Here is a 72089-nt window from a genome sequence, read left to right as displayed (position 1 = left end):
ACCAGGGGGCGTAAAAAGGCCAGGGATGAATTCTGACAGCATGGGGCCCAATAGAAACAAGGAACCATTATGACACCATGGAGGCCAAGAATCAAATGATTCATTGTGACATCATGTGGCCTAAAAGGGCATGGGATGCATTGTGACAGCACAGGGGTTAAGAGAAGCAAGGAACCATTGTGACCCAATGCAGGCTAACAATCTAATGATCCCTTTTGACACCAAAGGGCCTAAAAGGGGCAGGGAAGTATTGTGTAAGCATGGGGCCCAATTAAAACCTGGTACAATTACGCCACCATGGAGGCCAAAAATTAAATGATTCATTGTGACATCAAGTAGCCTAAAAGGGCATGGGATGCATTATGACACCACAGGGGTTAAGAGAAGCAAGGAACCATTGTGACCCAATGCAGGCTAACAATCTAATGATCCCTTGTGACACCAATGGGCCTAAAAGGGCCAGGGATGAATTGTTACAGCACGGGGACCAATAGAAGCAAGGATCTATTATGCCACCATGGAGGCCAAGAATCTAATGATTCATTGTGACATCAAGTGGCCTAAAAGGGCATGGGATGCATTGTGACACCACAGAGGTTAAGAGAAGCAAGGAACCATTGTGACCCAATGCAGGCTAACAATCTAATGATCCCTTGTGGCACCAGGGGGTATAAAAAGGGCCAGGGATGGATTGTTACAGCACGGGGACCAATAGAAGCAAGGATCTATTATGCCGCCATGGAAGCCAAGAATCAAATAATTCATTGTGACGTCATGTGGCCTAAAAGGGCATGGGATGCATTGTGAGAACACAGGGGTTAAGAGAAGTAAGGATCCATTGTGACCCAATGGAGGCTAAAAATCTAATGATCCCTTTTGACACCAATGGGCCTAAAAGGGGCAGGGATGTATTGTGAAAGCATGGGGACCAATAGAAACAAGGAACCATTATGACACCATGGAGGCCAAGAATCAAATGATTCATTGTGACATCAAGTGGCCTAAAAGGGCATGGGATGCATTGTGACACCACAGGGGTTAAGAGAAGCAAGGATCCATTGTGACCCAATGGAGGCTAATAACCCCAGGATCCCATTTGACACCAGGGGGCGTAAAAGGGCCAGGGATGAATTGTGACAGCATGGGGCCCAATAGAAACAAGGAACCATTATGACACCATGGAGGCCAAGAATCAAATGATTCATTGTGACATCAAGTGGCCTAAAAGGGCATGGGATGCATTGTGACACCACAGAGGTTAAGAGAAGCAAGGAACCATTGTGACCCAATGCAGGCTAACAATCTAATGATCCCTTGTGACACCAATGGGCCTAAAAGGGCCAGGGATGAATTGTTACAGCACGGGGACCAATAGAAGCAAGGATCTATTATGCCGCCATGGAGGCCAAGAATCAAATAATTCATTTTGACATCAAGTGGCCTAAAAGGGCTTGGAATGCATTGTGACACCACAGGGGTTAAGAGAAGCAAGGATGCATTGTGACCCAATGGAGTCTAATAATCCCAGGATCCCATTTGACACCAGGGGGCGTAAAAGGGCCAGGGATGAATTGTGACAGCATGGGGCCCAATAGAAACAAGGAACCATTATGACACCATGGAGGCCAAGAATCAAATGATTCATTGTGACATCAAGTGGCCTAAAAGGGCATGGGATGCATTGTGACACCACAGAGGTTAAGAGAAGCAAGGAACCATTGTGACCCAATGCAGGCTAACAATCTAATGATCCCTTGTGACACCAATGGGCCTAAAAGGGCCAGGGATGAATTGTTACAGCACGGGGACCAATAGAAGCAAGGATCTATTATGCCGCCATGGAGGCCAAGAATCAAATAATTCATTGTGACATCATGTGGCCTAAATGGGCATGGGATGCATTGTGACAGCACAGGGGTTAAGAGAAGCAAGGGTGCATTGTGACCCAATGCAGGCTAACAATCTAATGATCCCTTTTGACACCAATGGGCCTAAAAGGGGCAGGGATTTATTGTGAAAGCATGGGGCCCAATTAAAACCTGGTACAATTTCACCACCATGGAGGCCAAGAATCAAATGATTCATTGTGACATCAAGTGGCCTAAAAGGGCATGGGATGCATTGTGACACCACAGGGGTTAAGAGAAGCAAGGATCCATTGTGACTCAATGCAGGCTAACAATCTAATGATCCCTTGTGACACCAATGGGCCTAAAAGGGGCAGGGATGAATTGTGAAAGCATGGGGCCCAAGTAAAACCTGGTACAATTATGCCACCATGGAGGCCAAGAATCAAATGATTCATTGTGACATCAAGTGGCCTAAAAGGGCTTGGAATGCATTGTGACACCACAGAGGTTAAGAGAAGCAAGGAACCATTGTGACCCAATGCAGGCTAACAATCTAATGATCCCTTGTGGCACCAGGGGGTATAAAAAGGGCCAGGGATGGATTGTTACAGCACGGGGACCAATAGAAGCAAGGATCTATTATGCCACCATGGAGGCCAAGAATCAAATGATTCATTGTGACATCATGTGGCCTAAAAGGTCATGGGATGCATTGTGACAGCACAGGGGTTAAGAGAAGTAAGGATCCATTGTGACCCAAAGGAGGCTAACAATCTAATGATCCCTTTTGACACCAATGGGCCTAAAAGGGGCAGGGATTTATTGTGAAAACATGGGGCCCAATTAAAACCTGGTACAATTACGCCACCATGGAGGCCAAGAATCAAATGATTCATTGTGACATCAAGTGGCCTAAAAGGGCATGGGATGCATTGTGACACCACAGGGGTTAAGAGAAGCAAGGATCCATTGTGACCCAATGGAGGCTAATAATCCCAGGATCCCATTTGACACCAGGGGGCGTAAAAAGGCCAGGGATGAATTCTGACAGCATGGGGCCCAATAGAAACAAGGAACCATTATGACACCATGGAGGCCAAGAATCAAATGATTCATTGTGACATCATGTGGCCTAAAAGGGCATGGGATGCATTGTGACAGCACAGGGGTTAAGAGAAGCAAGGAACCATTGTGACCCAATGCAGGCTAACAATCTAATGATCCCTTTTGACACCAAAGGGCCTAAAAGGGGCTGGGAAGTATTGTGTAAGCATGGGGCCCAATTAAAACCTGGTACAATTACGCCACCATGGAGGCCAAAAATTAAATGATTCATTGTGACATCAAGTAGCCTAAAAGGGCATGGGATGCATTATGACACCACAGGGGTTAAGAGAAGCAAGGAACCATTGTGACCCAATGCAGGCTAACAATCTAATGATCCCTTGTGACACCAATGGGCCTAAAAGGGCCAGGGATGAATTGTTACAGCACGGGGACCAATAGAAGCAAGGATCTATTATGCCACCATGGAGGCCAAGAATCTAATGATTCATTGTGACATCAAGTGGCCTAAAAGGGCATGGGATGCATTGTGACACCACAGAGGTTAAGAGAAGCAAGGAACCATTGTGACCCAATGCAGGCTAACAATCTAATGATCCCTTGTGGCACCAGGGGGTATAAAAAGGGCCAGGGATGGATTGTTACAGCACGGGGACCAATAGAAGCAAGGATCTATTATGCCGCCATGGAAGCCAAGAATCAAATAATTCATTGTGACGTCATGTGGCCTAAAAGGGCATGGGATGCATTGTGAGAACACAGGGGTTAAGAGAAGTAAGGATCCATTGTGACCCAATGGAGGCTAAAAATCTAATGATCCCTTTTGACACCAATGGGCCTAAAAGGGGCAGGGATGTATTGTGAAAGCATGGGGACCAATAGAAACAAGGAACCATTATGACACCATGGAGGCCAAGAATCAAATGATTCATTGTGACATCAAGTGGCCTAAAAGGGCATGGGATGCATTGTGACACCACAGGGGTTAAGAGAAGCAAGGATCCATTGTGACCCAATGGAGGCTAATAATCCCAGGATCCCATTTGACACCAGGGGGCGTAAAAGGGCCAGGGATGAATTGTGACAGCATGGGGCCCAATAGAAACAAGGAACCATTATGACACCATGGAGGCCAAGAATCAAATGATTCATTGTGACATCAAGTGGCCTAAAAGGGCATGGGATGCATTGTGACACCACAGAGGTTAAGAGAAGCAAGGAACCATTGTGACCCAATGCAGGCTAACAATCTAATGATCCCTTGTGACACCAATGGGCCTAAAAGGGCCAGGGATGAATTGTTACAGCACGGGGACCAATAGAAGCAAGGATCTATTATGCCGCCATGGAGGCCAAGAATCAAATAATTCATTTTGACATCAAGTGGCCTAAAAGGGCTTGGAATGCATTGTGACACCACAGGGGTTAAGAGAAGCAAGGATGCATTGTGACCCAATGGAGTCTAATAATCCCAGGATCCCATTTGACACCAGGGGGCGTAAAAGGGCCAGGGATGAATTGTGACAGCATGGGGCCCAATAGAAACAAGGAACCATTATGACACCATGGAGGCCAAGAATCAAATGATTCATTGTGACATCAAGTGGCCTAAAAGGGCATGGGATGCATTGTGACACCACAGAGGTTAAGAGAAGCAAGGAACCATTGTGACCCAATGCAGGCTAACAATCTAATGATCCCTTGTGACACCAATGGGCCTAAAAGGGCCAGGGATGAATTGTTACAGCACGGGGACCAATAGAAGCAAGGATCTATTATGCCGCCATGGAGGCCAAGAATCAAATAATTCATTGTGACATCATGTGGCCTAAAAGGGCATGGGATGCATTGTGACAGCACAGGGGTTAAGAGAAGCAAGGGTGCATTGTGACCCAATGCAGGCTAACAATCTAATGATCCCTTTTGACACCAATGGGCCTAAAAGGGGCAGGGATTTATTGTGAAAGCATGGGGCCCAATTAAAACCTGGTACAATTTCACCACCATGGAGGCCAAGAATCAAATGATTCATTGTGACATCAAGTGGCCTAAAAGGGCATGGGATGCATTGTGACACCACAGGGGTTAAGAGAAGCAAGGATCCATTGTGACTCAATGCAGGCTAACAATCTAATGATCCCTTGTGACACCAATGGGCCTAAAAGGGGCAGGGATGAATTGTGAAAGCATGGGGCCCAAGTAAAACCTGGTACAATTATGCCACCATGGAGGCCAAGAATCAAATGATTCATTGTGACATCAAGTGGCCTAAAAGGGCTTGGAATGCATTGTGACACCACAGGGGTTAAGAGAAGCAAGGAACCATTGTGACCCAATGCAGGCTAACAATCTAATGATCCCTTGTGGCACCAGGGGGTATAAAAAGGGCCAGGGATGGATTGTTACAGCACGGGGACCAATAGAAGCAAGGATCTATTATGCCACCATGGAGGCCAAGAATCAAATGATTCATTGTGACATCATGTGGCCTAAAAGGTCATGGGATGCATTGTGACACCACAGAGGTTAAGAGAAGCAAGGAACCATTGTGACCCAATGCAGTCTAAAAATCTAATGATCCCTTGTGACACCAATGGGCCTAAAAGGGCCAGGGATGAATTGTTACAGCACGGGGACCAATAGAAGCAAGGATCTATTATGCCGCCATGGAGGCCAAGAATCAAATAATTCATTGTGACATCATGTGGCCTAAAAGGGCATGGGATGCATTGTGACAGCACAGGGGTTAAGAGAAGTAAGGATCCATTGTGACCCAATGGAGGCTAACAATCTAATGATCCCTTTTGACACCTATGGGCCTAAAAGGGGCAGGGATTTATTGTGAAAACATGGGGCCCAATTAAAACCTGGTACAATTACGCCACCATGGAGGCCAAGAATCAAATGATTCATTGTGACATCAAGTGGCCTAAAAGGGCATGGGATGCATTGTGACACCACAGGGGTTAAGAGAAGCAAGGATCCATTGTGACCCAATGGAGGCTAATAATCCCAGGATCCCATTTGACACCAGGGGGCGTAAAAAGGCCAGGGATGAATTCTGACAGCATGGGGCCCAATAGAAACAAGGAACCATTATGACACCATGGAGGCCAAGAATCAAATGATTCATTGTGACATCATGTGGCCTAAAAGGGCATGGGATGCATTGTGACAGCACAGGGGTTAAGAGAAGCAAGGAACCATTGTGACCCAATGCAGGCTAACAATCTAATGATCCCTTTTGACACCAAAGGGCCTAAAAGGGGCAGGGAAGTATTGTGTAAGCATGGGGCCCAATTAAAACCTGGTACAATTACGCCACCATGGAGGCCAAAAATTAAATGATTCATTGTGACATCAAGTAGCCTAAAAGGGCATGGGATGCATTATGACACCACAGGGGTTAAGAGAAGCAAGGAACCATTGTGACCCAATGCAGGCTAACAATCTAATGATCCCTTGTGACACCAATGGGCCTTAAAGGGGCAGGGATGAATTGTTACAGCACGGGGACCAATAGAAGCAAGGATCTATTATGCCACCATGGAGGCCAAGAATCTAATGATTCATTGTGACATCAAGTGGCCTAAAAGGGCATGGGATGCATTGTGACACCACAGAGGTTAAGAGAAGCAAGGAACCATTGTGACCCAATGCAGGCTAACAATCTAATGATCCCTTGTGGCACCAGGGGGTATAAAAAGGGCCAGGGATGGATTGTTACAGCACGGGGACCAATAGAAGCAAGGATCTATTATGCCGCCATGGAAGCCAAGAATCAAATAATTCATTGTGACGTCATGTGGCCTAAAAGGGCATGGGATGCATTGTGAGAACACAGGGGTTAAGAGAAGTAAGGATCCATTGTGACCCAATGGAGGCTAACAATCTAATGATCCCTTTTGACACCAATGGGCCTAAAAGGGGCAGGGATGTATTGTGAAAGCATGGGGACCAATAGAAACAAGGAACCATTATGACACCATGGAGGCCAAGAATCAAATGATTCATTGTGACATCAAGTGGCCTAAAAGGGCATGGGATGCATTGTGACAGCACAGGGGTTAAGAGAAGCAAGGATCCATTGTGACCCAATGGAGGCTAATAATCCCAGGATCCCATTTGACACCAGGGGGCGTAAAAGGGCCAGGGATGAATTGTGACAGCATGGGGCCCAATAGAAACAAGGAACCATTATGACACCATGGAGGCCAAGAATCAAATGATTCATTGTGACATCAAGTGGCCTAAAAGGGCATGGGATGCATTGTGACACCACAGAGGTTAAGAGAAGCAAGGAACCATTGTGACCCAATGCAGGCTAACAATCTAATGATCCCTTGTGACACCAATGGGCCTAAAAGGGCCAGGGATGAATTGTTACAGCACGGGGACCAATAGAAGCAAGGATCTATTATGCCGCCATGGAGGCCAAGAATCAAATAATTCATTTTGACATCAAGTGGCCTAAAAGGGCTTGGAATGCATTGTGACACCACAGGGGTTAAGAGAAGCAAGGATGCATTGTGACCCAATGGAGTCTAATAATCCCAGGATCCCATTTGACACCAGGGGGCGTAAAAGGGCCAGGGATGAATTGTGACAGCATGGGGCCCAATAGAAACAAGGAACCATTATGACACCATGGAGGCCAAGAATCAAATGATTCATTGTGACATCAAGTGGCCTAAAAGGGTATGGGATGCATTGTGACACCACAGAGGTTAAGAGAAGCAAGGAACCATTGTGACCCAATGCAGGCTAACAATCTAATGATCCCTTGTGACACCAATGGGCCTAAAAGGGCCAGGGATGAATTGTTACAGCACGGGGACCAATAGAAGCAAGGATCTATTATGCCGCCATGGAGGCCAAGAATCAAATAATTCATTGTGACATCATGTGGCCTAAAAGGGCATGGGATGCATTGTGACAGCACAGGGGTTAAGAGAAGCAAGGGTGCATTGTGACCCAATGCAGGCTAACAATCTAATGATCCCTTTTGACACCAATGGGCCTAAAAGGGGCAGGGATTTATTGTGAAAGCATGGGGCCCAATTAAAACCTGGTTCAATTACGCCACCATGGAGGCCAAAAATTAAATGATTCATTGTGACATCAAGTAGCCTAAAAGGGCATGGGATGCATTATGACACCACAGGGGTTAAGAGAAGCAAGGATCCATTGTGACCCAATGGAGGCTAACAATCTAATGATCCCTTTTGACACCAATGGGCCTAAAAGGGGCAGGGATTTATTGTGAAAACATGGGGCCCAATTAAAACCTGGTACAATTACGCCACCATGGAGGCCAAGAATCAAATGATTCATTGTGACATCAAGTGGCCTAAAAGGGCATGGGATGCATTGTGACACCACAGGGGTTAAGAGAAGCAAGGATCCATTGTGACCCAATGGAGGCTAATAATCCCAGGGTCCCATTTGACACCAGGGGGCGTAAAAAGGCCAGGGATGAATTCTGACAGCATGGGGCCCAATAGAAACAAGGAACCATTATGACACCATGGAGGCCAAGAATCAAATGATTCATTGTGACATCATGTGGCCTAAAAGGGCATGGGATGCATTGTGACAGCACAGGGGTTAAGAGAAGCAAGGAACCATTGTGACCCAATGCAGGCTAACAATCTAATGATCCCTTTTGACACCAAAGGGCCTAAAAGGGGCAGGGAAGTATTGTGTAAGCATGGGGCCCAATTAAAACCTGGTACAATTACGCCACCATGGAGGCCAAAAATTAAATGATTCATTGTGACATCAAGTAGCCTAAAAGGGCATGGGATGCATTATGACACCACAGGGGTTAAGAGAAGCAAGGAACCATTGTGAACCAAAGCAGGCTAACAATCTAATGATCCCTTGTGACACCAATGGGCCTAAAAGGGCCAGGGATGAATTGTTACAGCACGGGGACCAATAGAAGCAAGGATCTATTATGCCACCATGGAGGCCAAGAATCTAATGATTCATTGTGACATCAAGTGGCCTAAAAGGGCATGGGATGCATTGTGACACCACAGAGGTTAAGAGAAGCAAGGAACCATTGTGACCCAATGCAGGCTAACAATCTAATGATCCCTTGTGGCACCAGGGGGTATAAAAAGGGCCAGGGATGGATTGTTACAGCACGGGGACCAATAGAAGCAAGGATCTATTATGCCGCCATGGAAGCCAAGAATCAAATAATTCATTGTGACGTCATGTGGCCTAAAAGGGCATGGGATGCATTGTGAGAACACAGGGGTTAAGAGAAGTAAGGATCCATTGTGACCCAATGGAGGCTAAAAATCTAATGATCCCTTTTGACACCAATGGGCCTAAAAGGGGCAGGGATGTATTGTGAAAGCATGGGGACCAATAGAAACAAGGAACCATTATGACACCATGGAGGCCAAGAATCAAATGATTCGTTGTGACATCAAGTGGCCTAAAAGGGCATGGGATGCATTGTGACACCACAGGGGTTAAGAGAAGCAAGGATCCATTGTGACCCAATGGAGGCTAATAATCCCAGGATCCCATTTGACACCAGGGGGCGTAAAAGGGCCAGGGATGAATTGTGACAGCATGGGGCCCAATAGAAACAAGGAACCATTATGACACCATGGAGGCCAAGAATCAAATGATTCATTGTGACATCAAGTGGCCTAAAAGGGCATGGGATGCATTGTGACACCACAGAGGTTAAGAGAAGCAAGGAACCATTGTGACCCAATGCAGGCTAACAATCTAATGATCCCTTGTGACACCAATGGGCCTAAAAGGGCCAGGGATGAATTGTTACAGCACGGGGACCAATAGAAGCAAGGATCTATTATGCCGCCATGGAGGCCAAGAATCAAATAATTCATTGTGACATCATGTGGCCTAAAAGGGCATGGGATGCATTGTGACAGCACAGGGGTTAAGAGAAGCAAGGGTGCATTGTGACCCAATGCAGGCTAACAATCTAATGATCCCTTTTGACACCAATGGGCCTAAAAGGGGCAGGGATTTATTGTGAAAGCATGGGGCCCAATTAAAACCTGGTACAATTACGCCACCATGGAGGCCAAAAATTAAATGATTCATTGTGACATCAAGTAGCCTAAAAGGGCATGGGATGCATTATGACACCACAGGGGTTAAGAGAAGCAAGGAACCATTGTGACCCAATGCAGGCTAACAATCTAATGATCCCTTGTGACACCAATGGGCCTAAAAGGGCCAGGGATGAATTGTTACAGCACGGGGACCAATAGAAGCAAGGATCTATTATGCCACCATGGAGGCCAAGAATCAAATGATTCATTGTGACATCAAGTGGCCTAAAAGGGCATGGGATGCATTGTGACACCACAGAGGTTAAGAGAAGCAAGGAACCATTGTGACCCAATGCAGGCTAACAATCTAATGATCCCTTGTGGCACCAGGGGGTATAAAAAGGGCCAGGGATGGATTGTTACAGCACGGGGACCAATAGAAGCAAGGATCTATTATGCCGCCATGGAAGCCAAGAATCAAATAATTCATTGTGACGTCATGTGGCCTAAAAGGGCATGGGATGCATTGTGAGAACACAGGGGTTAAGAGAAGTAAGGATCCATTGTGACCCAATGGAGGCTAAAAATCTAATGATCCCTTTTGACACCAATGGGCCTAAAAGGGGCAGGGATGTATTGTGAAAGCATGGGGACCAATAGAAACAAGGAACCATTATGACACCATGGAGGCCAAGAATCAAATGATTCATTGTGACATCAAGTGGCCTAAAAGGGCATGGGATGCATTGTGACACCACAGGGGTTAAGAGAAGCAAGGATCCATTGTGACCCAATGGAGGCTAATAATCCCAGGATCCCATTTGACACCAGGGGGCGTAAAAGGGCCAGGGATGAATTGTGACAGCATGGGGCCCAATAGAAACAAGGAACCATTATGACACCATGGAGGCCAAGAATCAAATGATTCATTGTGACATCAAGTGGCCTAAAAGGGCATGGGATGCATTGTGACACCACAGAGGTTAAGAGAAGCAAGGAACCATTGTGACCCAATGCAGGCTAACAATCTAATGATCCCTTGTGACACCAATGGTCCTAAAAGGGCCAGGGATGAATTGTTACAGCACGGGGACCAATAGAAGCAAGGATCTATTATGCCGCCATGGAGGCCAAGAATCAAATAATTCATTGTGACATCATGTGGCCTAAAAGGGCATGGGATGCATTGTGACAGCACAGGGGTTAAGAGAAGCAAGGGTGCATTGTGACCCAATGCAGGCTAACAATCTAATGATCCCTTTTGACACCAATGGGCCTAAAAGGGGCAGGGATTTATTGTGAAAGCATGGGGCCCAATTAAAACCTGGTACAATTTCACCACCATGGAGGCCAAGAATCAAATGATTCATTGTGACATCAAGTGGCCTAAAAGGGCATGGGATGCATTGTGACACCACAGGGGTTAAGAGAAGCAAGGATCCATTGTGACTCAATGCAGGCTAACAATCTAATGATCCCTTGTGACACCAATGGGCCTAAAAGGGGCAGGGATGAATTGTGAAAGCATGGGGCCCAAGTAAAACCTGGTACTATTATGCCACCATGGAGGCCAAGAATCAAATGATTCATTGTGACATCAAGTGGCCTAAAAGGGCTTGGAATGCATTGTGACACCACAGAGGTTAAGAGAAGCAAGGAACCATTGTGACCCAATGCAGGCTAACAATCTAATGATCCCTTGTGGCACCAGGGGGTATAAAAAGGGCCAGGGATGGATTGTTACAGCACGGGGACCAATAGAAGCAAGGATCTATTATGCCACCATGGAGGCCAAGAATCAAATGATTCATTGTGACATCATGTGGCCTAAAAGGTCATGGGATGCATTGTGACACCACAGAGGTTAAGAGAAGCAAGGAACCATTGTGACCCAATGCAGTCTAAAAATCTAATGATCCCTTGTGACACCAATGGGCCTAAAAGGGCCAGGGATGAATTGTTACAGCACGGGGACCAATAGAAGCAAGGATCTATTATGCCGCCATGGAGGCCAAGAATCAAATAATTCATTGTGACATCATGTGGCCTAAAAGGGCATGGGATGCATTGTGACACCACAGGGGTTAAGAGAAGCAAGGAACCATTGTGACCCAATGCAGGTTAGCAGTCTAAGAATCCCTTTTGACACCAGGGGGCGCAAAAGGACCACGCATGAACTCTGACAGCATGGGGACCTATAGAAGCAAGGAACCATTATGACACCACGAAGGCCAAGAATCAAATGGTTCATTGCAAGACCAAGTGGCCTAAAAGGGCTCGGAAGGCATTGTGACACCACAGAGGTTAAGAGAAGCAAGGAACCATTGTGAACCAAAGCAGGCTAACAATCTAATGATCCCTTGTGACACCAATGGGCCTAAAAGGGGCAGGGATGAATTGTGAAAGCATGGGGACCAATAGAAGCAAGGATCTATTATGCCACGGTGGAGGCCAAGAATCAAATGATTCATTGTGACATCATGTGGCCTAAAAGGGCATGGGATGCATTGTGACAGCACAGGGGTTAAGAGAAGCAAGGAACCATTGTGACCCAATGCAGGCTAACAATCTAAGAATCCCTTTTGACACCAGGGGGCGCAAATGGACCACAGATGGACTCTGACAGCATGGGGACCTATAGAAGCAAGGAACCATTATGACACCATGAAGGCCAAGAATCAAATGGTTCATTGTAAGACCAAGTGGCCTAAAAGGGCTTGGAATGCATTGTGACACCACAGAGGTTAAGAGAAGCAAAGAACTATTGTGACCCAATGCAGGCTAACAATCTAATGATCCCTTGTGGCGCCAGGGGGTATAAAAAGTGCCAGGGATGGATTGTTACAGCACGGGGACCAATAGAAGCAAGGATCTATTATGCCACCATGGAGGCCAAGAATCAAATGATTCATTGTGACATCAAGTGGCCTAAAAGGGCATGGGATGCATTGTGACAGCACAGGGGTTAAGAGAAGTAAGGATCCATTGTGACCCAATGCAGGCTAACAATCTAATGATCCCTTTTGACACCAAAGGGCCTAAAAGGGGCAGGGAAGTATTGTGAAAACATGGGGCCCAATTAAAACCTGGTACAATCACGCCACCATGGAGGCCAAAAATTAAATGATTCATTGTGACATCAAGTAGCCTAAAAGGGCATGGGATGCATTATGACACCACAGGGGTTAAGAGAAGCAAGGAACCATTGTGACCCAATGCAGGCTAACAATCTAATGATCCCTTGTGACACCAATGGGCCTAAAAGGGCCAGGGATGTATTGTTACAGCACGGGGACCAATAGAAGCAAGGATCTATTATGCCACCATGGAGGCCAAGAATCAAATAATTCATTGTGACATCATGTGGCCTAAAAGCGCATGGGATGCATTGTGACAGCACAGGGGTTAAGAGAAGCAAGGATCCATTGTGACCCAATGGAGGCTAACAATCCCAGGATCCCATTTGACACCAGGGGGCGTAAAAGGGCCAGGGATGAATTGTGAAGGCATGGGGCCCAATAGAAACAAGGAACCATTACGACACCATGGAGGCCAAGAATCAAATGATTCATTGTGACATCAAGTGGCCTAAAAGGGCATGGGATGCATTGTGACACCACAGAGGTTAAGAGAAGCAAGGAACCATTGTGACCCAATGCAGGCTAACAATCTAATGATCCCTTGTGGCACCAGGGGGTATAAAAAGGGCCAGGGATGGATTGTTACAGCACGGGGACCAATAGAAGCAAGGATCTATTATGCCGCCATGGAAGCCAAGAATCAAATAATTCATTGTGACATCATGTGGCCTAAAAGGGCATGGGATGCATTGTGAGAGCACAGGGGTTAAGAGAAGTAAGGATCCAATGTGACCCAATGCAGGCTAAAAATCTAATGATCCCTTTTGACACCAATGGGCCTAAAAGGGGCAGGGATGTATTGTGAAAGCATGGGGCCCAATAGAAACAAGGAACCATTATGACACCATGGATGCCAAGAATCAAATGATTCATTGTGACATCAAGTGGCCTAAAAGGGCATGGGATGCATTGTGACACCACAGGGGTTAAGAGAAGCAAGGATCCATTGTGACCCAATGGAGGCTAATAATCCCAGGATCCCATTTGACACCAGGGGGCGTAAAAAGGCCAGGGATGAATTCTGACAGCATGGGGCCCAATAGAAACAAGGAACCATTATGACACCATGGAGGCCAAGAATCAAATGATTCATTGTGACATCATGTGGCCTAAAAGGGCATGGGATGCATTGTGACAGCACAGGGGTTAAGAGAAGCAAGGGTGCATTGTGACCCAATGCAGGCTAACAATCTAATGATCCCTTTTGACACCAATGGGCCTAAAAGGGGCAGGGATTTATTGTGAAAGCATGGGGCCCAATTAAAACCTGGTACAATTTCACCACCATGGAGGCCAAGAATCAAATGATTCATTGTGACATCAAGTGGCCTAAAAGGGCATGGGATGCATTGTGACACCACAGGGGTTAAGAGAAGCAAGGATCCATTGTGACTCAATGCAGGCTAACAATCTAATGATCCCTTGTGACACCAATGGGCCTAAAAGGGCCAGGGATGAATTGTGAAAGCATGGGGCCCAAGTAAAACCTGGTACAATTATGCCACCATGGAGGCCAAGGATCAAATGATTCATTGTGACATCAAGTGGCCTAAAAGGGCTTGGAATGCATTGTGACACCACAGAGGTTAAGAGAAGCAAGGAACCATTGTGACCCAATGCAGGCTAACAATCTAATGATCCCTTGTGGCACCAGGGGGTATAAAAAGGGCCAGGGATGGATTGTTACAGCACGGGGACCAATAGAAGCAAGGATCTATTATGCCACCATGGAGGCCAAGAATCAAATGATTCATTGTGACATCATGTGGCCTAAAAGGTCATGGGATGCATTGTGACACCACAGAGGTTAAGAGAAGCAAGGAACCATTGTAACCCAATGCAGTCTAAAAATCTAATGATCCCTTGTGACACCAATGGGCCTAAAAGGGCCAGGGATGAATTGTTACAGCACGGGGACCAATAGAAGCAAGGATCTATTATGCCGCCATGGAGGCCAAGAATCAAATGATTCATTGTGACATCAAGTGGCCTAAAAGGTCATGGGATGCATTGTGACACCACAGGGGTTAAGAGAAGCAAGGATGCATTGTGACCCAATGCAGGCTAACAATCTAATGATCCCTTTTGACACCAATGGGCCTAAAAGGGGCAGGGATTTATTGTGAAAGCATGGGGCCCAATTAAAACCTGGTACAATTTCACCACCATGGAGGCCAAGAATCAAATGATTCATTGCGACATCAAGTGGCCTAAAAGGGCATGGGATGCATTGTGACACCACAGGGGTTAAGAGAAGCAAGGATCCATTGTGACTCAATGCAGGCTAACAATCTAATGATCCCTTGTGGCACCAATGGGCCTAAAAGGGCCAGGGATGAATTGTGAAAGCATGGGGCCCAAGTAAAACCTGGTACAATTATGCCACCATGGAGGCCAAGAATCAAATGATTCATTGTGACATCAAGTGGCCTAAAAGGGCTTGGAATGCATTGTGACACCACAGAGGTTAAGAGAAGCAAGGAACCATGGTGACCCAATGCAGGCTAACAATCTAATGATCCCTTGTGGCACCAGGGGGTATAAAAAGGGCCAGGGATGGATTGTTACAGCACGGGGACCAATAGAAGCAAGGATCTATTATGCCACCATGGAGGCCAAGAATCAAATGATTCATTGTGACATCATGTGGCCTAAAAGGTCATGGGATGCATTGTGACACCACAGAGGTTAAGTGAAGCAAGGAACCATTGTGAACCAAAGCAGGCTAACAATCTAATGATCCCTTGTGACACCAATGGGCCTAAAAGGGGCAGGGATGAATTGTGAAAGCATGGGGACCAATAGAAGCAAGGATCTATTATGCCACGGTGGAGGCCAAGAATCAAATGATTCATTGTGACATCAAGTGGCCTAAAAGGGCATGGGATGCATTGTGACACCACAGGGGTTAAGAGAAGCAAGGATGCATTGTGACCCAATGGAGTCTAATAATCCCAGGATCCCATTTGACACCAGTGGGCGTAAAAGGGCCAGGGATGTATTGTGAAAGCATGGGGCCCAATAGAAACAAGGAACCATTATGACACCATGGAGGCCAAGACTCAAAATATTCATTGTGACATCAAGTGGCCTAAAAGGGCATGGGATGCATTGTGACACCACAGAGGTTAAGAGAAGCAAGGAACCATTGTGACCCAATGCAGGCTAACAATCTAATGATCCCTTGTGGCACCAGGGGGTATAAAAAGGGCCAGGGATGGATTGTTACAGCACGGGGACCAATAGAAGCAAGGATCTATTATGCCACCATGGAGGCCAAGAATCAAATGATTCATTGTGACATCATGTGGCCTAAAAGGTCATGGGATGCATTGTGACACCACAGAGGTTAAGAGAAGCAAGGAACCATAGTGACCCAATGCAGTCTAAAAATCTAATGATCCCTTGTGACACCAATGGGCCTAAAAGGGCCAGGGATGAATTGTTACTGCACGGGGACCAATAGAAGCAAGGATCTATTATGCCGCCATGGAGGCCAAGAATCAAATAATTCATTGTGACATCATGTGGCCTAAAAGCGCATGGGATGCATTGTGACAGCACAGGGGTTAAGAGAAGTAAGGATCCATTGTGACCCAATGGAGGCTAACAATCTAATGATCCCTTTTGACACCAATGGGCCTAAAAGGGGCAGGGATTTATTGTGAAAACATGGGGCCCAATTAAAACCTGGTACAATTACGCCACCATGGAGGCCAAGAATCAAATGATTCATTGTGACATCAAGTGGCCTAAAAGGGCATGGGATGCATTGTGACACCACAGGGGTTAAGAGAAGCAAGGAACCATTGTGACCCAATGCAGGTTAGCAGTCTAAGAATCCCTTTTGACACCAGGGGGCGCAAAAGGACCACGGATGTACTCTGACAGCAAGGGGACCTATAGAAGCAAGGAACCATTATGACACCACGAAGGCCAAGAATCAAATGGTTCATTGCAAGACCAAGTGGCCTAAAAGGGCTTGGAAGGCATTGTGACACCACAGAGGTTAAGAGAAGCAAGGAACCATTTTGAACCAAAGCAGGCTAACAATCTAATGATCCCTTGTGACACCAATGGGCCTAAAAGGGGCAGGGATGAATTGTGAAAGCATGGGGACCAATAGAAGCAAGGATCTATTATGCCACGGTGGAGGCCAAGAATCAAATGATTCATTGTGACATCATGTGGCCTAAAAGGGCATGGGATGCATTGTGACAGCACAGGGGTTAAGAGAAGCAAGGAACCATTGTGACCCAATGCAGGCTAACAATCTAAGAATCCTTTTTGACACCACGGGGCGCAAAAGGACCACGGATGGACTCTGACAGCATGGGGACCTATAGAAGCAAGGAACCATTATGACACCATGAAGGCCAAGAATCAAATGGTTCATTGTAAGACCAAGTGGCCTAAAAGGGCTTGGAATTCATTGTGACACCACAGAGGTTAAGAGAAGCAAGGAACCATTGTGACCCCATGCAGGCTAACAATCTAATGATCCCTTGTGGCGCCAGGGGGTATAAAAAGTGCCAGGGATGGATTGTTACAGCACGGGGACCAATAGAAGCAAGGATCTATTATGCCACCGTGGAGGCCAAGAATCAAATGATTCATTGTGACATCAAGTGGCCTAAAAGGGCATGGGATGCATTGTGACACCACAGGGGTTAAGAGAAGCAAGGATCCATTGTGACCCAATGGAGTCTAATAATCCCAGGATCCCATTTGACACCAGGGGGCGTAAAAGGGCCAGGGATGAATTGTGACAGCATGGGGCCCAATATAAACAAGGAACCATTATGACACCATGGAGGCCAAGAATCAAATGATTCATTGTGACATCAAGTGGCCTAAAAGGGCATGGGATGCATTGTGACACCACAGAGGTTAAGAGAAGCAAGGAACCATTGTGACCCAATGCAGGCTAACAATCTAATGATCCCTTGTGACACCAATGGGCCTAAAAGGGCCAGGGATGAATTGTTACAGCACGGGAACCAATAGAAGCAAGGATCTATTATGCCGCCATGGAGGCCAAGAATCAAATAATTCATTGTGACATCATGTGGCCTAAAAGGGCATGGGATGCATTGTGACAGCACAGGGGTTAAGAGAAGCAAGGGTGCATTGTGACCCAATGCAGGCTAACAATCTAATGATCCCTTTTGACACCAATGGGCCTAAAAGGGGCAGGGATTTATTGTGAAAGCATGGGGCCCAATTAAAACCTGGTACAATTTCACCACCATGGAGGCCAAGAATCAAATGATTCATTGTGACATCAAGTGGCCTAAAAGGGCATGGGATGCATTGTGACACCACAGGGGTTAAGAGAAGCAAGGATCCATTGTGACTCAATGCAGGCTAACAATCTAATGATCCCTTGTGACACCAATGGGCCTAAAAGGGGCAGGGATGAATTGTGAAAGCATGGGGCCCAAGTAAAACCTGGTACAATTATGCCACCATGGAGGCCAAGAATCAAATGATTCATTGTGACATCAAGTGGCCCAAAAGGGCTTGGAATGCATTGTGACACCACAGAGGTTAAGAGAAGCAAGGAACCATTGTGACCCAATGCAGGCTAACAATCTAATGATCCCTTGTGGCACCAGGGGGTATAAAAAGGGCCAGGGATGGATTGTTACAGCACGGGGACCAATAGAAGCAAGGATCTATTATGCCACCATGGAGGCCAAGAATCAAATGATTCATTGTGACATCATGTGGCCTAAAAGGTCATGGGATGCATTGTGACACCACAGAGGTTAAGAGAAGCAAGGAACCATTGTGACCCAATGCAGGCTAACAATCTAATGATCCCTTGTGGCACCAGGGGGTATAAAAAGGGCCAGGGATGGATTGTTACAGCACGGGGACCAATAGAAGCAAGGATCTATTATGCCACCATGGAGGCCAAGAATCAAATGATTCATTGTGACATCATGTGGCCTAAAAGGTCATGGGATGCATTGTGACACCACAGGGGTTAAGAGAAGCAAGGCACCATTGTGACCCAATGCAGGCTAACAATCTAAGAATCCCTTTTGACACCAGGGGGCGAAAAAGGACCACGGATGAACTCTGACAGCATGGGGACCTATAGAAGCAAGGAACCATTATGACACCATGAAGGCCAAGAATCAAATGGTTCATTGTAAGACCAAGTGGCCTAAAAGGGCTTGGAATGCATTGTGACACCACAGAGGTTAAGAGAAGCAAGGAACCATTGTGACCCAATGCAGGCTAACAATCTAATGATCCCTTTTGACACCAAAGGGCCTAAAAGGGGCAGGGAAGTATTGTGAAAGCATGGGGCCCAATTAAAACCTGGTACAATCACGCCACCATGGAGGCCAAAAATTAAATGATTCATTGTGACATCAAGTAGCCTAAAAGGGCATGGGATGCATTATGACACCACAGGGGTTAAGAGAAGCAAGGAACCATTGTGACCCAATGCAGGCTAACAATCTAATGATCCCTTGTGGCACCAATGGGCCTAAAAGGGCCAGGGATGTATTGTTACAGCACGGGGACCAATAGAAGCAAGGATCTATTATGCCACCATGGAGGCCAAGAATCAAATAATTCATTGTGACATCATGTGGCCTAAAAGCGCATGGGATGCATTGTGACAGCACAGGGGTTAAGAGAAGCAAGGATCCATTGTGACCCAATGGAGGCTAACAATCCCAGGATCCCATTTGACACCAGGGGTCGTAAAAGGGCCAGGGATGAATTGTGAAGGCATGGGGCCCAATAGAAACAAGGAACCATTACGACACCATGGAGGCCAAGAATCAAATGATTCATTGTGACATCAAGTGGCCTAAAAGGGCATGGGATGCATTGTGACACCACAGAGGTTAAGAGAAGCAAGGAACCATTGTGACCCAATGCAGGCTAACAATCTAATGATCCCTTGTGGCACCAGGGGGTATAAAAAGGGCCAGGGATGGATTGTTACAGCACGGGGACCAATAGAAGCAAGGATCTATTATGCCGCCATGGAAGCCAAGAATCAAATAATTCATTGTGACATCATGTGGCCTAAAAGGGCATGGGATGCATTGTGAGAGCACAGGGGTTAAGAGAAGTAAGGATCCAATGTGACCCAATGCAGGCTAAAAATCTAATGATCCCTTTTGACACCAATGGGCCTAAAAGGGGCAGGGATGTATTGTGAAAGCATGGGGCCCAATAGAAACAAGGAACCATTATGACACCATGGATGCCAAGAATCAAATGATTCATTGTGACATCAAGTGGCCTAAAAGGGCATGGGATGCATTGTGACACCACAGGGGTTAAGAGAAGCAAGGATCCATTGTGACCCAATGGAGGCTAATAATCCCAGGATCCCATTTGACACCAGGGGGCGTAAAAAGGCCAGGGATGAATTCTGACAGCATGGGGCCCAATAGAAACAAGGAACCATTATGACACCATGGAGGCCAAGAATCAAATGATTCATTGTGACATCATGTGGCCTAAAAGGGCATGGGATGCATTGTGACAGCACAGGGGTTAAGAGAAGCAAGGAACCATTGTGACCCAATGCAGGCTAACAATCTAATGATCCCTTTTGACACCAAAGGGCCTAAAAGGGGCAGGGAAGTATTGTGTAAGCATGGGGCCCAATTAAAACATGGTACAATTACGCCACCATGGAGGCCAAAAATTAAATGATTCATTGTGACATCAAGTAGCCTAAAAGGGCATGGGATGCATTATGACACCACAGGGGTTAAGAGAAGCAAGGAACCATTGTGACCCAATGCAGGCTAACAATCTAATGATCCCTTGTGACACCAATGGGCCTAAAAGGGCCAGGGATGAATTGTTACAGCACGGGGACCAATAGAAGCAAGGATCTATTATGCCACCATGGAGGCCAAGAATCTAATGATTCATTGTGACATCAAGTGGCCTAAAAGGGCATGGGATGCATTGTGACACCACAGAGGTTAAGAGAAGCAAGGAACCATTGTGACCCAATGCAGGCTAACAATCTAATGATCCCTTGTGGCACCAGGGGGTATAAAAAGGGCCAGGGATGGATTGTTACAGCACGGGGACCAATAGAAGCAAGGATCTATTATGCCGCCATGGAAGCCAAGAATCAAATAATTCATTGTGACGTCATGTGGCCTAAAAGGGCATGGGATGCATTGTGAGAACACAGGGGTTAAGAGAAGTAAGGATCCATTGTGACCCAATGGAGGCTAAAAATCTAATGATCCCTTTTGACACCAATGGGCCTAAAAGGGGCAGGGATGTATTGTGAAAGCATGGGGACCAATAGAAACAAGGAACCATTATGACACCATGGAGGCCAAGAATCAAATGATTCATTGTGACATCAAGTGGCCTAAAAGGGCATGGGATGCATTGTGACACCACAGGGGTTAAGAGAAGCAAGGATCCATTGTGACCCAATGGAGGCTAATAATCCCAGGATCCCATTTGACACCAGGGGGCGTAAAAGGGCCAGGGATGAATTGTGACAGCATGGGGCCCAATAGAAACAAGGAACCATTATGACACCATGGAGGCCAAGAATCAAATGATTCATTGTGACATCAAGTGGCCTAAAAGGGCATGGGATGCATTGTGACACCACAGAGGTTAAGAGAAGCAAGGAACCATTGTGACCCAATGCAGGCTAACAATCTAATGATCCCTTGTGACACCAATGGTCCTAAAAGGGCCAGGGATGAATTGTTACAGCACGGGGACCAATAGAAGCAAGGATCTATTATGCCGCCATGGAGGCCAAGAATCAAATAATTCATTGTGACATCATGTGGCCTAAAAGGGCATGGGATGCATTGTGACAGCACAGGGGTTAAGAGAAGCAAGGGTGCATTGTGACCCAATGCAGGCTAACAATCTAATGATCCCTTTTGACACCAATGGGCCTAAAAGGGGCAGGGATTTATTGTGAAAGCATGGGGCCCAATTAAAACCTGGTACAATTTCACCACCATGGAGGCCAAGAATCAAATGATTCATTGTGACATCAAGTGGCCTAAAAGGGCATGGGATGCATTGTGACACCACAGGGGTTAAGAGAAGCAAGGATCCATTGTGACTCAATGCAGGCTAACAATCTAATGATCCCTTGTGACACCAATGGGCCTAAAAGGGGCAGGGATGAATTGTGAAAGCATGGGGCCCAATAGAAACAAGGAACCATTATGACACCATGGAGGCCAAGAATCAAATGATTCATTGTGACATCAAGTGGCCTAAAAGGGCTTGGAATGCATTGTGACACCACAGAGGTTAAGAGAAGCAAGGAACCATTGTGACCCAATGCAGGCTAACAATCTAATGATCCCTTGTGGCACCAGGGGGTATAAAAAGGGCCAGGGATGGATTGTTACAGCACGGGGACCAATAGAAGCAAGGATCTATTATGCCACCATGGAGGCCAAGAATCAAATGATTCATTGTGACATCATGTGGCCTAAAAGGGCATGGGATGCATTGTGACACCACAGGGGTTAAGAGAAGCAAGGAACCATTGTGACCCAATGCAGGTTAGCAGTCTAAGAATCCCTTTTGACACCAGGGGGCGCAAAAGGACCACGCATGAACTCTGACAGCATGGGGACCTATAGAAGCAAGGAACCATTATGACACCACGAAGGCCAAGAATCAAATGGTTCATTGCAAGACCAAGTGGCCTAAAAGGGCTTGGAAGGCATTGTGACACCACAGAGGTTAAGAGAAGCAAGGAACCATTGTGAACCAAAGCAGGCTAACAATCTAATGATCCCTTGTGACACCAATGGGCCTAAAAGGGGCAGGGATGAATTGTGAAAGCATGGGGACCAATAGAAGCAAGGATCTATTATGCCACGGTGGAGGCCAAGAATCAAATGATTCATTGTGACATCATGTGGCCTAAAAGGGCATGGGATGCATTGTGACAGCACAGGGGTTAAGAGAAGCAAGGAACCATTGTGACCCAATGCAGGCTAACAATCTAAGAATCCCTTTTGACACCAGGGGGCGCAAATGGACCACGGATGGACTCTGACAGCATGGGGACCTATAGAAGCAAGGAACCATTATGACACCATGAAGGCCAAGAATCAAATGGTTCATTGTAAGACCAAGTGGCCTAAAAGGGCTTGGAATGCATTGTGACACCACAGAGGTTAAGAGAAGCAAGGAACCATTGTGACCCAATGCAGGCTAACAATCTAATGATCCCTTGTGGCGCCAGGGGGTATAAAAAGTGCCAGGGATGGATTGTTACAGCACGGGGACCAATAGAAGCAAGGATCTATTATGCCACCATGGAGGCCAAGAATCAAATGATTCATTGTGACATCAAGTGGCCTAAAAGGGCATGGGATGCATTGTGACAGCACAGGGGTTAAGAGAAGTAAGGATCCATTGTGACCCAATGCAGGCTAACAATCTAATGATCCCTTTTGACACCAAAGGGCCTAAAAGGGGCAGGGAAGTATTGTGAAAGCATGGGGCCCAATTAAAACCTGGTACAATCACGCCACCATGGAGGCCAAAAATTAAATGATTCATTGTGACATCAAGTAGCCTAAAAGGGCATGGGATGCATTATGACACCACAGGGGTTAAGAGAAGCAAGGAACCATTGTGACCCAATGCAGGCTAACAATCTAATGATCCCTTGTGGCACCAATGGGCCTAAAAGGGCCAGGGATGTATTGTTACAGCACGGGGACCAATAGAAGCAAGGATCTATTATGCCACCATGGAGGCCAAGAATCAAATAATTCATTGTGACATCATGTGGCCTAAAAGCGCATGGGATGCATTGTGACAGCACAGGGGTTAAGAGAAGCAAGGATCCATTGTGACCCAATGGAGGCTAACAATCCCAGGATCCCATTTGACACCAGGGGGCGTAAAAGGGCCAGGGATGAATTGTGAAGGCATGGGGCCCAATAGAAACAAGGAACCATTACGACACCATGGAGGCCAAGAATCAAATGATTCATTGTGACATCAAGTGGCCTAAAAGGGCATGGGATGCATTGTGACACCACAGAGGTTAAGAGAAGCAAGGAACCATTGTGACCCAATGCAGGCTAACAATCTAATGATCCCTTGTGGCACCAGGGGGTATAAAAAGGGCCAGGGATGGATTGTTACAGCACGGGGACCAATAGAAGCAAGGATCTATTATGCCGCCATGGAAGCCAAGAATCAAATAATTCATTGTGACATCATGTGGCCTAAAAGGGCATGGGATGCATTGTGAGAGCACAGGGGTTAAGAGAAGTAAGGATCCAATGTGACCCAATGCAGGCTAAAAATCTAATGATCCCTTTTGACACCAATGGGCCTAAAAGGGGCAGGGATGTATTGTGAAAGCATGGGGCCCAATAGAAACAAGGAACCATTATGACACCATGGATGCCAAGAATCAAATGATTCATTGTGACATCAAGTGGCCTAAAAGGGCATGGGATGCATTGTGACACCACAGGGGTTAAGAGAAGCAAGGATCCATTGTGACCCAATGGAGGCTAATAATCCCAGGATCCCATTTGACACCAGGGGGCGTAAAAAGGCCAGGGATGAATTCTGACAGCATGGGGCCCAATAGAAACAAGGAACCATTATGACACCATGGAGGCCAAGAATCAAATGATTCATTGTGACATCATGTGGCCTAAAAGGGCATGGGATGCATTGTGACAGCACAGGGGTTAAGAGAAGCAAGGAACCATTGTGACCCAATGCAGGCTAACAATCTAATGATCCCTTTTGACACCAAAGGGCCTAAAAGGGGCAGGGAAGTATTGTGTAAGCATGGGGCCCAATTAAAACCTGGTACAATTACGCCACCATGGAGGCCAAAAATTAAATGATTCATTGTGACATCAAGTAGCCTAAAAGGGCATGGGATGCATTATGACACCACAGGGGTTAAGAGAAGCAAGGAACCATTGTGACCCAATGCAGGCTAACAATCTAATGATCCCTTGTGACACCAATGGGCCTAAACGGGCCAGGGATGAATTGTTACAGCACGGGGACCAATAGAAGCAAGGATCTATTATGCCACCATGGAGGCCAAGAATCTAATGATTCATTGTGACATCAAGTGGCCTAAAAGGGCATGGGATGCATTGTGACACCACAGAGGTTAAGAGAAGCAAGGAACCATTGTGACCCAATGCAGGCTAACAATCTAATGATCCCTTGTGGCACCAGGGGGTATAAAAAGGGCCAGGGATGGATTGTTACAGCACGGGGACCAATAGAAGCAAGGATCTATTATGCCGCCATGGAAGCCAAGAATCAAATAATTCATTGTGACGTCATGTGGCCTAAAAGGGCATGGGATGCATTGTGAGAACACAGGGGTTAAGAGAAGTAAGGATCCATTGTGACCCAATGGAGGCTAAAAATCTAATGATCCCTTTTGACACCAATGGGCCTAAAAGGGGCAGGGATGTATTGTGAAAGCATGGGGACCAATAGAAACAAGGAACCATTATGACACCATGGAGGCCAAGAATCAAATGATTCATTGTGACATCAAGTGGCCTAAAAGGGCATGGGATGCATTGTGACACCACAGGGGTTAAGAGAAGCAAGGATCCATTGTGACCCAATGGAGGCTAATAATCCCAGGATCCCATTTGACACCAGGGGGCGTAAAAGGGCCAGGGATGAATTGTGACAGCATGGGGCCCAATAGAAACAAGGAACCATTATGACACCATGGAGGCCAAGAATCAAATGATTCATTGTGACATCAAGTGGCCTAAAAGGGCATGGGATGCATTGTGACACCACAGAGGTTAAGAGAAGCAAGGAACCATTGTGACCCAATGCAGGCTAACAATCTAATGATCCCTTGTGACACCAATGGGCCTAAAAGGGCCAGGGATGAATTGTTACAGCACGGGGACCAATAGAAGCAAGGATCTATTATGCCGCCATGGAGGCCAAGAATCAAATAATTCATTTTGACATCAAGTGGCCTAAAAGGGCTTGGAATGCATTGTGACACCACAGGGGTTAAGAGAAGCAAGGATGCATTGTGACCCAATGGAGTCTAATAATACCAGGATCCCATTTGACACCAGGGGGCGTAAAAGGGCCAGGGATGAATTGTGACAGCATGGGGCCCAATAGAAACAAGGAACCATTATGACACCATGGAGGCCAAGAATCAAATGATTCATTGTGACATCAAGTGGCCTAAAAGGGCATGGGATGCATTGTGACACCACAGAGGTTAAGAGAAGCAAGGAACCATTGTGACCCAATGCAGGCTAACAATCTAATGATCCCTTGTGACACCAATGGGCCTAAAAGGGCCAGGGATGAATTGTTACAGCACGGGGACCAATAGAAGCAAGGATCTATTATGCCGCCATGGAGGCCAAGAATCAAATAATTCATTGTGACATCATGTGGCCTAAAAGGGCATGGGATGCATTGTGACAGCACAGGGGTTAAGAGAAGCAAGGGTGCATTGTGACCCAATGCAGGCTAACAATCTAATGATCCCTTTTGACACCAATGGGCCTAAAAGGGGCAGGGATTTATTGTGAAAGCATGGGGCCCAATTAAAACCTGGTACAATTTCACCACCATGGAGGCCAAGAATCAAATGATTCATTGTGACATCAAGTGGCCTAAAAGGGCATGGGATGCATTGTGACACCACAGGGGTTAAGAGAAGCAAGGATCCATTGTGACTCAATGCAGGCTAACAATCTAATGATCCCTTGTGACACCAATGGGCCTAAAAGGGGCAGGGATGAATTGTGAAAGCATGGGGCCCAAGTAAAACCTGGTACAATTATGCCACCATGGAGGCCAAGAATCAAATGATTCATTGTGACATCAAGTGGCCTAAAAGGGCTTGGAATGCATTGTGACACCACAGAGGTTAAGAGAAGCAAGGAACCATTGTGACCCAATGCAGGCTAACAATCTAATGATCCCTTGTGGCACCAGGGGGTATAAAAAGGGCCAGGAATGGATTGTTACAGCACGGGGACCAATAGAAGCAAGGATCTATTATGCCACCATGGAGGCCAAGAATCAAATGATTCATTGTGACATCATGTGGCCTAAAAGGGCATGGGATGCATTGTGACACCACAGGGGTTAAGAGAAGCAAGGATCCATTGTGACCCAATGGAGGCTAACAATCTAATGATCCCTTTTGACACCAATGGGCCTAAAAGGGGCAGGGATTTATTGTGAAAACATGGGGCCCAATTAAAACCTGGTACAATTACGCCACCATGGAGGCCAAGAATCAAATGATTCATTGTGACATCAAGTGGCCTAAAAGGGCATGGGATGCATTGTGACACCACAGGGGTTAAGAGAAGCAAGGATCCATTGTGACCCAATGGAGGCTAATAATCCCAGGATCCCATTTGACACCAGGGGGCGTAAAAAGGCCAGGGATGAATTCTGACAGCATGGGGCCCAATAGAAACAAGGAACCATTATGACACCATGGAGGCCAAGAATCAAATGATTCATTGTGACATCATGTGGCCTAAAAGGGCATGGGATGCATTGTGACAGCACAGGGGTTAAGAGAAGCAAGGAACCATTGTGACCCAATGCAGGCTAACAATCTAATGATCCCTTTTGACACCAAAGGGCCTAAAAGGGGCTGGGAAGTATTGTGTAAGCATGGGGCCCAATTAAAACCTGGTACAATTACGCCACCATGGAGGCCAAAAATTAAATGATTCATTGTGACATCAAGTAGCCTAAAAGGGCATGGGATGCATTATGACACCACAGGGGTTAAGAGAAGCAAGGAACCATTGTGACCCAATGCAGGCTAACAATCTAATGATCCCTTGTGACACCAATGGGCCTAAAAGGGCCAGGGATGAATTGTTACAGCACGGGGACCAATAGAAGCAAGGATCTATTATGCCACCATGGAGGCCAAGAATCTAATGATTCATTGTGACATCAAGTGGCCTAAAAGGGCATGGGATGCATTGTGACACCACAGAGGTTAAGAGAAGCAAGGAACCATTGTGACCCAATGCAGGCTAACAATCTAATGATCCCTTGTGGCACCAGGGGGTATAAAAAGGGCCAGGGATGGATTGTTACAGCACGGGGACCAATAGAAGCAAGGATCTATTATGCCGCCATGGAAGCCAAGAATCAAATAATTCATTGTGACGTCATGTGGCCTAAAAGGGCATGGGATGCATTGTGAGAACACAGGGGTTAAGAGAAGTAAGGATCCATTGTGACCCAATGGAGGCTAAAAATCTAATGATCCCTTTTGACACCAATGGGCCTAAAAGGGGCAGGGATGTATTGTGAAAGCATGGGGACCAATAGAAACAAGGAACCATTATGACACCATGGAGGCCAAGAATCAAATGATTCATTGTGACATCAAGTGGCCTAAAAGGGCATGGGATGCATTGTGACACCACAGGGGTTAAGAGAAGCAAGGATCCATTGTGACCCAATGGAGGCTAATAATCCCAGGATCCCATTTGACACCAGGGGGCGTAAAAGGGCCAGGGATGAATTGTGACAGCATGGGGCCCAATAGAAACAAGGAACCATTATGACACCATGGAGGCCAAGAATCAAATGATTCATTGTGACATCAAGTGCCCTAAAAGGGCATGGGATGCATTGTGACACCACAGAGGTTAAGAGAAGCAAGGAACCATTGTGACCCAATGCAGGCTAACAATCTAATGATCCCTTGTGACACCAATGGGCCTAAAAGGGCCAGGGATGAATTGTTACAGCACGGGGACCAATAGAAGCAAGGATCTATTATGCCGCCATGGAGGCCAAGAATCAAATAATTCATTTTGACATCAAGTGGCCTAAAAGGGCTTGGAATGCATTGTGACACCACAGGGGTTAAGAGAAGCAAGGATGCATTGTGACCCAATGGAGTCTAATAATCCCAGGATCCCATTTGACACCAGGGGGCGTAAAAGGGCCAGGGATGAATTGTGACAGCATGGGGCCCAATAGAAACAAGGAACCATTATGACACCATGGAGGCCAAGAATCAAATGATTCATTGTGACATCAAGTGGCCTAAAAGGGCATGGGATGCATTGTGACACCACAGAGGTTAAGAGAAGCAAGGAACCATTGTGACCCAATGCAGGCTAACAATCTAATGATCCCTTGTGACACCAATGGGCCTAAAAGGGCCAGGGATGAATTGTTACAGCACGGGGACCAATAGAAGCAAGGATCTATTATGCCGCCATGGAGGCCAAGAATCAAATAATTCATTGTGACATCATGTGGCCTAAAAGGGCATGGGATGCATTGTGACAGCACAGGGGTTAAGAGAAGCAAGGGTGCATTGTGACCCAATGCAGGCTAACAATCTAATGATCCCTTTTGACACCAATGGGCCTAAAAGGGGCAGGGATTTATTGTGAAAGCATGGGGCCCAATTAAAACCTGGTACAATTTCACCACCATGGAGGCCAAGAATCAAATGATTCATTGTGACATCAAGTGGCCTAAAAGGGCATGGGATGCATTGTGACACCACAGGGGTTAAGAGAAGCAAGGATCCATTGTGACTCAATGCAGGCTAACAATCTAATGATCCCTTGTGACACCAATGGGCCTAAAAGGGGCAGGGATGAATTGTGAAAGCATGGGGCCCAAGTAAAACCTGGTACAATTATGCCACCATGGAGGCCAAGAATCAAATGATTCATTGTGACATCAAGTGGCCTAAAAGGGCTTGGAATGCATTGTGACACCACAGGGGTTAAGAGAAGCAAGGAACCATTGTGACCCAATGCAGGCTAACAATCTAATGATCCCTTGTGGCACCAGGGGGTATAAAAAGGGCCTGGGATGGATTGTTACAGCACGGGGACCAATAGAAGCAAGGATCTATTATGCCACCATGGAGGCCAAGAATCAAATGATTCATTGTGACATCATGTGGCCTAAAAGGTCATGGGATGCATTGTGACACCACAGAGGTTAAGAGAAGCAAGGAACCATTGTGACCCAATGCAGTCTAAAAATCTAATGATCCCTTGTGACACCAATGGGCCTAAAAGGGCCAGGGATGAATTGTTACAGCACGGGGACCAATAGAAGCAAGGATCTATTATGCCGCCATGGAGGCCAAGAATCAAATAATTCATTGTGACATCATGTGGCCTAAAAGGGCATGGGATGCATTGTGACAGCACAGGGGTTAAGAGAAGTAAGGATCCATTGTGACCCAATGGAGGCTAACAATCTAATGATCCCTTTTGACACCAATGGGCCTAAAAGGGGCAGGGATTTATTGTGAAAACATGGGGCCCAATTAAAACCTGGTACAATTACGCCACCATGGAGGCCAAGAATCAAATGATTCATTGTGACATCAAGTGGCCTAAAAGGGCATGGGATGCATTGTGACACCACAGGGGTTAAGAGAAGCAAGGATCCATTGTGACCCAATGGAGGCTAATAATCCCAGGATCCCATTTGACACCAGGGTGCGTAAAAAGGCCAGGGATGAATTCTGACAGCATGGGGCCCAATAGAAACAAGGAACCATTATGACACCATGGAGGCCAAGAATCAAATGATTCATTGTGACATCATGTGGCCTAAAAGGGCATGGGATGCATTGTGACAGCACAGGGGTTAAGAGAAGCAAGGAACCATTGTGACCCAATGCAGGCTAACAATCTAATGATCCCTTTTGACACCAAAGGGCCTAAAAGGGGCAGGGAAGTATTGTGTAAGCATGGGGCCCAATTAAAACCTGGTACAATTACGCCACCATGGAGGCCAAAAATTAAATGATTCATTGTGACATCAAGTAGCCTAAAAGGGCATGGGATGCATTATGACACCACAGGGGTTAAGAGAAGCAAGGAACCATTGTGACCCAATGCAGGCTAACAATCTAATGATCCCTTGTGACACCAATGGGCCTAAAAGGGCCAGGGATGAATTGTTACAGCACGGGGACCAATAGAAGCAAGGATCTATTATGCCACCATGGAGGCCAAGAATCTAATGATTCATTGTGACATCAAGTGGCCTAAAAGGGCATGGGATGCATTGTGACACCACAGAGGTTAAGAGAAGCAAGGAACCATTGTGACCCAATGCAGGCTAACAATCTAATGATCCCTTGTGGCACCAGGGGGTATAAAAAGGGCCAGGGATGGATTGTTACAGCACGGGGACCAATAGAAGCAAGGATCTATTATGCCGCCATGGAAGCCAAGAATCAAATAATTCATTGTGACGTCATGTGGCCTAAAAGGGCATGGGATGCATTGTGAGAACACAGGGGTTAAGAGAAGTAAGGATCCATTGTGACCCAATGGAGGCTAAAAATCTAATGATCCCTTTTGACACCAATGGGCCTAAAAGGGGCAGGGATGTATTGTGAAAGCATGGGGACCAATAGAAACAAGGAACCATTATGACACCATGGAGGCCAAGAATCAAATGATTCATTGTGACATCAAGTGGCCTAAAAGGGCATGGGATGCATTGTGACACCACAGGGGTTAAGAGAAGCAAGGATCCATTGTGACCCAATGGAGGCTAATAATCCCAGGATCCCATTTGACACCAGGGGGCGTAAAAGGGCCAGGGATGAATTGTGACAGCATGGGGCCCAATAGAAACAAGGAACCATTATGACACCATGGAGGCCAAGAATCAAATGATTCATTGTGACATCAAGTGGCCTAAAAGGGCATGGGATGCATTGTGACACCACAGAGGTTAAGAGAAGCAAGGAACCATTGTGACCCAATGCAGGCTAACAATCTAATGATCCCTTGTGACACCAATGGGCCTAAAAGGGCCAGGGATGAATTGTTACAGCACGGGGACCAATAGAAGCAAGGATCTATTATGCCGCCATGGAGGCCAAGAATCAAATAATTCATTTTGACATCAAGTGGCCTAAAAGGGTATGGGATGCATTGTGACACCACAGAGGTTAAGAGAAGCAAGGAACCATTGTGACCCAATGCAGGCTAACAATCTAATGATCCCTTGTGACACCAATGGGCCTAAAAGGGCCAGGGATGAATTGTTACAGCACGGGGACCAATAGAAGCAAGGATCTATTATGCCGCCATGGAGGCCAAGAATCAAATAATACATTGTGACATCATGTGGCCTAAAAGGGCATGGGATGCATTGTGACAGCACAGGGGTTAAGAGAAGCAAGGGTGCATTGTGACCCAATGCAGGCTAACAATCTAATGATCCCTTTTGACACCAATGGGCCTAAAAGGGGCAGGGATTTATTGTGAAAGCATGGGGCCCAATTAAAACCTGGTTCAATTACGCCACCATGGAGGCCAAAAATTAAATGATTCATTGTGACATCAAGTAGCCTAAAAGGGCATGGGATGCATTATGACACCACAGGGGTTAAGAGAAGCAAGGATCCATTGTGACCCAATGGAGGCTAACAATCTAATGATCCCTTTTGACACCAATGGGCCTAAAAGGGGCAGGGATGAATTGTGAAAACATGGGGCCCAATTAAAACCTGGTACAATTACGCCACCATGGAGGCCAAGAATCAAATGATTCATTGTGACATCAAGTGGCCTAAAAGGGCATGGGATGCATTGTGACACCACAGGGGTTAAGAGAAGCAAGGATCCATTGTGACCCAATGGAGGCTAATAATCCCAGGATCCCATTTGACACCAGGGGGCGTAAAAAGGCCAGGGATGAATTCTGACAGCATGGGGCCCAATAGAAACAAGGAACCATTATGACACCATGGAGGCCAAGAATCAAATGATTCATTGTGACATCATGTGGCCTAAAAGGGCATGGGATGCATTGTGACAGCACAGGGGTTAAGAGAAGCAAGGAACCATTGTGACCCAATGCAGGCTAACAATCTAATGATCCCTTTTGACACCAAAGGGCCTAAAAGGGGCAGGGAAGTATTGTGTAAGCATGGGGCCCAATTAAAACCTGGTACAATTATGCCACCATGGAGGCCAAAAATTAAATGATTCATTGTGACATCAAGTAGCCTAAAAGGGCATGGGATGCATTATGACACCACAGGGGTTAAGAGAAGCAAGGAACCATTGTGAACCAAAGCAGGCTAACAATCTAATGATCCCTTGTGACACCAATGGGCCTAAAAGGGCCAGGGATGAATTGTTACAGCACGGGGACCAATAGAAGCAAGGATCTATTATGCCACCATGGAGGCCAAGAATCTAATGATTCATTGTGACATCAAGTGGCCTAAAAGGGCATGGGATGCATTGTGACACCACAGAGGTTAAGAGAAGCAAGGAACCATTGTGACCCAATGCAGGCTAACAATCTAATGATCCCTTGTGGCACCAGGGGGTATAAAAAGGGCCAGGGATGGATTGTTACAGCACGGGGACCAATAGAAGCAAGGATCTATTATGCCGCCATGGAAGCCAAGAATCAAATAATTCATTGTGACGTCATGTGGCCTAAAAGGGCATGGGATGCATTGTGAGAACACAGGGGTTAAGAGAAGTAAGGATCCATTGTGACCCAATGGAGGCTAAAAATCTAATGATCCCTTTTGACACCAATGGGCCTAAAAGGGGCAGGGATGTATTGTGAAAGCATGGGGACCAATAGAAACAAGGAACCATTATGACACCATGGAGGCCAAGAATCAAATGATTCATTGTGACATCAAGTGGCCTAAAAGGGCATGGGATGCATTGTGACACCACAGGGGTTAAGAGAAGCAAGGATCCATTGTGACCCAATGGAGGCTAATAATCCCAGGATCCCATTTGACACCAGGGGGCGTAAAAGGGCCAGGGATGAATTGTGACAGCATGGGGCCCAATAGAAACAAGGAACCATTATGACACCATGGAGGCCAAGAATCAAATGATTCATTGTGACATCAAGTGGCCTAAAAGGGCATGGGATGCATTGTGACACCACAGAGGTTAAGAGAAGCAAGGAACCATTGTGACCCAATGCAGGCTAACAATCTAATGATCCCTTGTGACACCAATGGGCCTAAAAGGGCCAGGGATGAATTGTTACAGCACGGGGACCAATAGAAGCAAGGATCTATTATGCCGCCATGGAGGCCAAGAATCAAATAATTCATTGTGACATCATGTGGCCTAAAAGGGCATGGGATGCATTGTGACAGCACAGGGGTTAAGAGAAGCAAGGGTGCATTGTGACCCAATGCAGGCTAACAATCTAATGATCCCTTTTGACACCAATGGGCCTAAAAGGGGCAGGGATTTATTGTGAAAGCATGGGGCCCAATTAAAACCTGGTACAATTACGCCACCATGGAGGCCAAAAATTAAATGATTCATTGTGACATCAAGTAGCCTAAAAGGGCATGGGATGCATTATGACACCACAGGGGTTAAGAGAAGCAAGGAACCATTGTGACCCAATGCAGGCTAACAATCTAATGATCCCTTGTGACACCAATGGGCCTAAAAGGGCCAGGGATGAATTGTTACAGCACGGGGACCAATAGAAGCAAGGATCTATTATGCCACCATGGAGGCCAAGAATCAAATGATTCATTGTGACATCAAGTGGCCTAAAAGGGCATGGGATGCATTGTGACACCACAGAGGTTAAGAGAAGCAAGGAACCATTGTGACCCAATGCAGGCTAACAATCTAATGATCCCTTGTGGCACCAGGGGGTATAAAAAGGGCCAGGGATGGATTGTTACAGCACGGGGACCAATAGAAGCAAGGATCTATTATGCCGCCATGGAAGCCAAGAATCAAATAATTCATTGTGACGTCATGTGGCCTAAAAGGGCATGGGATGCATTGTGAGAACACAGGGGTTAAGAGAAGTAAGGATCCATTGTGACCCAATGGAGGCTAAAAATCTAATGATCCCTTTTGACACCAATGGGCCTAAAAGGGGCAGGGATGTATTGTGAAAGCATGGGGACCAATAGAAACAAGGAACCATTATGACACCATGGAGGCCAAGAATCAAATGATTCATTGTGACATCAAGTGGCCTAAATGGGCATGGGATGCATTGTGACACCACAGGGGTTAAGAGAAGCAAGGATCCATTGTGACCCAATGGAGGCTAATAATCCCAGGATCCCATTTGACACCAGGGGGCGTAAAAGGGCCAGGGATGAATTGTGACAGCATGGGGCCCAATAGAAACAAGGAACCATTATGACACCATGGAGGCCAAGAATCAAATGATTCATTGTGACATCAAGTGGCCTAAAAGGGCATGGGATGCATTGTGACACCACAGAGGTTAAGAGAAGCAAGGAACCATTGTGACCCAATGCAGGCTAACAATCTAATGATCCCTTGTGACACCAATGGTCCTAAAAGGGCCAGGGATGAATTGTTACAGCACGGGGACCAATAGAAGCAAGGATCTATTATGCCGCCATGGAGGCCAAGAATCAAATAATTCATTGTGACATCATGTGGCCTAAAAGGGCATGGGATGCATTGTGACAGCACAGGGGTTAAGAGAAGCAAGGAACCATTGTGACCCAATGCAGGCTAACAATCTAAGAATCCCTTTTGACACCAGGGGGCGCAAATGGACCACAGATGGACTCTGACAGCATGGGGACCTATAGAAGCAAGGAACCATTATGACACCATGAAGGCCAAGAATCAAATGGTTCATTGTAAGACCAAGTGGCCTAAAAGGGCTTGGAATGCATTGTGACACCACAGAGGTTAAGAGAAGCAAAGAACTATTGTGACCCAATGCAGGCTAACAATCTAATGATCCCTTGTGGCGCCAGGGGGTATAAAAAGTGCCAGGGATGGATTGTTACAGCACGGGGACCAATAGAAGCAAGGATCTATTATGCCACCATGGAGGCCAAGAATCAAATGATTCATTGTGACATCAAGTGGCCTAAAAGGGCATGGGATGCATTGTGACAGCACAGGGGTTAAGAGAAGTAAGGATCCATTGTGACCCAATGCAGGCTAACAATCTAATGATCCCTTTTGACACCAAAGGGCCTAAAAGGGGCAGGGAAGTATTGTGAAAGCATGGGGCCCAATTAAAACCTGGTACAATCACGCCACCATGGAGGCCAAAAATTAAATGATTCATTGTGACATCAAGTAGCCTAAAAGGGCATGGGATGCATTATGACACCACAGGGGTTAAGAGAAGCAAGGAACCATTGTGACCCAATGCAGGCTAACAATCTAATGATCCCTTGTGACACCAATGGGCCTAAAAGGGCCAGGGATGTATTGTTACAGCACGGGGACCAATAGAAGCAAGGATCTATTATGCCACCATGGAGGCCAAGAATCAAATAATTCATTGTGACATCATGTGGCCTAAAAGCGCATGGGATGCATTGTGACAGCACAGGGGTTAAGAGAAGCAAGGATCCATTGTGACCCAATGGAGGCTAACAATCCCAGGATCCCATTTGACACCAGGGGGCGTAAAAGGGCCAGGGATGAATTGTGAAGGCATGGGGCCCAATAGAAACAAGGAACCATTACGACACCATGGAGGCCAAGAATCAAATGATTCATTGTGACATCAAGTGGCCTAAAAGGGCATGGGATGCATTGTGACACCACAGAGGTTAAGAGAAGCAAGGAACCATTGTGACCCAATGCAGGCTAACAATCTAATGATCCCTTGTGGCACCAGGGGGTATAAAAAGGGCCAGGGATGGATTGTTACAGCACGGGGACCAATAGAAGCAAGGATCTATTATGCCGCCATGGAAGCCAAGAATCAAATAATTCATTGTGACATCATGTGGCCTAAAAGGGCATGGGATGCATTGTGAGAGCACAGGGGTTAAGAGAAGTAAGGATCCAATGTGACCCAATGCAGGCTAAAAATCTAATGATCCCTTTTGACACCAATGGGCCTAAAAGGGGCAGGGATGTATTGTGAAAGCATGGGGCCCAATAGAAACAAGGAACCATTATGACACCATGGATGCCAAGAATCAAATGATTCATTGTGACATCAAGTGGCCTAAAAGGGCATGGGATGCATTGTGACACCACAGGGGTTAAGAGAAGCAAGGATCCATTGTGACCCAATGGAGGCTAATAATCCCAGGATCCCATTTGACACCAGGGGGCGTAAAAATGCCAGGGATGAATTCTGACAGCATGGGGCCCAATAGAAACAAGGAACCATTATGACACCATGGAGGCCAAGAATCAAATGATTCATTGTGACATCATGTGGCCTAAAAGGGCATGGGATGCATTGTGACAGCACAGGGGTTAAGAGAAGCAAGGAACCATTGTGACCCAATGCAGGCTAACAATCTAATGATCCCTTTTGACACCAAAGGGCCTAAAAGGGGCAGGGAAGTATTGTGTAAGCATGGGGCCCAATTAAAACCTGGTACAATTACGCCACCATGGAGGCCAAAAATTAAATGATTCATTGTGACATCAAGTAGCCTAGAAGGGCATGGGATGCATTATGACACCACAGGGGTTAAGAGAAGCAAGGAACCATTGTGACCCAATGCAGGCTAACAATCTAATGATCCCTTGTGACACCAATGGGCCTAAAAGGGCCAGGGATGAATTGTTACAGCACGGGGACCAATAGAAGCAAGGATCTATTATGCCACCATGGAGGCCAAGAATCTAATGATTCATTGTGACATCAAGTGGCCTAAAAGGGCATGGGATGCATTGTGACACCACAGAGGTTAAGAGAAGCAAGGAACCATTGTGACCCAATGCAGGCTAACAATCTAATGATCCCTTGTGGCACCAGGGGGTATAAAAAGGGCCAGGGATGGATTGTTACAGCACGGGGACCAATAGAAGCAAGGATCTATTATGCCGCCATGGAAGCCAAGAATCAAATAATTCATTGTGACGTCATGTGGCCTAAAAGGGCATGGGATGCATTGTGAGAACACAGGGGTTAAGAGAAGTAAGGATCCATTGTGACCCAATGGAGGCTAAAAATCTAATGATCCCTTTTGACACCAATGGGCCTAAAAGGGGCAGGGATGTATTGTGAAAGCATGGGGACCAATAGAAACAAGGAACCATTATGACACCATGGAGGCCAAGAATCAAATGATTCATTGTGACATCAAGTGGCCTAAAAGGGCATGGGATGCATTGTGACACCACAGGGGTTAAGAGAAGCAAGGATCCATTGTGACCCAATGGAGGCTAATAATCCCAGGATCCCATTTGACACCAGGGGGCGTAAAAGGGCCAGGGATGAATTGTGACAGCATGGGGCCCAATAGAAACAAGGAACCATTATGACACCATGGAGGCCAAGAATCAAATGATTCATTGTGACATCAAGTGGCCTAAAAGGGCATGGGATGCATTGTGACACCACAGAGGTTAAGAGAAGCAAGGAACCATTGTGACCCAATGCAGGCTAACAATCTAATGATCCCTTGTGACACCAATGGGCCTAAAAGGGCCAGGGATGAATTGTTACAGCACGGGGACCAATAGAAGCAAGGATCTATTATGCCGCCATGGAGGCCAAGAATCAAATAATTCATTTTGACATCAAGTGGCCTAAAAGGGCTTGGAATGCATTGTGACACCACAGGGGTTAAGAGAAGCAAGGATGCATTGTGACCCAATGGAGTCTAATAATCCCAGGATCCCATTTGACACCAGGGGGCGTAAAAGGGCCAGGGATGAATTGTGACAGCATGGGGCCCAATAGAAACAAGGAACCATTATGACACCATGGAGGCCAAGAATCAAATGATTCATTGTGACATCAAGTGGCCTAAAAGGGCATGGGATGCATTGTGACACCACAGAGGTTAAGAGAAGCAAGGAACCATTGTGACCCAATGCAGGCTAACAATCTAATGATCCCTTGTGACACCAATGGGCCTAAAAGGGCCAGGGATGAATTGTTACAGCACGGGGACCAATAGAAGCAAGGATCTATTATGCCGCCATGGAGGCCAAGAATCAAATAATTCATTGTGACATCATGTGGCCTAAAAGGGCATGGGATGCATTGTGACAGCACAGGGGTTAAGAGAAGCAAGGGTGCATTGTGACCCAATGCAGGCTAACAATCTAATGATCCCTTTTGACACCAATGGGCCTAAAAGGGGCAGGGATTTATTGTGAAAGCATGGGGCCCAATTAAAACCTGGTACAATTTCACCACCATGGAGGCCAAGAATCAAATGATTCATTGTGACATCAAGTGGCCTAAAAGGGCATGGGATGCATTGTGACACCACAGGGGTTAAGAGAAGCAAGGATCCATTGTGACTCAATGCAGGCTAACAATCTAATGATCCCTTGTGACACCAATGGGCCTAAAAGGGCCAGGGATGAATTGTGAAAGCATGGGGCCCAAGTAAAACCTGGTACAATAATGCCACCATGGAGGCCAAGAATCAAATGATTCATTGTGACATCAAGTGGCCTAAAAGGGCTTGGAATGCATTGTGACACCACAGAGGTTAAGAGAAGCAAGGAACCATTGTGACCCAATGCAGGCTAACAATCTAATGATCCCTTGTGGCACCAGGGGGTATAAAAAGGGCCAGGGATGGATTGTTACAGCACGGGGACCAATAGAAGCAAGGATCTATTATGCCACCATGGAGGCCAAGAATCAAATGATTCATTGTGACATCATGTGGCCTAAAAGGTCATGGGATGCATTGTGACACCACAGAGGTTAAGAGAAGCAAGGAACCATTGTGACCCAATGCAGTCTAAAAATCTAATGATCCCTTGTGACACCAATGGGCCTAAAAGGGCCAGGGATGAATTGTTACAGCACGGGGACCAATAGAAGCAAGGATCTATTATGCCGCCATGGAGGCCAAGAATCAAATAATTCATTGTGACATCATGTGGCCTAAAAGGGCATGGGATGCATTGTGACAGCACAGGGGTTAAGAGAAGTAAGGATCCATTGTGACCCAATGGAGGCTAACAATCTAATGATCCCTTTTGACACCAATGGGCCTAAAAGGGGCAGGGATTTATTGTGAAAACATGGGGCCCAATTAAAACCTGGTACAATTACGCCACCATGGAGGCCAAGAATCAAATGATTCATTGTGACATCAAGTGGCCTAAAAGGGCATGGGATGCATTGTGACACCACAGGGGTTAAGAGAAGCAAGGAACCATTGTGACCCAATGCAGGTTAGCAGTCTAAGAATCCCTTTTGACACCAGGGGGCGCAAAAGGACCACGCATGAACTCTGACAGCATGGGGACCTATAGAAGCAAGGAACCATTATGACACCACGAAGGCCAAGAATCAAATGGTTCATTGCAAGACCAAGTGGCCTAAAAGGGCTTGGAAGGCATTGTGACACCACAGAGGTTAAGAGAAGCAAGGAACCATTGTGAACCAAAGCAGGCTAACAATCTAATGATCCCTTGTGACACCAATGGGCCTAAAAGTGGCAGGGATGAATTGTGAAAGCATGGGGACCAATAGAAGCAAGGATCTATTATGCCACGGTGGAGGCCAAGAATCAAATGATTCATTGTGACATCATGTGGCCTAAAAGGGCATGGGATGCATTGTGACAGCACAGGGGTTAAGAGAAGCAAGGAACCATTGTGACCCAATGCAGGCTAACAATCTAAGAATCCCTTTTGACACCAGGGGGCGCAAAAGGACCACGGATGGACTCTGACAGCATGGGGACCTATAGAAGCAAGGAACCATTATGACACCATGAAGGCCAAGAATCAAATGGTTCATTGTAAGACCAAGTGGCCTAAAAGGGCTTGGAATGCATTGTGACACCACAGAGGTTAAGAGAAGCAAGGAACCATTGTGACCCAATGCAGGCTAACAATCTAATGATCCCTTGTGGCGCCAGGGGGTATAAAAAGTGCCAGGGATGGATTGTTACAGCACGGGGACCAATAGAAGCAAGGATCTATTATGCCACCGTGGAGGCCAAGAATCAAATGATTCATTGTGACATCAAGTGGCCTAAAAGGGCATGGGATGCATTGTGACACCACAGGGGTTAAGAGAAGCAAGGATGCATTGTGACCCAATGGAGTCTAATAATCCCAGGATCCCATTTGACACCAGGGGGCGTAAAAGGGCCAGGGATGAATTGTGACAGCATGGGGCCCAATAGAAACAAGGAACCATTATGACACCATGGAGGCCAAGAATCAAATGATTCATTGTGACATCAAGTGGCCTAAAAGGGCATGGGATGCATTGTGACACCACAGAGGTTAAGAGAAGCAAGGAACCATTGTGACCCAATGCAGGCTAACAATCTAATGATCCCTTGTGACACCAATGGGCCTAAAAGGGCCAGGGATGAATTGTTACAGCACGGGGACCAATAGAAGCAAGGATCTATTATGCCGCCATGGAGGCCAAGAATCAAATAATTCATTGTGACATCATGTGGCCTAAAAGGGCATGGGATGCATTATGACAGCACAGGGGTTAAGAGAAGCAAGGGTGCATTGTGACCCAATGCAGGCTAACAATCTAATGATCCCTTTTGACACCAATGGGCCTAAAAGGGGCAGTGATTTATTGTGAAAGCATGGGGCCCAATTAAAACCTGGTACAATTTCACCACCATGGAGGCCAAGAATCAAATGATTCATTGTGACATCAAGTGGCCTAAAAGGGCTTGGAATGCATTGTGACATCACAGAGGTTAAGAGAAGCAAGGAACCATTGTGACCCAATGCAGGCTAACAATCTAATGATCCCTTGTGGCACCAGGGGGTATAAAAAGGGCCAGGGATGGATTGTTACAGCACGGGGACCAATAGAAGCAAGGATCTATTATGCCACCATGGAGGCCAAGAATCAAATGATTCATTGTGACATCATGTGGCCTAAAAGTTCATGGGATGCATTGTGACACCACAGAGGTTAAGTGAAGCAAGGAACCATTGTGAACCAAAGCAGGCTAACAATCTAATGATCCCTTGTGACACCAATGGGCCTAAAAGGGGCAGGGATGAATTGTGAAAGCATGGGGACCAATAGAAGCAAGGATCTATTATGCCACGGTGGAGGCCAAGAATCAAATGATTCATTGTGACATCAAGTGGCCTAAAAGGGCATGGGATGCATTGTGACACCACAGGGGTTAAGAGAAGCAAGGATGCATTGTGACCCAATGGAGTCTAATAATCCCAGGATCCCATTTGACACCAGTGGGCGTAAAAGGGCCAGGGATGTATTGTGAAAGCATGGGGCCCAATAGAAACAAGGAACCATTATGACACCATGGAGGCCAAGACTCAAAATATTCATTGTGACATCAAGTGGCCTAAAAGGGCATGGGATGCATTGTGACACCACAGAGGTTAAGAGAAGCAAGGAACCATTGTGACCCAATGCAGGCTAACAATCTAATGATCCCTTGTTTACATCAATGGGCCTAAAAGGGCCAGGGATGAATTGTTACAGCACGGGGACCAATAGAAGCAAGGATCTATTATGCCGCCATGGAGGCCAAGAATCAAATAATTCATTGTGACATCATGTGGCCTAAAAGGGCATGGGATGCATTGTGACAGCACAGGGGTTAAGAGAAGTAAGGATCCATTGTGACCCAATGGAGGCTAAAAATCTAATGATCCCTTTTGACACCAATGGGCCTAAAAGGGGCAGGGATGTATTGTGAAAGCATGGGGACCAATAGAAACAAGGAACCATTATGACACCATGGAGGCCAAGAATCAAATGATTCATTGTGACATCAAGTGGCCTAAAAGGGCATGGGATGCATTGTGACACCACAGGGGTTAAGAGAAGCAAGGATCCATTGTGACCCAATGGAGGCTAATAATCCCAGGATCCCATTTGACACCAGGGGGCGTAAAAGGGCCAGGGATGAATTGTGACAGCATGGGGCCCAATAGAAACAAGGAACCATTATGACACCATGGAGGCCAAGAATCAAATGATTCATTGTGACATCAAGTGGCCTAAAAGGGCATGGGATGCATTGTGACACCACAGAGGTTAAGAGAAGCAAGGAACCATTGTGACCCAATGCAGGCTAACAATCTAATGATCCCTTGTGACACCAATGGGCCTAAAAGGGCCAGGGATGAATTGTTACAGCACGGGGACCAATAGAAGCAAGGATCTATTATGCCGCCATGGAGGCCAAGAATCAAATAATTCATTGTGACATCATGTGGCCTAAAAGGGCATGGGATGCATTGTGACAGCACAGGGGTTAAGAGAAGCAAGGGTGCATTGTGACCCAATGCAGGCTAACAATCTAATGATCCCTTTTGACACCAATGGGCCTAAAAGGGGCAGGGATTTATTGTGAAAGCATGGGGCCCAATTAAAACCTGGTACAATTTCACCACCATGGAGGCCAAGAATCAAATGATTCATTGTGACATCAAGTGGCCTAAAAGGGCATGGGATGCATTGTGACACCACAGGGGTTAAGAGAAGCAAGGATCCATTGTGACTCAATGCAGGCTAACAATCTAATGATCCCTTGTGACACCAATGGGCCTAAAAGGGCCAGGGATGAATTGTGAAAGCATGGGGCCCAAGTAAAACCTGGTACAATTATGCCACCATGGAGGCCAAGAATCAAATGATTCATTGTGACATCAAGTGGCCCAAAAGGGCTTGGAATGCATTGTGACACCACAGAGGTTAAGAGAAGCAAGGAACCATTGTGACCCAATGCAGGCTAACAATCTAATGATCCCTTGTGGCACCAGGGGGTATAAAAAGGGCCAGGGATGGATTGTTACAGCACGGGGACCAATAGAAGCAAGGATCTATTATGCCACCATGGAGGCCAAGAATCAAATGATTCATTGTGACATCATGTGGCCTAAAAGGTCATGGGATGCATTGTGACACCACAGAGGTTAAGAGAAGCAAGGAACCATTGTGACCCAATGCAGTCTAAAAATCTAATGATCCCTTGTGACACCAATGGGCCTAAAAGGGCCAGGGATGAATTGTTACAGCACGGGGACCAATAGAAGCAAGGATCTATTATGTCGCCATGGAGGCCAAGAATCAAATAATTCATTGTGACATCATGTGGCCTAAAAGGGCATGGGATGCATTGTGACAGCACAGGGGTTAAGAGAAGTAAGGATCCATTGTGACCCAATGGAGGCTAACAATCTAATGATCCCTTTTGACACCAATGGGCCTAAAAGGGGCAGGGATTTATTGTGAAAACATGGGGCCCAATTAAAACCTGGTACAATTACGCCACCATGGAGGCCAAGAATCAAATGATTCATTGTGACATCAAGTGGCCTAAAAGGGCATGGGATGCATTGTGACACCACAGGGGTTAAGAGAAGCAAGGAACCATTGTGACCCAATGCAGGTTAGCAGTCTAAGAATCCCTTTTGACACCAGGGGGCGCAAAAGGACCACGGATGTACTCTGACAGCAAGGGGACCTATAGAAGCAAGGAACCATTATGACACCACGAAGGCCAAGAATCAAATGGTTCATTGCAAGACCAAGTGGCCTAAAAGGGCTTGGAAGGCATTGTGACACCACAGAGGTTAAGAGAAGCAAGGAACCATTGTGAACCAAAGCAGGCTAACAATCTAATGATCCCTTGTGACACCAATGGGCCTAAAAGGGGCAGGGATGAATTGTGAAAGCATGGGGACCAATAGAAGCAAGGATCTATTATGCCACGGTGGAGGCCAAGAATCAAATGATTCATTGTGACATCATGTGGCCTAAAAGGGCATGGGATGCATTGTGACAGCACAGGGGTTAAGAGAAGCAAGGAACCATTGTGACCCAATGCAGGCTAACAATCTAAGAATCCTTTTTGACACCACGGGGCGCAAAAGGACCACGGATGGACTCTGACAGCATGGGGACCTATAGAAGCAAGGAACCATTATGACACCATGAAGGCCAAGAATCAAATGGTTCATTGTAAGACCAAGTGGCCTAAAAGGGCTTGGAATTCATTGTGACACCACAGAGGTTAAGAGAAGCAAGGAACCATTGTGACCCCATGCAGGCTAACAATCTAATGATCCCTTGTGGCGCCAGGGGGTATAAAAAGTGCCAGGGATGGATTGTTACAGCACGGGGACCAATAGAAGCAAGGATCTATTATGCCACCGTGGAGGCCAAGAATCAAATGATTCATTGTGACATCAAGTGGCCTAAAAGGGCATGGGATGCATTGTGACACCACAGGGGTTAAGAGAAGCAAGGATGCATTGTGACCCAATGGAGTCTAATAATCCCAGGATCCCATTTGACACCAGGGGGCGTAAAAGGGCCAGGGATGAATTGTGACAGCATGGGGCCCAATATAAACAAGGAACCATTATGACACCATGGAGGCCAAGAATCAAATGATTCATTGTGACATCAAGTGGCCTAAAAGGGCATGGGATGCATTGTGACACCACAGAGGTTAAGAGAAGCAAGGAACCATTGTGACCCAATGCAGGCTAACAATCTAATGATCCCTTGTGACACCAATGGGCCTAAAAGGGCCAGGGATGAATTGTTACAGCACGGGGACCAATAGAAGCAAGGATCTATTATGCCGCCATGGAGGCCAAGAATCAAATAATTCATTGTGACATCATGTGGCCTAAAAGGGCATGGGATGCATTGTGACAGCACAGGGGTTAAGAGAAGCAAGGGTGCATTGTGACCCAATGCAGGCTAACAATCTAATGATCCCTTTTGACACCAATGGGCCTAAAAGGGGCAGGGATTTATTGTGAAAGCATGGGGCCCAATTAAAACCTGGTACAATTTCACCACCATGGAGGCCAAGAATCAAATGATTCATTGTGACATCAAGTGGCCTAAAAGGGCATGGGATGCATTGTGACACCACAGGGGTTAAGAGAAGCAAGGATCCATTGTGACTCAATGCAGGCTAACAATCTAATGATCCCTTGTGACACCAATGGGCCTAAAAGGGGCAGGGATGAATTGTGAAAGCATGGGGCCCAAGTAAAACCTGGTACAATTATGCCACCATGGAGGCCAAGAATCAAATGATTCATTGTGACATCAAGTGGCCTAAAAGGGCTTGGAATGCATTGTGACACCACAGAGGTTAAGAGAAGCAAGGAACCATTGTGACCCAATGCAGGCTAACAATCTAATGATCCCTTGTGGCACCAGGGGGTATAAAAAGGGCCAGGGATGGATTGTGAAAGCACGGGGACCAATAGAAGCAAGGATCTATTATGCCACCATGGAGGCCAAGAATCAAATGATTCATTGTGACATCATGTGGCCTAAAAGGTCATGGGATGCATTGTGACACCACAGAGGTTAAGAGAAGCAAGGAACCATTGTGACCCAATGCAGTCTAAAAATCTAATGATCCCTTGTGACACCAATGGGCCTAAAAGGGCCAGGGATGAATTGTTACAGCACGGGGACCAATAGAAGCAAGGATCTATTATGTCGCCATGGAGGCCAAGAATCAAATAATTCATTGTGACATCATGTGGCCTAAAAGGGCATGGGATGCATTGTGACAGCACAGGGGTTAAGAGAAGTAAGGATCCATTGTGACCCAATGGAGGCTAACAATCTAATGATCCCTTTTGACACCAATGGGCCTAAAAGGGGCAGGGATTTATTGTGAAAACATGGGGCCCAATTAAAACCTGGTACAATTACGCCACCATGGAGGCCAAGAATCAAATGATTCATTGTGACATCAAGTGGCCTAAAAGGGCATGGGATGCATTGTGACACCACAGGGGTTAAGAGAAGCAAGGAACCATTGTGACCCAATGCAGGTTAGCAGTCTAAGAATCCCTTTTGACACCAGGGGGCGCAAAAGGACCACGGATGTACTCTGACAGCAAGGGGACCTATAGAAGCAAGGAACCATTATGACACCACGAAGGCCAAGAATCAAATGGTTCATTGCAAGACCAAGTGGCCTAAAAGGGCTTGGAAGGCATTGTGACACCACAGAGGTTAAGAGAAGCAAGGAACCATTGTGAACCAAAGCAGGCTAACAATCTAATGATCCCTTGTGACACCAATGGGCCTAAAAGGGGCAGGGATGAATTGTGAAAGCATGGGGACCAATAGAAGCAAGGATCTATTATGCCACGGTGGAGGCCAAGAATCAAATGATTCATTGTGACATCATGTGGCCTAAAAGGGCATGGGATGCATTGTGACAGCACAGGGGTTAAGAGAAGCAAGGAACCATTGTGACCCAATGCAGGCTAACAATCTAAGAATCCTTTTTGACACCACGGGGCGCAAAAGGACCACGGATGGACTCTGACAGCATGGGGACCTATAGAAGCAAGGAACCATTATGACACCATGAAGGCCAAGAATCAAATGGTTCATTGTAAGACCAAGTGGCCTAAAAGGGCTTGGAATTCATTGTGACACCACAGAGGTTAAGAGAAGCAAGGAACCATTGTGACCCAATGCAGGCTAACAATCTAATGATCCCTTGTGGCACCAGGGGGTATAAAAAGTGCCAGGGATGGATTGTTACAGCACGGGGACCAATAGAAGCAAGGATCTATTATGCCACCGTGGAGGCCAAGAATCAAATGATTCATTGTGACATCAAGTGGCCTAAAAGGGCATGGGATGCATTGTGACACCACAGGGGTTAAGAGAAGCAAGGATGCATTGTGACCCAATGGAGTCTAATAATCCCAGGATCCCATTTGACACCAGGGGGCGTAAAAGGGCCAGGGATGAATTGTGACAGCATGGGGCCCAATAGAAACAAGGAACCATTATGACACCATGGAGGCCAAGACTCAAATGATTCATTGTGACATCAAGTGGCCTAAAAGGGCATGGGATGCATTGTGACACCACAGAGGTTAAGAGAAGCAAGGAACCATTGTGACCCAATGCAGGCTAACAATCTAATGATCCCTTGTGACACCAATGGGCCTAAAAGGGCCAGGGATGAATTGTTACAGCACGGGGACCAATAGAAGCAAGGATCTATTATGCCGCCATGGAGGCCAAGAATCAAATAATTCATTGTGACATCATGTGGCCTAAAAGGGCATGGGATGCATTGTGACAGCACAGGGGTTAAGAGAAGCAAGGGTGCATTGTGACCCAATGCAGGCTAACAATCTAATGATCCCTTTTGACACCAATGGGCCTAAAAGGGGCAGGGATTTATTGTGAAAGCATGGGGCCCAATTAAAACCTGGTACAATTTCACCACCATGGAGGCCAAGAATCAAATGATTCATTGTGACATCAAGTGGCCTAAAAGGGCATGGGATGCATTGTGACACCACAGGGGTTAAGAGAAGCAAGGATCCATTGTGACTCAATGCAGGCTAACAATCTAATGATCCCTTGTGACACCAATGGGCCTAAAAGGGGCAGGGATGAATTGTGAAAGCATGGGGCCCAAGTAAAACCTGGTACAATTATGCCACCATGGAGGCCAAGAATCAAATGACTCATTGTGACATCAAGTGGCCTAAAAGGGCTTGGAATGCATTGTGACACCACAGAGGTTAAGAGAAGCAAGGAACCATTGTGACCCAATGCAGGCTAACAATCTAATGATCCCTTGTGACACCAATGGGCCTAAAAGGGCCAGGGATGAATTGTCACAGCACGGGGACCAATAGAAGCAAGGATCTATTATGCCACCATGGAGACCAAGAATCAAATAATTCATTGTGACATCATGTGGCCTAAAAGGGCATGGGATTCATTGTGACAGCACAGGGGTTAAGAGAAGCAAGGATCCATTGTGACCCAATGCAGGCTAACAATCTAATGATCCCTTGTGACACCAATGGGCCTAAAAGGGCCAGGGATTAATTGTTACAGCACGGGGACCAATAGAAGCAAGGATCTATTATGCCGCCATGGAGGCCAAGAATCAAATAATTCATTGTGACATCCTGTGGCCTAAAAGGGCATGGGATGCATTGTGACAGCACAGGGGTTAAGAGAAGCAAGGATCCATTGTGACCCAATGCAGGCTAACAATCTAATGATCCCTTTTGACACCAATTGGCCAAAAAGGGCCAGGGATGACTTGTGAATGCATGGGCCCCAATAGAAACAAGGAACCATTATGACACCATGGAGGCCAAGAATCAAATGATTCATTGTGACATCAAGTGGCCTAAAAGGGCATGGGATGCATTGTGACACCACAGAGGTTAAGAGAAGCAAGGAACCATTGTGACCCAATGCAGGCTAACAATCTAATGATCCCTTGTGGCACCAGGGGGTATAAAAAGGGCCAGGGATGGATTGTTACAGCACGGGGACCAATAGAAGCAAGGATCTATTATGCCACCATGGAGGCCAAGAATCAAATGATTCATTGTGACATCAAGTGGCCTAAAAGGGCATGGGATGCATTGTGACACCACAGGGGTTAAGAGAAGCAAGGATCCTTTGTGACCCAATGGAGGCTAATAATCCCAGGATCCCATTTGACACCAGGGGGCGTAAAAGGGCCAGGGATGAATTGTGACAGCATGGGGCCCAATAGAAACAAGGAACCATTATGACACCATGGAGGCCAAGAATCAAATGATTCATTGTGACATCAAGTGGCCTAAAAGGGCATGGGAGGCATTGTGACACCACAGAGGTTAAGAGAAGCAAGGAACCATTGTGACCCAATGCAGGCTAACAATCTAATGATCCCTTGTGGCACCAGGGGGTATAAAAAGGGCCTGGGATAGATTGTTACATCACGGGGACCAATAGAAGCAAGGATCTATTATGCCACCGTGGAGGCCAAGAATCAAAAGATTCATTGTGACATCAAGTGGCCTAAAAGGGCATGGGATGCATTGTGACACCACAGAGGTTAAGAGAAGCAAGGAACCATTGTGACCCAATGCAGGCTAACAATCTAATGATCCCTTGAGGCACCAGGGGGTATAAAAAGGGCCAGGGATGGATTGTTACAGCACGGGGACCAATAGAAGCAAGGATCTATTATGCCCCCTTGGAGGCCAAGAATCAAATGATCCATTGTGACGTCATGCGGCCTAAAAGGGCATGGGATGCATTGTGACAGCACAGGGGTTAAGAGAAGTAAGGATCCATTGTGACCCAATGGAGGCTAACAATCTAATGATCCCTTTTGACACCAATGGGCCTAAAAGGGGCAGGGACGTATTGTGAAAGCATGGGGCCCAATAGAAACAAGGAACCATTATGCCACCATGGAGGCCAAGAATCAAATGATTCATTGTGACATCAAGTGGCCTAAAAGGGCATGGGATGCATTGTGACACCACAGAGGTTAAGAGAAGCAAGGAACCATTGTGACCCAATGCAGGCTAACAATCTAATGATCCCTTTTGACACCAATGGGCCTAAAAGGGCCAGGGATGAATTGTGAAAGCATGGGTCCCAATAGAAACAAGGAACCATTATGACACCATGGAGGCCAAGAATCAAATGATTCATTGTGACATCAAGTGGCCTAAAAGGGCATGGGATGCATTGTGACACCACAGGGGTTAAGAGACGCAAGGATGCATTGTGACCCAATGGAGGCTAATAATCCTAGGATCCCATTTGACACCAGGGGGCGTAAAAGGGCCAGGGATGAATTGTGAAGGCATGGGGCCCAATAGAAACAAGGAACCATTATGACACCATGGAGGCCAAGAATCAAATGATTCATTGTGACATCAAGTGGCCTAAAAGGGCTTGGAATGCATTGTGACACCACAGAGGTTAAGAGAAGCAAGGAACCATTGTGACCCAATGCAGGCTAACAGTCTAATGATCCCTTTTGACACCAATGGGCCTAAAAGGGCCAGGGATGAATTGTGAAAGCATGGGGCCCAATAGAAACAAGGAACCATTATGACACCATGGAGGCCAAGAATCAAATGATTCATTGTGACATCAAGTGGCCTAAAAGGGCATGGGATGCATTGTGACACCACAGAGGTTAAGAGAAGCAAGGAACCATTGTGACCCAATGCAGGCTAACAATCTAATGATCCCTTGTGACACCAATGGGCCTAAAAGGGGCAGGGATGAATTGTGAAAGCATGGGGACCAATAGAAGCAAGGATCTATTATGCCACGGTGGAGGCCAAGAATCAAATGATTCATTGTGACATCAGGTGGCCTAAAAGGGCATGGGATGCATTGTGACACCACAGAGGTTAAGAGAAGCAAGGAACCATTGTGACCCAATGCAGGCTAACAATCTAATGATCCCTTGTGGCACCAGGGGGTATAAAAAGGGCCAGGGATGGATTGTTACAGCACGGGGACCAATAGAAGCAAGGATCTATTATGCCACCGTGGAGGCCAAGAATCAAATGATTCATTGTGACATCAAGTGGCCTAAAAGGGCATGGGATGCATTGTGACACCACAGGGGTTAAGAGAAGCAAGGATGCATTGTGACCCAATGGAGGTTAATAATCCCAGGATCGCATTTGACACCAGGGGGCGTAAAAGGGCCAGGGATGAATTGTGACAGCATGGGGCCCAATAGAAACAAGGAACCATTATGACACCATGGAGGCCAAGAATCAAATGATTCATTGTGACATCAAGTGGCCTAAAAGGGCATGGGATGCATTGTGACACCACAGAGGTTAAGAGAAGCAAGGAACCATTGTGACCCAATGCAGGCTAACAATCTAATGATCCCTTGTGGCACCAGGGGGTATAAAAAGGGCCAGGGATAGATTGTTACATCACGGGGACCAATAGAAGCAAGGATCTATTATGCCACCGTGGAGGCCAAGAATCAAAAGATTCATTGTGACATCAAGTGGCCTAAAAGCGCATGGGATGCATTGTGACACCACAGAGGTTAAGACAAGCAAGGAACCATTGTGACCCAATGCAGGCTAACAATCTAATGATCCCTTGAGGCACCAGGGGGTATAAAAAAGGGCAGGGATGGATTGTTACAGCAAGGGGACCAATAGAAGCAAGGATCTATTATGCCCCCTTGGAGGCCAAGAATCAAATGATCCATTGTGACGTCATGCGACCTAAAAGGGCATGGGATGCATTGTGACACCACAGGGGTTAAGAGAAGCAAGGATCCATTGTGACCCAATGCAGGCTAACAATCTAAGAATCCCTTTTGACACCAGGGGGCGCAAAAGGACCACGGATGGACTCTGACAGCATGGGGACCTATAGAAGCAAGGAACCATTATGACACCATGAAGGCCAAGAATCAAATGGTTCATTGTAAGACCAAGTGGCCTAAAAGGGCTTGGAATGCATTGTGACACCACAGAGGTTAAGAGAAGCAAGGAACCATTGTGACCCAATGCAGGCTCACAATCTAATGATCCCTTGTGGCACCAGGGGGTATAAAAAGGGCCAGGGATGGATTGTTACAGCACGGGGACCAATAGAAGCAAGGATCTATTATGCCACCGTGGAGGCCAAGAATCAAATGATTCATTGTGACATCAAGTGGCCTAAAAGGGCATGGGATGCATTGTGACACCACAGGGGTTAAGAGAAGCAAGGATGCATTGTGACCCAATGGAGGCTAATAATCCCAGGATCCCATTTGACACCAGGGGGCGTAAAAGGGCCAGGGATGAATTGTGACAGCATGGGGCCCAATAGAAACAAGGAACCATTATGACACCATGGAGGCCAAGACTCAAATGATTCATTGTGACATCAAGTGGCCTAAAAGGGCATGGGATGCATTGTGACACCACAGAGGTTAAGAGAAGCAAGGAACCATTGTGACCCAATGCAGGCTAACAATCTAATGATCCCTTTTGACACCAATGGGCCTAAAAGGGGCAGGGATGTATTGTGAAAGCATGGGGCCCAATAGAAACAAGGAACCATTATGACACCATGGAGGCCAAGAATCAAATGATTCATTGTGACATCAAGTGGCCTAAAAGGGCATGGGATGCATTGTGACAGCACAGGTGTTAAGAGAAGCAAGGAACCATTGTGACCCAATGCTGGCTAACAATCTAAGAAACCCTTTTGACACCAGGGGGCGCAAAAGGACCACGGATGGACTCTGACAGCATGGGGACCTATAGAAGCAAGGAACCATTATGACACCATGAAGGCCAAGAATCAAATGGTTCATTGTGACATCAAGTGGCCTAAAAGGGCTTGGAATGCATTGTGACACCACAGAGGTTAAGAGAAGCAAGGAACCATTGTGACCCAATGCAGGCTAACAATCTAATGATCCCTTGTGGCACCAGGGGGTATAAAAAGGGCCAGGGATGGATTGTTACAGCACGGGGACCAATAGAAGCAAGGAACCATTATGACACCATGGAGGCCAAGAATCAAATGATTCATTGTGACATCAAGTGGCCTAAAAGGGCATGGGATGCATTGTGACACCACAGAGGTTAAGAGAAGCAAGGATCCATTGTGACCCAATGCAGGCTAACAATCTAATGATCCCTTGTGACACCAATGGGCCTAAAAGGGGCAGGGATGAATTGTGAAAGCATGGGGACCAATAGAAGCAAGGATCTATTATGCCACGGTGGAGGCCAAGAATCAAATGATTCATTGTGACATCAGGTGGCCTAAAAGGGCATGAGATGCATTGTGACACCACAGAGGTTAAGAGAAGCAAGGAACCATTGTGACCCAATGCAGGCTAACAATCTAATGATCCCTTGTGGCACCAGGGGGTATAAAAAGGGCCAGGGATGGATTGTTACAGCACGGGGACCAATAGAAACAAGGAACCATTATGACACCATGAAGGCCAAGCATCAAATGGTTCATTGTAAGACCAAGTGGCCTAAAAGGGCTTGGAATGCATTGTGACACCACAGAGGTTAAGAGAAGCAAGGAACCATTGTGACCCAATGCAGGCTAACAATCTAATGATCCCTTGTGGCACCAGGGGGTATAAAAAGGGCCAGGGATAGATTGTTACAGCACGGGGACCAATAGAAGCAAGGATCTATTATGCCACCGTGGAGGCCAAGAATCAAAAGTTTCATTGTGACATCAAGTGGCCTAAAAGGGCATGGGATGCATTTTGACACCACAGAGGTTAAGAGAAGCAAGGATGCATTGTGACCCAATGGAGGTTAATAATCCCAGGATCCCATTTGACACCAGGGGGCGTAAAAGGGCCAGGGATGAATTGTGACAGCATGGGGCCCAATAGAAACAAGGAACCATTATGACACCATGGAGGCCAAGAATCAAATAATTCATTGTGACATCAAGTGGCCTAAAAGGGCATGGGATGCATTGTGACACCACAGAGGTTAAGAGAAGCAAGGAACCATTGTGACCCAATGCAGGCTAACAATCTAATGATCCCTTGTGACACCAATGGGCCTAAAAGGGCCAGGGATGAATTGTTACAGCACGGGGACCAATGGAAGCAAGGATCTATTATGCCACCATGGAGGCCAAGAATCAAATAATTCATTGTGACATCATGTGGCCTAAAAGGGCATGGGATGCATTGTGACAGCACAGGGGTAAAGAGAAGCAAGGATCCATTGTGACCCAATGCAGGCTAACAATCTAATGATTCCTTTTGACACCAATGGGCCTAAAAGGGCCAGGGATTAATTGTTACAGCACGGGGACCAATAGAAGCAAGGATCTATTATGTCGCCATGGAGGCCAAGAATCAAATAATTCATTGTGACATCCTGTGGCCTAAAAGGGCATGGGATGCATTGTGACACCACAGGGGTTAAGAGAAGCAAGGAACCATTGTGACCCAATGCAGGCTAACAATCTAATGATCCCTTGTGGCACCAGGGGGTATAAAAAGGGCCAGGGATGGATTGTTACAGCACTTGGACCAATAGAAGCAAGGATCTATTATGCCACCGTGGAGGCCAAGAATCAAATGATTCATTGTGACATCAAGTGGCCTAAAAGGGCATGGGATGCATTGTGACAGCACAGGGGTTAAGAGAAGCAAGGAACCATTGTGACCCAATGGAGGCTAATAATCTAATGATCCCTTGTGACACCAATGGGCCTAAAAGGGCCAGGGATGAATTGTTACAGCACGGGGACCAATAGAAGCAAGGATCTATTATGCCACCATGGAGGCCAAGAATCAAATAATTCATTGTGACATCATGTGGCCTAAAAGGGCATGGGATGCATTGTGACAGCACAGGGGTTAAGAGAAGCAAGGATCCATTGTGACCCAATGCAGGCTAACAATCAAATGATCCCTTTTGACACCAATGGGCCTAAAAGGGGCTAGGATGTATTGTGAAAGCATGGGGCCCAATTAAAACCTGGTAAAATTACGCCACCATGGAGGCCAAGAATCAAATGATTCATTGTGACATCAAGTGGCCTAAAAGGGCATGGGATGCATTGTGACACCACAGGGGTTAAGAGAAGCAAGGAACCATAGTGACCCAATGCAGGCTAACAATCTAATGATCCCTTTTGACACCAATGGGCCTAAAAGGGGCAGGGATGAATTGTGAAAGCATGGGGCCCAAGTAAAACCTGGTACAATTATGCCACCATGGAGGCCAAGAATCAAATGATTCATTGTGACATCAAGTGGCCTAAAAGGGCATGGGATGCATTGTGACACCACAGGGGTTAAGAGAAACAAGGATGCATTGTGACCCAATGGAGGTTAATAATCCCAGGATCCCATTTGACACCAGGGGGCGTAAAAGGGCCACGGATGAATTGTGACAGCATGGGGCCCAATAGAAACAAGGAACCATTATGACACCATGGAGGCCAAGAATCAAATGATTCATTGTGACATCAAGTGGCCTAAAAGGGCATGGGAGGCATTGTGACACCACAGAGGTTAAGAGAAGCAAGGAACCATTGTGACGCAATGCAGGCTAACAATCTAATGATCCCTTGAGGAACCAGGGGGTATAAAAAGTGCCAGGGATGGATTGTTACAGCACGGGGACCAATAGAAGCAAGGATCTATTATGCCCCCTTGGAAGCCAAGAATCAAATGATCCATTGTGACGTCATGCGGCCTAAAAGGGCATGGGATGCATTGTGACAGCACAGGGGTTAAGAGAAGTAAGGATCCATTGTGACCCAATGGAGGCTAATAATCTAATGATCCCTTTTGACACCAATGGGCCTAAAAGGGGCAGGGACGTATTGTGAAAGCATGGGGCCCAATAGAAACAAAGAACCATTATGCCACCATGGAGGCCAAGAATCAAATGATTCATTGTGACATCAAGTGGCCTAAAAGGGCATGGGATGCATTGTGACACCAAAGAGGTTAAGAGACGCAAGGAACCATTGTGACCCAATGCAGGCTAACAATCTAATGATCCCTTTTGACACCAATGGGCCTAAAAGGGCCAGGGATGAATTGTGAAATCATGGGTCCCAATAGAAACAAGGAACCATTATGACACCATGGAGGCCAAGAATCAAATGATTCATTGTGACATCAAGTGGCCTAAAAGGGCATGGGATGCATTGTGACACCACAGAGGTTAAGAGAAGCAAGGAACCATTGTGACCCAATGCAGGCTAACAATCTAATGACCCCTTGTGGCACCAGGGGGTATAAAAAGGGCCAGGGATGGATTGTTACAGCACGGGGACCAATAGAAGCAAGGATCTATTATGCCGCCTTGGAGGCCAAGAATCAAATGATTCATTGTGACGTCATGCGGCCTAAAAGGGCATGGGATGCATTGTGACACCACAGGGGTTAAGAGAAGCAAGGAACCATTGTGACCCAATGCAGGCTAACAATCTAATGATCCCTTGTGGCACCAATGGGCCAAAAAGGGCCAGGGATGAATTGTGAAAGCATGGGGCCCAATAGAAACAAGGAACCATTATGACACCATGGAGGCCAAGAATCAAATGATTCATTGTGACATCAAGTGGCCTAAAAGGACATGGGATGCATTGTGACACCACAGGGGTTAAGAGAAGCAAGGAAACATTGTGACCCAATGCAGGCTAACAATCTAAGAATCCCTTTTGACACCAGGGGGCGCAAAAGGACCACGGATGGACTCTGACAGCATGGGGACCTATAGAAGCAAGGAACCATTATGACACCATGAAGGCCAAGAATCAAATGGTTCATTGTAAGACCAAGTGGCCTAAAAGGGCTTGGAATGCATTGTGACACCACAGAGGTTAAGAGAAGCAAGGAACCATTGTGACCCAATGCAGGCTAACAATCTAATGATCCCTTGTGGCACCAGGGGGTATAAAAAGGGCCAGGGATGGATTGTTACAGCACGGGGACCAATAGAAGCAAGGATCTATTATGCCACCGTGGAGGCCAAGAATCAAATGATTCATTGTGACATCAAGTGGCCTAAAAGGGCATGGGATGCATTGTGACAGCACAGGGGTTAAGAGAAGCAAGGATGCATTGTGACCCAATGGAGTCTAATAATCCCAGGATCCCATTTGACACCAGGGGGCGTAAAAGGGCCAGGGATGAATTGTGACAGCATGGGGCCCAATAGAAACAAGGAACCATTATGACACCATGGAGGCCAAGACTCAAATGATTCATTGTGACATCAAGTGGCCTAAAAGGGCATGGGATGCATTGTGACACCACAGAGGTTAAGAGAAGCAAGGAACCATTGTGACGCAATGCAGGCTAACAATCTAATGATCCCTTGTGACACCAATGGGCCTAAAAGGGGCAGGGATGAATTGTTACAGCACGGGGACCAATAGAAGCAAGGATCTATTATGCCACGGTGGAGGCCAAGAATCAAATGATTCATTGTGACATCAAGTGGCCTAAAAGGGCTTGGAATGCATTGTGACACCACAGAGGTTAAGAGAAGCAAGGAACCATTGTGACCCAATGCAGGCTAACAATCTAAGAATCCCTTTTGACACCAGGGGGCGAAAAAGGACCACGGATGGACTCTGACAGCATGGGTTCCTATAGAAGCAAGGAACCATTATGACACCATGAAGGCCAAGAATCAAATGGTTCATTGTAAGACATGTGGCCTAAAAGGGCTTGGAATGCATTGTGACACCACAGAGGTTAAGAGAAGCAAGGAACCATTGTGACCCAATGCAGGCTAACAATCTAATGATCCCTTGTGGCACCAGGGGGTATAAAAAGGGCCAGGGATGGATTGTTACAGCACGGGGACCAATAGAAACAAGGAACCATTATGACACCATGAAGGCCAAGGATCAAATGGTTCATTGTAAGACCAAGTGGCCTAAAAGGGCTTGGAATGCATTGTGACACCACAGAGGTTAAGAGAAGCAAGGAACCATTGTGACCCAATGCAGGCTAACAATCTAATGATCCGTTGTGACAACAATGGGCCTAAAAGGGCCAGGGATGAATTGTTACAGCACGGGGACCAATAGAAGCAAGGATCTATTATGCCGCCATGGAGGCCAAGAATCAAATAATTCATTGTGACATCATGTGGCCTAAAAGGGCATGGGATGCATTGTGACAGCACAGGGGTTAAGAGAAGCAAGGATCCATTGTGACCCAATGCAGGCTAACAATCTAATGATTCCTTTTGACACCAATGGGCCTAAAAGGGGCAGGGATGTATTGTGAAAGCATGGGGCCCAATTAAAACCTGGTACAATTATGCCACCATGGAGGCCAAGAATCAAATGATTCATTGTGACATCAAGTGGCCTAAAAGGGCATGGGATGCATTGTGACAGCACAGGGGTTAAGAGAAGCAAGGAACCATTGTGACCCAATGCAGGCTAACAATCTAATGGTCCCTTGTGACACCAATGGGCCTAAAAGGGCCAGGGATGAATTGTGAAATCATGGGGACCCAGTAAAACCTGGTACAATTATGCCACCATGGTGGCCAAGAATCAAATAATTCATTGTGACATCAAGTGGCCTAAAAGGACATGGGATGCATTGTGACACCACAGGGGTTAAGAGAAGCAAGGATCCATTGTGACCCAATGGAGGCTAACAATCTAAGAATCCCTTTTGACACCAGGGGGCGCGAAAGGACCACGGATGGACTCTGGCAGGATGGGGACCTATAGAAGCAAGGAACCATTATGACACCATGAAGGCCAAGAATCAAATGGTTCATTGTAAGACCAAGTGGCCTAAAAGGGCTTGGAATGCATTGTGACACCACAGAGGTTAAGAGAAGCAAGGAACCATTGTGACCCAATGCAGGCTAACAATCTAATGATCCCTTGTGGCACCAGGGGGTATAAAAAGGGCCAGGGATAGATTGTTACAGCACGGGGACCAATAGAAGCAAGGATCTATTATGCCACCGTGGAGGCCAAGAATCAAAAGTTTCATTGTGACATCAAGTGGCCTAAAAGGGCATGGGATGCATTTTGACACCACAGAGGTTAAGAGAAGCAAGGATGCATTGTGACCCAATGGAGGTTAATAATCCCAGGATCCCATTTGACACCAGGGGGCGTAAAAGGGCCAGGGATGAATTGTGACAGCATGGGGACCAATAGAAACAAGGAACCATTATGACACCATGGAGGCCAAGAATCAAATAATTCATTGTGACATCAAGTGGCCTAAAAGGGCATGGGATGCATTGTGACACCACAGAGGTTAAGAGAAGCAAGGAACCATTGTGACCCAATGCAGGCTAACAATCTAATGATCCCTTGTGACACCAATGGGCCTAAAAGGGCCAGGGATGAATTGTTACAGCACGGGGACCAATAGAAGCAAGGATCTATTATGCCACCATGGAGGCCAAGAATCAAATAATTCATTGTGACATCATGTGGCCTAAAAGGGCATGGGATGCATTGTGACAGCACAGGGGTAAAGAGAAGCAAGGATCCATTGTGACCCAATGCAGGCTAACAATCTAATGATTCCTTTTGACACCAATGGGCCTAAAAGGGCCAGGGATTAATTGTTACAGCACGGGGACCAATAGAAGCAAGGATCTATTATGTCGCCATGGAGGCCAAGAATCAAATAATTCATTGTGACATCCTGTGGCCTAAAAGGGCATGGGATGCATTGTGACAGCACAGGGGTTAAGAGAAGCAAGGAACCATTGTGACCCAATGCAGGCTAACAATCTAATGATCCCTTTTGACACCAATTGGCCAAAAAGGGCCAGGGATGAATTGTGAATGCATGGGGCCCAATAGAAACAAGGAACCATTATGACACCATGGAGGCCAAGAATCAAATGATTCATTGTGACATCAAGTGGCCTAAAAGGGCATGGGATGCATTGTGACACCACAGGGGTTAAGAGAAGCAAGGAACCATTGTGACCCAATGCAGGCTAACAATCTAATGATCCCTTGTGGCACCAGGGGGTATAAAAAGGGCCAGGGATGGATTGTTACAGCACTTGGACCAATAGAAGCAAGGATCTATTATGCCACCGTGGAGGCCAAGAATCAAATGATTCATTGTGACATCAAGTGGCCTAAAAGGGCATGGGATGCATTGTGACACCACAGGGGTTAAGAGAATCAAGGATGCATTGTGACCCAATGCAGGCTAACAATCTAATGATCCGTTGTGACAACAATGGGCCTAAAAGGGCCAGGGATGAATTGTTACAGCACGGGGACCAATAGAAGCAAGGATCTATTATGCCGCCATGGAGGCCAAGAATCAAATAATTCATTGTGACATCATGTGGCCTAAAAGGGCATGGGATGCATTGTGACAGCACAGGGGTTAAGAGAAGCAAGGATCCATTGTGACCCAATGCAGGCTAACAATCTATTGATTCCTTTTGACACCAATGGGCCTAAAAGGGGCAGGGATGTATTGTGAAAGCATGGGGCCCAATTAAAACCTGGTACAATTATGCCACCATGGAGGCCAAGAATCAAATGATTCATTGTGACATCAAGTGGCCTAAAAGGGCATGGGATGCATTGTGACACCACAGAGGTTAAGAGAAGCAAGGAACCATTGTGACCCAATGCAGGCTAACAATCTAATGATCCTTTGTGACACCAATGGGCCTAAAAGGGGCAGGGATGAATTGTGAAATCATGGGGACCAAGTAAAACCTGGTACAATTATGCCACCATGGTGGCCAAGAATCAAATAATTCATTGTGACATCAAGTGGCCTAAAAGGACATGGGATGCATTGTGACACCACAGGGGTTGAGAGAAGCAAGGATCCATTGTGACCCAATGGAGGCTAACAATCTAAGAATCCCTTTTGACACCAGGGGGCGCGAAAGGACCACGGATGGACTCTGCCAGGATGGGGACCTATAGAAGCAAGGAACCATTATGACACCATGAAGGCCAAGAATCAAATGGTTCATTGTAAGACCAAGTGGCCTAAAAGGGCTTGGAATGCATTGTGACACCACAGAGGTTAAGAGAAGCAAGGAACCATTGTGACCCAATGCAGGCTAACAATCTAATGATCCCTTGTGACACCAATGGGCCTAAAAGGGGCAGGGATGAATTGTTACAGCACGGGGACCAATAGAAGCAAGGTTCTATTATGCCACCATGGAGGCCAAGAATCAAATAATTCATTGTGACATCATGTGGCCTAAAAGGGCATGGGATGCATTGTGACAGCACAGGGGTTAAGAGAAGCAAGGATCCATTGTGACCCAATGCAGGCTAACAATCTAATGATTCCTTTTGACACCAATGGGCCTAAAAGGGCCAGGGATTAATTGTTACAGCACGGGGACCAATAGAAACAAGGATCTATTATGTCGCCATGGAGGCCAAGAATCAAATAATTCATTGTGACATCCTGTGGCCTAAAAGGGCATGGGATGCATTGTGACAGCACAGGGGTTAAGAGAAGCAAGGATCCATTGTGACCCAATGCAGGCTAACAATCTAATGATCCCTTTTGACACCAATGGGCCTAAAAGGGGCTAGGATGTATTGTGAAAGCATGGGGCCCAATTAAAACCTGGTACAATTACGCCACCATGGAGGCCAAGAATCAAATGATTCATTGTGACATCAAGTGGCCTAAAAGGGCATGGGATGCATTGTGACACCACAGGGGTTAAGAGAAGCAAGGATGAATTGTGACCCAATGGAGTCTAATAATCCCAGGATCCCATTTGACACCTGGGGGCGTAAAAGGGCCAGGGATGAATTGTGACCGCATGGGGCCCAATAGAAACAAGGAACCATTATGACACCATGGAGGCCAAGAATCAAATAATTCATTGTGACATCAAGTGGCCTAAAAGGGCATGGGATGCATTGTGACACCACAGAGGTTAAGAGAAGCAAGGAACCATTGTGACCCAATGCAGGCTAACAATCTAATGATCCCTTGTGACACCAATGGGCCTAAAAGGGGCAGGGATGAATTGTTACAGCACGGGGACCAATGGAAGCAAGGATCTATTATGCCACCATGGAGGCCAAGAATCAAATAATTCATTGTGACATCAAGTGGCCTAAAAGGACATGGGATGCATTGTGACACCACAGGGGTTGAGAGAAGCAAGGATCCATTGTGACCCAATGGAGGCTAACAATCTAAGAATCCCTTTTGACACCAGGGGGCGCGAAAGGCCCACGGATGGACTCTGGCAGGATGGGGACCTATAGAAGCAAGGAACCATTATGACACCATGAAGGCCAAGAATCAAATGGTTCATTGTAAGACCAAGTGGCCTAAAAGGGCTTGGAATGCATTGTGACACCACAGAGGTTAAGAGAAGCAAGGAACCATTGTGACCCAATGCAGGCTAACAATCTAATGATCCCTTGTGACACCAATGGGCCTAAAAGGGGCAGGGATGAATTGTTACAGCACGGGGACCAATAGAAGCAAGGATCTATTATGCCACCATGGAGGCCAAGAATCAAATAATTCATTGTGACATCATGTGGCCTAAAAGGGCATGGGATGCATTGTGACAGCACAGGGGTTAAGAGAAGCAAGGATCCATTGTGACCCAATGCAGGCTAACAATCTAATGATTCCTTTTGACACCAATGGGCCTAAAAGGGCCAGGGATTAATTGTTACAGCACGGGGACCAATAGAAGCAAGGATCTATTATGTCGCCATGGAGGCCAAGAATCAAATAATTCATTGTGACATCCTGTGGCCTAAAAGGGCATGGGATGCATTGTGACAGCACAGGGGTTAAGAGAAGCAAGGATCCATTGTGACCCAATGCAGGCTAACAATCTAATGATCCCTTTTGACACCAATGGGCCTAAAAGGGGCTAGGATGTATTGTGAAAGCATGGGGCCCAATTAAAACCTGGTACAAATACGCCACCATGGAGGCCAAGAATCAAATGATTCATTGTGACATCAAGTGGCCTAAAAGGGCATGGGATGCATTGTGACACCACAGGGGTTAAGAGAGCAAGGATGAATTGTGACCCAATGGAGGTTAATAATCCCAGGATCCCATTTGACACCTGGGGGCGTAAAAGGGCCAGGGATGAATTGTGACCGCATGGGGCCCAATAGAAACAAGGAACCATTATGACACCATGGAGGCCAAGAATCAAATGATTCATTGTGACATCAAGTGGCCTAAAAGGGCATGGGAGGCATTGTGACACCACAGAGGTTAAGAGAAGCAAGGAACCATTGTGACCCAATGCAGGCTAACAATCTAATGATCCCTTGTGGCACCAGGGGGTATAAAAAGGGCCAGGGATAGATTGTTACAGCACGGGGACCAATAGAAGCAAGGAACCATTATGCCACCGTGGAGGCCAAGAATCAAAAGATTCATTGTGACATCAAGTGGCCTAAAAGGGCATGGGATGCATTGTGACACCACAGAGGTTAAGAGAAGCAAGGAACCATTGTGACCCAATGCAGGCTAACAATCTAATGATCCCTTGAGGCACCAGGGGGTATAAAAAGTGCCAGGGATGGATTGTTACAGCACGCGGACCAATAGAAGCAAGGATCTATTATGCCCCCTTGGAGGCCAGGAATCAAATGATCCATTGTGACGTCATGCGGCCTAAAAGGGCATGGGATGCATTGTGACAGCACAGGGGTTAAGAGAAGTAAGGATCCATTGTGGCCCAATGGAGGCTAACAATCTAATGATCCCTTTTGACACCAATGGGCCTAAAAGGGCCAGGGATGAATTGTGAAAGCATGGGTCCCAATAGAAACAAGGAACCATTATGCCACCATGGAGGCCAAGAATCAAATGATTCATTGTGACATCAAGTGGCCTAAAAGGGCATGGGATGCATTGTGACACCACAGAGGTTAAGAGAAGCAAGGAACCATTGTGACCCAATGCAGGCTAACAATCTAATGATCCCTTTTGACACCAATGGGCCTAAAAGGGCCAGGGATGAATTGTGACAGCATGGGTCCCAATAGAAACAAGGAACCATTATGACACCATGGAGGCCAAGAATCAAATGATTCATTGTGACATCATGTGGCCTAAAAGGGCATGGGATGCATTGTGACACCACAGGGGTTAAGAGAAGCAAGGATGCATTGTGACCCAATGGAGGCTAATAATCCTAGGATCCCATTTGACACCAGGGGGCGTAAAAGGGCCAGGGATGTATTGTGAAGGCATGGGGCCCAATAGAAACAAGGAACCATTATGACACCATGGAGGCCAAGAATCAAATGATTCATTGTGACATCAAGTGGCCTAAAAGGGCATGGGATGCATTGTGACACCACAGAGGTTAAGAGAAGCAAGGAAACATTGTGACCCAATGCAGGCTAACAATCTAATGATCCCTTGTGGCACCAGGGGGTATAAAAAGGGCCAGGGATGGATTGTTACAGCACGGGGACCAATAGAAGCAAGGATCTATTATGCCGCCTTGGAGGCCAAGAATCAAATGATTCATTGTGACGTCATGCGGCCTAAAAGGGCATGGGATGCATTGTGACACCACAGGGGTTAAGAGAAGCAAGGAACCATTGTGACCCAATGCAGGCTAACAATCAAATGATCCCTTTTGACACCAATGGGCCTAAAAGGGCCAGGGATGAATTGTGAAAGCATGGGGCCCAATAGAAACAAGGAACCATTATGACACCATGGAGGCCAAGAATCAAATGGTTCATTGTAAGACCAAGTGGCCTAAAAGGGCATGGGATGCATTGTGACACCACAGGGGTTAAGAGAAGCAAGGAACCATTGTGACCCAATGCAGGCTAACAATCTAATGATCCCTTGTGGCACCAGGGGGTATAAAAAGGGCCAGGGATGGATTGTTACAGCACGGGGACCAATAGAAGCAAGGATCTATTATGCCACCGTGGAGGCCAAGAATCAAATGATTCATTGTGACTTCAAGTGGCCTAAAAGGGCATGGGATGCATTGTGACACCACAGGGGTTAAGAGAAGCAAGGATGCATTGTGACCCAATGGAGGTTAATAATCCCAGGATCCCATTTGACACCAGGGGGCGTAAAAGGGCCAGGGATGAATTGTGACAGCATGGGGCCCAATAGAAACAAGGAACCATTATGACACCATGGAGGCCAAGACTCAAATGATTCATTGTGACATCAAGTGGCCTAAAAGGGCATGGGATGCATTGTGACACCACAGAGGTTAAGAGAAGCAAGGAACCATTGTGACCCAATGCAGGCTAACAATCTAATGATCCCTTGTGACACCAATGGGCCTAAAAGGGGCAGGGATGAATTGTGAAATCATGGGGCCCAAGTAAAACCTGGTACAATTATGCCACCATGGTGGCTAAGAATCAAATAATTCATTGTGACATCAAGTGGCCTAAAAGGACATGGGATGCATTGTGACACCACAGGGGTTAAGAGAAGTAAGGATCCATTGTGACCCAATGGAGGCTAACAACCTAAGAATCCCTTTTGACACCAGGGGGCGCGAAAGGCCCACGGATGGACTCTGGCAGGATGCGGACCTATAGAAGCAAGGAACCATTATGCCACCATGAAGGCCAAGAATCAAATGGTTCATTGTAAGACCAAGTGGCCTAAAAGGGCTTGGAATGCATTGTGACACCACAGAGGTTAAGAGAAGCAAGGAACCATTGTGACCCAATGCAGGCTAACAATCTAATGATCCCTTGTGGCACCAGGGGGTATAAAAAGGGCCAGGGATGGATTGTTACATCACGGGGACCAATAGAAGCAAGGATCTATTATGCCACCGTGGAGGCCAAGAATCAAATGATTCATTGTGACATCAAGTGGCCTAAAAGGGCATGGGATGCATTGTGACACCACCGGGGTTAAGAGAAGCAAGGATGCATTGTGACCCAATGGAGGCTAATAATCCCAGGATCCCATTTGACATCATGTGGCCTAAAAGGGCATGGGATGCATTGTGACAGCACAGGGGTTAAGAGAAGCAAGGATCCATTGTGACCCAATGCAGGCTAACAGTCTAATGATTCCTTTTGACACCAATGGGCCTAAAAGGGGCAGGGATGTATTGTGAAAGCATGGGGCCCAATTAAAACCTGGTACAATTATGCCACCATGGAGGCCAAGAATCAAATGATTCATTGTGACATCAAGTGGCCTAAAAGGGCATGGGATGCATTGTGACACCACAGGGGTTAAGAGAAGCAAGGATCCATTGTGACCCAATGCAGGCTAACAATCTAATGATCCCTTGTGACACCAATGGGCCTAAAAGTGGCAGGGATGAATTCTGAAAGCATGGGGCCCAAGTAAAACCTGGTACAATTATGCCACCATGGTGGCCAAGAATCAAATAATTCATTGTGACATCAAGTGGCCTAAAAGGGCATGGGATGCATTGTGACACCACAGGGGTTAAGAGAAGCAAGGATCCATTGTGACCCAATGGAGGCTAACAATCTAATGATCCCTTGTGACACCAATGAGCCTAAAAGGGGCAGGGATGAATTGTGAAAGCATGGGGACCAATAGAAGCAAGGATCTATTATGCCACGGTGGAGGCCAAGAATCAAATGATTCATTGTGACATCAGGTGGCCTAAAAGGGCGTGGGATGCATTGTGACAGCACAAGGGTTAAGAGAAGCAAGGAACCATTGTGACCCAATGCAGGCTAACAATCTAAGAATCCCTTGTGACACCAATGGGCCTAAAAGGGGCAGGGATGAATTGTGAAATCATGGGGCCCAAGTAAAACCTGGTACAATTATGCCACCATGGTGGCTAAGAATCAAATAATTCATTGTGACATCAAGTGGCCTAAAAGGACATGGGATGCATTGTGACACCACAGGGGTTAAGAGAAGCAAGGATCCATTGTGACCCAATGGAGGCTAACAACCTAAGAATCCCTTTTGACACCAGGGGGCGCGAAAGGCCCACGGATGGACTCTGGCAGGATGCGGACCTATAGAAGCAAGGAACCATTATGCCACCATGAAGGCCAAGAATCAAATGGTTCATTGTAAGACCAAGTGGCCTAAAAGGGCTTGGAATGCATTGTGACACCACAGAGGTTAAGAGAAGCAAGGAACCATTGTGACCCAATGCAGGCTAACAATCTAATGATCCCTTGTGGCACCAGGGGGTATAAAAAGGGCCAGGGATGGATTGTTACATCACGGGGACCAATAGAAGCAAGGATCTATTATGCCACCGTGGAGGCCAAGAATCAAATGATTCATTGTGACATCAAGTGGCCTAAAAGGGCATGGGATGCATTGTGACACCACCGGGGTTAAGAGAAGCAAGGATGCATTGTGACCCAATGGAGGCTAATAATCCCAGGATCCCATTTGACATCAAGTGGCCTAAAAGGGCATGGGATGCATTGTGACAGCACAGGGGTTAAGAGAAGCAAGGATCCATTGTGACCCAATGCAGGCTAACAGTCTAATGATTCCTTTTGACACCAATGGGCCTAAAAGGGGCAGGGATGTATTGTGAAAGCATGGGGCCCAATTAAAACCTGGTACAATTATGCCACCATGGAGGCCAAGAATCAAATGATTCATTGTGACATCAAGTGGCCTAAAAGGGCATGGGATGCATTGTGACACCACAGGGGTTAAGAGAAGCAAGGATCCATTGTGACCCAATGCAGGCTAACAATCTAATGATCCCTTGTGACACCAATGGGCCTAAAAGGGGCAGGGATGAATTCTGAAAGCATGGGGCCCAAGTAAAACCTGGTACAATTATGCCACCATGGTGGCCAAGAATCAAATAATTCATTGTGACATCAAGTGGCCTAAAAGGGCATGGGATGCATTGTGACACCACAGGGGTTAAGAGAAGCAAGGATCCATTGTGACCCAATGGAGGCTAACAATCTAATGATCCCTTGTGACACCAATGAGCCTAAAAGGGGCAGGGATGAATTGTGAAAGCATGGGGACCAATAGAAGCAAGGATCTATTATGCCACGGTGGAGGCCAAGAATCAAATGATTCATTGTGACATCAGGTGGCCTAAAAGGGCATGGGATGCATTGTGACAGCACAAGGGTTAAGAGAAGCAAGGAACCATTGTGACCCAATGCAGGCTAACAATCTAAGAATCCCTTGTGACACCAATGGGCCTAAAAGGGGCAGGGATGAATTGTGAAATCATGGGGCCCAAGTAAAACCTGGTACAATTATGCCACCATGGTGGCTAAGAATCAAATAATTCATTGTGACATCAAGTGGCCTAAAAGGACATGGGATGCATTGTGACACCACAGGGGTTAAGAGAAGCAAGGATCCATTGTGACCCAATGGAGGCTAACAACCTAAGAATCCCTTTTGACACCAGGGGGCGCGAAAGGCCCACGGATGGACTCTGGCAGGATGCGGACCTATAGAAGCAAGGAACCATTATGCCACCATGAAGGCCAAGAATCAAATGGTTCATTGTAAGACCAAGTGGCCTAAAAGGGCTTGGAATGCATTGTGACACCACAGAGGTTAAGAGAAGCAAGGAACCATTGTGACCCAATGCAGGCTAACAATCTAATGATCCCTTGTGGCACCAGGGGGTATAAAAAGGGCCAGGGATGGATTGTTACATCACGGGGACCAATAGAAGCAAGGATCTATTATGCCACCGTGGAGGCCAAGAATCAAATGATTCATTGTGACATCAAGTGGCCTAAAAGGGCATGGGATGCATTGTGACACCACCGGGGTTAAGAGAAGCAAGGATGCATTGTGACCCAATGGAGGCTAATAATCCCAGGATCCCATTTGACATCATGTGGCCTAAAAGGGCATGGGATGCATTGTGACAGCACAGGGGTTAAGAGAAGCAAGGATCCATTGTGACCCAATGCAGGCTAACAGTCTAATGATTCCTTTTGACACCAATGGGCCTAAAAGGGGCAGGGATGTATTGTGAAAGCATGGGGCCCAATTAAAACCTGGTACAATTATGCCACCATGGAGGCCAAGAATCAAATGATTCATTGTGACATCAAGTGGCCTAAAAGGGCATGGGATGCATTGTGACACCACAGGGGTTAAGAGAAGCAAGGATCCATTGTGACCCAATGCAGGCTAACAATCTAATGATCCCTTGTGACACCAATGGGCCTAAAAGTGGCAGGGATGAATTCTGAAAGCATGGGGCCCAAGTAAAACCTGGTACAATTATGCCACCATGGTGGCCAAGAATCAAATGATTCATTGTGACATCAAGTGGCCTAAAAGGGCATGGGATGCATTGTGACACCACAGGGGTTAAGAGAAGCAAGGATCCATTGTGACCCAATGGAGGCTAACAATCTAATGATCCCTTGTGACACCAATGAGCCTAAAAGGGGCAGGGATGAATTGTGAAAGCATGGGGACCAATAGAAGCAATGATCTATTATGCCACGGTGGAGGCCAAGAATCAAATGATTCATTGTGACATCAGGTGGCCTAAAAGGGCATGGGATGCATTGTGACAGCACAAGGGTTAAGAGAAGCAAGGAACCATTGTGACCCAATGCAGGCTAACAATCTAAGAATCCCTTTTGACACCAGGGGGCGCAAAAGGACCACGGATGGACTCTGACAGCATGGGGACCTATAGAAGGAAGGAACCATTATGACACCATGAAGGCCAAGAATCAAATGGTTCATTGTAAGACCAAGTGGCCTAAAAGGGCTTGGAATGCATTGTGACACCACAGAGGTTAAGAGAAGCAAGGAACCATTGTGACCCAATGCAGGCTAACAATCTAATGATCCCTTGTGGCACCAGGGGGTATAAAAAGGGCCAGGGATGGATTGTTACAGCACGGGGACCAATAGAAGCAAGGATCTATTATGCCACCGTGGAGGCCAAGAAACAAATGATTCATTGTGACATCAAGTGGCCTAAAAGGGCATGGGATGCATTGTGACAGCACAGGAGTTAAGAGAAGCAAGGAACCATTGTGACCCAATGGAGGCTAATAATCTAATGATCCCTTGTGACACCAATGGGCCTAAAAGGGCCAGGGATTAATTGTTACAGCACGGGGACCAATAGAAGCAAGGATCTATTATGCCGCCATGGAGGCCAAGAATCAAATAATTCATTGTGACATCCTGTGGCCTAAAAGGGCATGGGATGCATTGTGACAGCACAGGGGTTAAGAGAAGCAAGGATCCATTGTGACCCAATGCAGGCTAACAATCTAATGATTCCTTTTGACACCAATGGGCCTAAAAGGGGCAGGGATGTATTGTGAAAGCATGGGGCCCAATAGAAACCTGGTACAATTACGCCACCATGGAGGCCAAGAATCAAATGATTCATTGTGACATCAAGTGGCCTAAAAGGGCATGGGATGCACTGTGACACCACAGGGGTTAAGAGAAGCAAGGATCCATTGTGACCCTATGCAGGCTAACAATCTAATGATCCCTTGTGACACCAATGGGCCTAAAAGGGGCAGGGATGAATTGTGAAAGCATGGGGCCCAAGTAAAACCTGGTACAATTATGCCACCTTGGAGGCCAAGAATCAAATGATTCATTGTGACATCAAGTGGCCTAAAAGGGCATGGGATGCATTGTGACACTACAGGGGTTAAGAGAAGCAAGGATCCATTGTGACCCAATGCAGGCTAACAATCTAAGAATCCCTTTTGACTCCAGGGGGCGCAAAAGGACCACGGATGGACTCTGGCAGGATGGGGACCTATAGAAGCAAGGAACCATTATGACACCATGAAGGTCAAGAATCAAATGGTTCATTGTGACATCAAGTGGCCTAAAAGGGCTTGGAATGCATTGTGACACCACAGAGGTTAAGAGAAGCAAGGAACCATTGTGACCCAATGCAGGCTAACAATCTAATGATCCCTTGTGGCACCAGGGGGTATAAAAAGGGCCAGGGATGGATTGTTACAGCACGGGGACCAATAGAAGCAAGGATCTATTATGCCACCGTGGAGGCCAAGAATCAAATGATTCATTGTGACATCAAGTGGCCTAAAAGGGCATGGGATGCATTGTGACACCACAGGGGTTAAGAGAAGCAAGGATGCATTGTGACCCAATGGAGGCTAATAATCCCAGGATCCCATTTGACACCAGGGGGCGTAAAAGGGCCAGGGATGAATTGTGACAGCATGGGGCCCAATAGAAACAAGGAACCATTATGACACCATGGAGGCCAAGAATCAAATGATTCATTGTGACATCAAGTGGCCTAAAAGTGCATGGGATGCATTGTGACACCACAGAGGTTAAGAGAAGCAAGGAACCATTGTGACCCAATGCAGGCTAACAATCTAATGATCCCTTGTGACACCAATGGGCCTAAAAGGGCCAGGGATGAATTGTTACAGCACGGGGACCAATAGAAGCAAGGATCTATTATGCCGCCATGGAGGCCAAGAATCAAATAATTCATTGTGACATCATGTGGCCTAAAAGGGCATGGGATGCATTGTGACAGCACAGGGGATAAGAGAAGTAAGGATCCATTGTGACCCAATGCAGGCTAACAATCTAATGATTCCTTTTGACACCAATGGGCCTAAAAGGGGCAGGGATGTATTGTGAAAGCATGGGGCCCAATTAAAACCTGGTACAATTATGCCACCATGGAGGCCAAGAATCAAATGATTCATTGTGACATCAAGTGGCCTAAAAGGGCATGGGATGCATTGTGACACCACAGAGGTTAAGAGAAGCAAGGAACCATTGTGACCCAATGCAGGCT

Source organism: Cinclus cinclus, chromosome 7 (genome assembly GCF_963662255.1).
Source record: "Cinclus cinclus chromosome 7, bCinCin1.1, whole genome shotgun sequence".
Lineage (NCBI taxonomy): Eukaryota > Metazoa > Chordata > Aves > Passeriformes > Cinclidae > Cinclus > Cinclus cinclus.
Note: the sequence above shows the minus strand (reverse complement) of the source record.